This window comes from Cynocephalus volans, chromosome 5 (genome assembly GCF_027409185.1).
Source record: "Cynocephalus volans isolate mCynVol1 chromosome 5, mCynVol1.pri, whole genome shotgun sequence".
NCBI classification, from domain to species: Eukaryota; Metazoa; Chordata; class Mammalia; order Dermoptera; family Cynocephalidae; genus Cynocephalus; species Cynocephalus volans.
In genome coordinates, this window is record NC_084464.1 from 21,265,657 (window position 1) to 21,337,745 (window position 72,089).

Genomic DNA, 72,089 nt, shown 5'->3' on the forward strand with positions numbered 1-72,089 from the left:
ATCACATATTCCTCTTGGACTCTCATTTGAAATGTAAAAACTTCCTGATTAAGTGTAATGATGCTTTAACATGGAATTCAACAGTTCATTTTAAATCATGAACTTGACATCTACAGGGTCACCACTAAAGAACTTGTTAAGAGAAAAAAGTTCAGGCAATTTAAGTTTAACAGAGTTTAAGTTGAACAGGAAAAGAAAAAATTTTAAAAAGACTCACGAATCGGGCAGCCCCTAGTTGGCACAGATGAAGAGGGACTACGGCCAACAATGCATGGTGGGTTAGATTTACAGACAGGGCAGGAGAAGTGACACTACAGACAAAGGAAGTGGGGTACACACAGCTGACCGACTGCCACTGGCTGAGACTCGGCCGTGGTCACAGACGCACAACCCTAAGTCAGGTTTCCGATTTGCCTGTGTGCTCACGGGCTAGGTCAGGTTGCGGTTCCTATGCAAGAACTCAAGCGTGAGTATGAGGCTTTCTCAGGCCAAAGCATTCCAGTTTTATTCACCAAAGTGCAGAATGACAAATCTTTAAAAATGAGTAAGAACACAGAGGTTATGTAATTAACTCCTTTATTTTTACTAGCCACCAAAGTGAAGTTACTTGCTAACATTAGAAATTTGAGGCTGACATTAAATTCTGTACCTCTCTGACCCCTCGCCCTCATCCCATGCTTCGATCTTGCTCAGCTGCTGAGATAAATGATTTAGGTTAGAAAATGGAAGTTCAGATCATAAAATTGAGAACAGGGACATTCCGGGGGTAGTGAAAGATTGGAAAGAGATCATAGATGGAAATGAAATCTCAATAGTATGACTACTTATTCCTTTTTTTGTAGTAGTAGTGTCTAGCCTTTGAACTCATGTTAACATCCTAATTATGCTTCAGGAAAGTGCCACATTTCATATTCAGTGGACCCAATTGCAGCAAAAATGTGCAATTATCTGTACATCCTTTAGTCCCCCTACAATACATTTCTTTTTATATGTTGTTTTGATGGCTCAGAGGGATCTTCCCTGATCCAAGTTTCATTCTTATTTGTGTAGTAGAATCATGGTTTTAAATGAACACTCTCAATTTCTCAGAAGTTTTTCAGTAGTTGTTCTAAAATGTACCTTACATGTCATTAACTCATGTGTGGGTGTCTCGGTGTCTCCTGAGCTAAGTCATTTTTGATTTAATCATTCTCTGAACTTTAGAGCCATTATATTTGAGGAACAAAAATTCTTCTACTTTCAGACATTTCCCAGGGTGCGTGGGTGTGTGGGGTATAAGAGACGTGCTTTCTACTTTAAGCTGGATTAAACTTTAGAAAATCTTTATGAAGTTTTGGATTCTTGTCTCTTCTTGATGAAGATCTGCTACAAATAATAGGTACAAGAAACAGGTGCGAACACTATAAAGTTGGGAACATGAGGGTTAAAGTTCCTTATATCATTGCTCTGTGATTCTAGGAATTAAAGAAGAAAAATGGTAGCACTTTCATTCAGGTTTTATAGTTTTATTACAGAAGTCAAAAGATTCGTCTTAGAATAAATTGTGGAGCTTGAACTTTTCCTGGGCTTGGCAGCCTCTGCTTCACTTGGGTAGTATAATCATCTGTGTCATGGAGGACTGGCTCCACGTCTGTAGTCACACACCTTTCTGCATCCTCAGGCTCGCAGCCACACTAAATCACTCCCTTCAGCATACTAATGTGCTTTCCTGTCTCTCATCTTAAAACAGAACAAAACATGCAAACAAACAAAACCCCTCCTTTGACCCCCAATCCCCTTCCAGCTTGAGATGTCACTGGTGTGCAAATGACCCCCAGACTCTCCTGTTTATTCCTGACCTCTCTTCTGCTCAACACTTGGATATCCAACTTTATATTCATTATCTCCATTTGACTCTAAAAGTATCTCAAATATAAATTAATTTTCTCCTGCCTCCCAACCTGTTCCTCTCCCATCCCTCCCTATCTCAGATAATAGCATCAACTAACCACCCAGTAACTCAAGGTTTGATTTCTTTCTTAACCCATCAATGAGTCTGGTGGCTCCATCTTCAAAATATATTTCAAATTTACCTACCTCACCCCATCTCCCTTGCTATCATGTTAATCTAAAGCACCAGCACCAATTACTTGGATGGCTGCAATTGCCTCCAACTGTCTCCCTGCTTCTGTTTTCCCCCTACAATCCACTCCTCCATAGCAGCCAGAGAGATGTTTTAAACACATAAATCAGAGTGGGTTATTCCTATGCTTAAAACCATCCAGGCATTTCCTTTCCAAAGGCATTTAGAATAAAATGCACTACTTTCTCCCAATTTACAAGACTCTAGTTGACTTGGCCCCCATCGAGCTCCATCTCACCTTGCCCCCTTTTCTCCCTTGCTTCCTGCATCCCAGCCATTTTGGTTGTCTTCCTGCTTCTCCCATCCCCATGATGCTTTCCACCTCAGGGTCCTTGCATAAGCTTTCTCTCTTGTCCCTTTGCAAGGCTGGTCCCTTCTTACTTGTCAGGTCCCAGCTTATACATTACTGCTAGCCCCGCAGGTCAAACTTCCCTGATGACTCCCCCAAAGGAAGTGCCTTTCCTCATCACCATGCCCAGTTCATCCCCTTTAAAGCTCTCACTACAGGTTGTGATTACAGGCTTGTTTGTTTTCTCATTTACTGTTGTTCATCCCCCTCAAGCATGGGAGCCCCACAAGAGCAGGGACTTGCTCAGTCTTGGCCATAGCTGCATCACTGCTCCTGAGAACAGCGCCTGCCCACAGCAGATGTTCAATAAATATTTGTTGAATGAATGAATCTGTTTTTAGATTATCTAAGCCATTTATTTTTCCTTGATTGCCTAACAATTTACTCCTTGTTAAAAGAAGAAGGAACATGTTTCATTTTCAACTTAAATGTGTTAAAAGAATTTTAACAGATTGGGGGGAGATCCTTGCTTTTAAGTCTGAGCTTTTAAGCAGTATACCCCTTAACGATGGCGAATAATCAAAGATTAAGTTACAAGAGCAATCAGACTTTCACTAGCAAATACTACCAAATCTTTTCTATTTTCTCTTTTGTGAATTTTATTCTATCTGATTTTAAATGTGGTTGTAACTATGGAAGCTGTTACTTGGATGTAAATTTTCAATTACTGAAAGTCTAGAAATACTACATAATTAACATTTTTGTTTACTTCCAATACATGGGTCCTTACTATGTGATGCTAACTCTCCTTATACTCAAGAATCACAAAATAAAGATGGTGATATGGAATTTGTTGCCACAATGCCTTGGGATATGAATTGTATAACTGATGTAATGCTAGAGCTCATATAAATGAATACTAAATAATTTTGTGGCACATCGTTTTATTAAAATATATTTTTATATAACGCTAAATAAAAAAATAATAAAACAAAGTTGCAACTAACTCATGTATTGCTTCAAGCATACAACTCAGCCATCCTAAATCCTTACTTGAAATGCCTGCAAAAGTAAGACAGCACATTTAACACTAGAAAATAGAGAAGTTAACTCTAAAATGTCTTAGGGAAAAAAATTGGTTAAATGTAAAACTTTGCTGATCAAGATAAAAGATTTAATATAAAATACTCTTCTATTGGAAAAGAAAAAAGAAGCAAAAGAAAGGAAAATAGTTTGTTTAAGAGGTGCCACGTCTGAGACAGTTTAAATGTTTGAACTCAACCTCTTGAGCTGTGCAATAAAGAGGACAATAGTGTTTATGACCCATTTACTCTAGGTTTCCGTACTTTTCAGTGTGCTTAGCCATGAAAAGCATGAAAACATGGTTAGGAGGACACGAGAGATCAGAGCTCAGTGACAGGCAAAAGGTCATTGTGGACCACCTCATGGAAGGGACTGGACTTCAGCTAAAGCTTGCTGGATGCATAAGGATGTTGAAACAGGGAGAAAGGCGTGGCAGCAGGGAAAGAGCGGGAAGAAAGAGACGTAAGAAACGAAAAGAAGTTTGAAAAAGTAAGTTAGACTTCCCCACCTCCAGGGAAGAAAGGGTTTAAAAGGGTACACGGGTTGAGTCAGGGAACGTTTAGTGTATTCACAGCAACCGAATGGAATGAAGCTGCGGTGGGTTCTGAACTGCAGGCTGCCGTTCGGGGAGGCAGGAAGAGATTGAGAAGCTGTTGGGAACCTCAAGCTTGAAATGTCAAACAAGGGTGACACGAAGGGGGTTATGTTTTAGGAAGGGAAATGCCTGCCGGCATCAGGCTTGTTGCAAGGAGGGAAGCTTGATGCCGTTTCTGCAATAAAGACGTACGATGTAATGGATTAAAAGTCTGCTCTGTGATAGTGGCAATTTTAATAGAGATAAAGGCGTAATTTCAAGAGGCAGTTTGATGGGAACAGAAACAGATTTGTCAAGCATTGTGTGCTCCATACTTTACATACATTATTTTACTTAATTATCATAACAGCCCTTCCAAATAGGTATAAGTATTCCAATTTAGAGATAATTGACTCTCAGTGATTTATGAGTTATTCGAGGTCAGACGGTGGAACCAGGGTTAAGAACCAGCAGATTGAATGGGTGGTGGATTAGGATGAATCAAAGCGATTTCATTTGTTTGCTTTGTAAAACTATTTCTCTATCTTTATTTTACTTTTTTCTCCTAAGTCTGAGAGCCTAACATTGGTTTGTGTTTTTGTACATAAAAGACAACTGCTAAGTAGGTAATGACAAAAGCAGAAAGTGACAGCCAGTTTGATTTCAGTTTTTGTTTTTTATCCTTAAATGAAGTGTTTGGTTTTAGATAAACGAAAGATGAGTTCCTGGTAATAAACAATAGTCTAATAAAGGCTGATAATAAAGACTAGCTGGTTAAGGCAAGCGTCCTTCACTGGGTTTGTTCTCAATGTGGTCCTTTGGAGAGCTGTTACCCCGCGCTGGAGAGTAACCATGAACTAGACGTCTAGAGAGCAAGAGAAGCCAAGCTGTGCATGCGACAAGTGATATCCTGCGGCCGAGTGGAAGCAGCGTATCCCACCTGGGCGATTTAGAAGCAGCATATAATAAACTTGCAACACAGGGTTAAAGAGCAAAGATGGGCTGAGAGTTGAAAATACAGCTCAGGTTTTCAATTCAGATTTTAAAAACTTGAGTAACTCTTTTTCTAAAGAAAAACAGAAGCGCACAGTCTCATTTCATTACTCACCAGTGCCTTTGAGCCATGAACTTTTCCCCACTTTCAGAAACTTCTCTGGAAAATTCATTTCATGCTTGTCTACTCCAGTAAAGCCCTTGACTGAACTGTTACAAAACAGGACACTTGGCCGAGGGAATGTGAGAAATCACCCGATACACTGGAGCCAGTTAGCATCCTTGAGAGCTCTGTGCCTCTGACCTTTGGTTTACCCGTAACCTTGGACGGTGACCTTCTCCCAGCAGAGGGGACTTTCTGATTGTTCCTGTGCCAGGTGAACAGGCAGCAGACACAGCACATGCATCACGTTCTCTGACACACTAAAAAATACCTCTTCCGCTCAGGGAGGGCTGCAGGGGCCCTGACTTTGGGGCTCTGCGCTCACCGGCACCTGAGCGGCAGTCTTAGGAGGCTCAGGGAGAACTATCAAGTCTCTTTGAAAGCCTCGACTTGTTTTTGTTCTCTCCCCAAGATGTGCCTCCATCAGTTACCTTGTTGCTGCTAATGCTGCTCTTGAACTAACGTGATCAAACATCCCTGCCTCCTCTCATGTGGATTTTGACCCAACGATGTTGTCACGGATCCTTAGGCAGCCACCTTCCCATTTTCCACCGTGCTGGTTTCAGAACTTCTTTTTTCAAGTTCTCAGCCTCCCTCTCAAGAAGTGATCTAATTTCTTCTTCCCCCGAGAATGGCTTTTGTTTTCAATAAGAATTTATTGAGCACCTGCTATGAACTAGGACTTGTGCTTAGTTCTTGGAATGTAAAAAGGAATAAGGCATCATGTCTAGCTGGATGGGCTAATAGCTTGGTAGAGGGAGACAGACATGAGGACAAGGGCAGTCAGACTTTGCAGGTGAATTCAAACAATAGATGCAAAGAGCAAGGAGAGGTCGGGGGGAGTCATCAGTCCCACCTAGGAGGGCAGGTACAGCTTCCTAAATACCACCTGGAGTAAACTTACAAAATTGCCTTCCCTCTACTCTCTAAATCATCTGTAACTGTAGCCGTTCTTAACGTCTTTCTTCCTACCTTAGAAGAGGTGTCTGCTTTTTGCTAAGATTTACCCTTCACATGGGTCTTAAAAACAAACTTTATCTTCCAACATAAAAGTATGGTTAAGAAAACAATTACAAAAATATTATAAAACAACAAAAAATTTAAGAAAGAAAAACATTTCGCATTACCCAACCCCCCCTTTTTTTTGTCCGGTAAGGGGATCGTAACCCTTGGCTTGGTGTCGTCTGCACCGTGGGCCATCCCTACATAGGATCCGAACCCGCGGCCTCGGCGCTCCCAGCGCCGCACTCTCCCGAGTGAGCCACGGGCCCGGGCCGGCCCCCGCCTTTTTAACAGTCCTGCCACCTTTCCTTTCTGTGTATTGTAGTCTCTTTTCTTTCCCTAAGTATTTTGAAATAGTTACGACCACAGCCACTTGCATTCATAGTACGTCTCCCCCACCCCCACCCCTGGGACCTGACTCTTTTCAATTCTGTATCTTCATTGTCTTTCCCATTTGAAAGTCCCATTCTCATCCCTACTCACTTAACTCCTGCCTACCCTGAAACAAGAGAAGCCAGATCATTCCCTCAGTCCTGCTAGACCGTTCCTATGGATCCCACAGCGCTCTGCTTACTGCGCCCTTCCTTTTTTCGGAGGCTTTCCTCCTTGGAGTTCCTGAGCTGCCCATGTTTTTTTTTTTTTTTTTTTTTTTTTTTTTTGTGTGTGTGTGTGTGTGTGTGTGTGTGTGTGTGTGTGTGTGTGTGACCGGTAATGGGATTGTAACCCTTGGCTTGGTGTCGCCCTCACTGGGCTCAGCCAGTGAGCACACCGGCCATCCCTATATAGGATCCGAACCCGCGGCCTCGGCACTCCCAGCGCCGCACTCTCCCGAGTGAGCCACGGGGCGGCCCCTGAGCTGTCCACTTTCATTTTTGAAGTTGCTCTTTTCGTCTCTGATAACTCTTTCTACTCCATCACTTTCTTACATCAGTTTCTCCCCCTTTGCCTACCCTTTAAAGACTGATGATTCCCGGGGTCCCTCCCACTGCCAACCTTTCTTCACTTACTGAAAACTCTCCTTGGGCCCTTTCCACAGCTTCGTATATTTCACTGATTCCTTCCTTCCAGACCTGTATCTCCAGCCCAGACTTCTTGCCCGAACTTCAGCCTCATTTGCAACCTGCTACTCAATCCGCTTGCCCAGACAAATCCAACTCCACACTTGCCAACTGAATTCTTCTCCTAATTCCTTAGCTTGGGCAAAACTACTATCACCCTCCTAGTCAACCATCCCAGAAGAACGGACACCCTCTCCATTTCCTCCTTCTTACTTAGTCCGGTAAATTCTGCCTGCAAAACGTATCTCAAATCCACTGCTTATTCTCGCTGCCACTTTGTAAGATGACACCTGGACTCTTTCTTATCAGTTCACTAGATAGACTACTATTTCTTTTTGCAACACTTTTTCTTTCATGCTGTTTCACAAATTATGTTTCTAGAATACAGATAATTCTTTAAAATAGCAATACCTTAATTAAAAATTGTCAATGATTTTCCACTACCTGCACCAAAATCCAAATTTCTTACATAGCACTTAGGCAGTGTGTAATTTACCCTCAGTCTACTTTCCCCACTCATTTCTTTCCTATGCAGTCCCCCTACTCTGTCATAGCCACATGGAATTACTGGTGACTTCCCTGTGCCCCTAAACAAACTAGGACTTCTTACACCTCTCAGGATCTACTGTGGTTTTCCCTCTGCCTAGAAATGCCTTGTGCATTTGTCAAAATCATATGCATGTGTGTAAGCCCAGTTTAGCTTAGCACGTGGACCAGCAGGATATCTCACACTGGGATGAAATTGACTATATCTCTGAGTGCATACCGTGAGTTCCATCCCTGTATTGCTTCACTTAATGATCACAAACAAACTGTGTGCTGCAGTCTGTGGGTAAGGAGTTCCCAGTTTTAGCAAATCCAACTACCAACTGACACACAGACAAGACTACATGAGTTGAAATGAAGTGTCCTCTCTGCCACTGCATTGGGATCTGAAGTTAAGCCTGCTGAATACATAAAAAAGATAATATGGTACTTTTAAGTGAAAGGTTCTAGTACTATCAATGAATTATTCTTTATGGTTCAAGTGGTAAGTATTGTAATAGCTTAGAATTTGCCTCAGAATATCAAAAATGTTCTCATTTGAGAACCACTGAAACAAAAGTTTGATATTACTGGGGTAGACTGAAAATTAGGAAGTTAATAATACTGTCTTCTTGGAGTTTTAAACTTAATAAATACCATGTTAATATCATTTGTAGGAATTTTGTAATTCTAAAATTCTTTCCTGTGTCACCCAGTCCAATAAGCAACCTGATGATGCTGGAGGAGAGGGTCTGGGAGGCCCAATAGCCGGCCTTGACCCACCCCATCCTCTTACCAGGTTCTCGACTCTGCCACAAGAAAGAGTTCAGGAGCAGAGTCATAGCAGGAAATTAAAACAGGTTTAATATAAGGAATAAGAGATACAGATTTCACAGAGAAAGGGCAGCCTAGTTCCAGAGACTGAGCTCGGCCCACATTAAGTTTAATATGAAAGTAAGAAACACACATTCACAAAGTGCAGGCCAGCTTTAGGAGAGTGAGCAACAGCTCGGCCTTCTACGAGAATTCTGCTTCAATAGTTTTGCTATATAATACATATTCATTATATCTAATGAATATTCAACTAAGGGGGTGGTTCCCAGTTATGTAACCTAGTCTTGCACATGCTCAGTTGGTCCCCTTTCAGGGTGTGTTCACTGGTCAAATTCTATCATATGCACCAAACGTATTCAAGAATATTCTGTGCTCTTTGGTGTGTCCAGTGGAAGGTCAAAGGTTAAAGTCCCTTCTACTGAGCATGCTTGGTCACTGGGGTTGTATAAGCCTGTATATATTCCTTTTACTGAGCAGGCTCAGCTACTAGGATTATGTAACTCCTTTCTACCAAGCATGCTCAACCACTGGATTTGCATAAGTCCACCCCTTGTGGTCTCAATCTCCTGTGTTGGTACTGAAAATAGGTACAACAAGCAACAGTAACTCTCCTCTAGGGGAGGACATAGAGGAAGGGCTTGAGACCTTGGGAAGTGGCTTGAAACCCAGAGGTGTATCCTAAAAACAGAAGCCATGGAAACTGAGCACTTCCTATCTCAGGAATACTCAGATACTTGGGATTCTTACACAATAAAATATTTATATGTTTCATAAGTTGGGTGGCACCAGAGGTCTCCATTTCTCGCTCACACCTGTGCCCTTTGCAGGGATGCACACACACTGTACAACCACACCCTCAACAGCTGGCCTGCCCACAGCCTGGGTCTAAAATAAATCTTGGCTTTTAAGGTTGCTGTTTTCTTTTTGTTTTAAATCATAATCTCAATGTTGAATCCAAAGCTCAAACATGATGTTGGAGAAAGGCACAGTAGGGCAGTTTGGAAAGATGAGATTTCTTTAAATTACAAAAACAGGAAGAGCAGGAGGGCTTTAAAATCAACATTTAATAATCAGAGTCATGCTCATGTTTTTGCTCCTTTGCTTAGAGAAACGATGTTGTCAGAGTTGACCTAAAACTGTCCCAGCAGTGCATGACACAGTTGGAGAGAAGCGTGCAGACACCAAGTAGTATTTAACAAAGGGTCCTCCTGCCCTTCGGATCCATGCCAAGGCTGGAAGTTCTGAGACTTTCAAGAATAATTTTCATTTCCTTCACTTGAAGAAAAACACTTAAGTAAGAGCACTGCATTGAATAATATTTTTATTTAACGGTTTGTTGCAAGATTCCCTGATCTGAACAAAAAAAATAAAGATGGATAAATAGATTAGCCACCAACCCCCTACCATCAGAACTGTCTCTTAACTATTTGAATTTCATTTTAATACTGTGGTTCCCAAAACCTGGTCCCAGGACCAGCAACATCAGCATCATTTGGAACTTGTGAGAAATACAGATTTTCAGGCCGCACCCAGACTTGCTGAATCAGAAACTCTAGGGGTGGAGCCTCAAATCAGGTGCTTTAACAAGCTCTCCAGGTGATTCTGATACAGGCTCAAGTTTGCGGACCACTGATTTTATATAATTCGCTATGCAAAAGACAACACGAGGTGTCTGAAAAGAAGTCAACCGTATGATGGCATTGCTTACTGATGAGACAGATAAAGCAATAGGCTCTCTGGAGCACCAGAACCATGTTCCTAGCATTTTTCTCATGCCTAAAAAAAGAGAGTAATGCAGAGATGAAAATAAATTGCTTTTGCTTTTCCAGCCAAGGCCCATTGATGTAAAGGCCATAAAGTCATTTCTTTGTGATGTGTACATTTGATTTCTTCTCTTCTGGTCATTTGGTAACATGCAGTAAATCATTGTTAACTATAGATTCCTGGGTCGACTGTCCACCAATAGGACTTATATTTCCTAGCTGGCTGCAATGTCATGTCCACTGACCAACCTCTCACTATGCCCCTCACAGTCCCCTTTCCCACCTCTAGTGACAACAGTTCTCTCTCCTTTTACCCTGAAAGATCATCACACGTTGTATACATGTATTAAAATATAACACTGTGCCCCATAAACATGTACCATCAATACGTTTCCATTTTAAAAAGGGCCTAAAGTCAACTGAGTATCACATAAAGTTAAAAAAAAAACACTTAAATTATTTTTTTGTTCTTTGCAACAAAAAATATAATACATTTAACTTATCTGTCTTCTTTAGTTAACTAGAAGGAACATAAGACAAAGCCAGGAAAAATGACTCAATTTTCTATTACAGTGATCAATGGAGAGACATCGGATACTACAGAGGAGCTTATTTGCTTGAAGGGTAGTGACTTTCATCACCTGTTTAGTGCCCTCCTTCGCTCCTTAGTCTGAAATAGGTGTCCAATAAATATTCATTGAAATTAAGGGAAAAGGTAAGTAAGGGAAGAAGTAAAAAGAGAAAAATAGCCCAGGGAGAAGTATAAACATGAGAAACAGAGAAAAAGACAGACATATACAGAGAGAAGGAAAACACCAAGAGGAAAATAGAAGAAAATGACAGAGGTAAAAAGCAGAGAGATGAGACACAAAGAACTAGGCCAATTTATAAGCAACGGGAGTAAGGCTCATGAACTTCAAGTTCAATGATCTAGCTCCTAAGGAACACAACATTTCCCCTTTTAAAAATTATTTATGAAAATTCTTGTCCCCAAATGCTGGCCAAGTGTCAAGACCAAGAAATGGATTCCAAGAATCCTGAGGGACCTAGGATTCTCCCTAACAGAAGGAACACCTTTGGTCAGGTAGAGACGTTTGCACCTGCACTGAGTTGTCTGTGGGGAGCATGCCCCTGGGATGAGAAGGTGTGAGGAGTGGGGCAGATTCTTGCATCAAAAGAAAAGTGGAAGGGAGAATTTGGTACTTTTATAACCTTCCACTTTGCTGAGAATTTTCTCAGAGTTTCAACTCACAGCAGCTCTTTCACGGATATGTAGGCACCGGAAGCATGGCTCAATGGACCAAGGTCTGTGAATTTACACCTTGAACCACAATTCACCGTTAACCTCTCAAGCAGTCACTACCTATTGCTTGCTTGATTTCATCTCTAAAATGGGAATGTGCTCTAATATTACATAGTGCGGAATAATTAAGAAAAGTGTTCTTGAGAGCATTAAAATGGAAATAGTTTGTAATTACCTTTAAAAATTCATGAGTAGTATTTTATAGGAATAACCTAATATTCAAGAGCAGTTGTAGATGGAATTGGCTGAAGAGAAAAATGTGATCTGACGTAAATGTTGGCAAAAGACATCTACCCACTCCCAAAGAGGCACCTGCTTGTACAAGAAAAAAGATCAGAAAGCATAAACTACTTCAACACACAAAAAGAGATGTGGCAGCTACATCTTGAAAGTCCCTGGAGTTCATCCATTTCCGGGCAAGAGCAGTTTTCCAGTTAACGCTTCCATTCAGAAATTCACCAGCCCTCCACACAGCTGCCTGGATGCTGGACATTCATTTTGTCATTTCATGAAATCGACAAGAGTGAACAATGAGAAAAAACAGCCCACACTTCCATTCCCGCTTTTCAAACTCAATCGAATGTTTTTATCTGTCTGGAGTCTTGACCGTCCAATAATGTTGATGGCAAGATATTTAGTGCACAAATGGAGTAATATATTTTATCTTACAGATAGTCCAAAACTTCTTAAGCTTGTTTGAATTTGTCATTCATTTGATATTTGACTTAACAGCAATCAATTAGTAAATATCACACACAGAAAACAAATGGAGGAGTTAAACTTTTTGCTCAAAGGAAATCATTATGAAGAAAAGAAAGGGGATAGTGAAAGGCCACATGAAAAATGTTTGTTGTCTATACATGTGCAAAGATGCAAGCATATTCACACCGGGACATATGCCATCCTTCAGTCTCTCTGAAGAAATTCCCTCTCTACCTTCCTTTGGAGAGTAGAGACCTGAATTCATGTGATCCTCTCACTGGTCTTTCTGGTGCCTTACTTTGCACATCTCCAAAGCAAAGAGTGCTGGGGCATTGGGGAAACATCTATCCTTGTGCAACGTACAAGTATAATATTTTTCTAGTTAGCTAAGTTTATTCAAGAATGATTACATTGGGATATCCAATCAAATATAATCATTCTTGAATAAATTTAGCTAACTAGAGAAATAATATCTAGGCTTCTATGTGACTATAAAACAACCAAAAATATTATTCTTATAGAATTTTCTATTAATCAAATTGTTACACTATTTTTAAAAAATCAAATCAATAGTGAGGTGAGATTTTGCTTGTGTGGCTATCAAGAGATGATTGTGCAATGACAGCCTTGGGTCAAGTTGAGAAGATGCACTTCCTTTGCTGACTCATGACAAGCACTCAAAGTCCTGGTGCTTTGAAGCAAAAGGAAAGGGGATACAGGCACCGCCTATTAATACTGTCCCCGCTCCTGGCATTTGGAGCTCTTTCTCCATGTGAAATTGAATACAAGGTTGATTTTATCAGCCCTTACCATTAGCTTTCCAACATAACATGTCTCTTGTATTTGTGAATAGGTTCTGGCAGAATGCAAAAGAGAGAAGAGGCGATCCAATTCCTAAGTACGCTTGTGCACAAGAAAATAAAATGGTAATAAATGTGTTTATGCGATAAATGTCTTTCTGAAAACACGTTTCTATTTTTCAAGATCACATTCTTCCCTTGCTTCATCAGAATTAAGGGAACTAACATTTGTTATCCACGCCAAGCTAAGTATTTTACAGACATTATTCACTTAGCTTTTCACAACTAAGTTAAGTAGATATTATTATTATCCCCATTTTCAGGTAAGGAAACTGTAACTAAGAGGATTTAAAAAAAACTTGACCTCTATTACCAGACAGCTGGTGGCAGAGTGGGGATTCAAACTAGGTATGTTCAGTTACGAAACCAGAGTACCTTCTATCATATGTTGTTGCACAATTTTCTTTTTCTTTTTTTTTTTTATAAATGCATTTATTTATTTAGATGTTTAAGCTCTCGCACTAAGTTTTTACAAGCTGATGAACACTGACAAATTATTTCTCCCCACAGAACTATAACTACACATTCCGATACAGTATAAATATATGGTTGAACTAACATTAATACACATCACCATTTTATCAATTACATAATAAAAGAAATTATCAAGTATCCAAATATTAAGTTACACAGCTCAAAAGGCATATAAAGTATTAGATATCTGCTCAATTCATTAGCAGAAACCCACTTCGTTTTTTGCAAGAGAGATTGGGAAGAAAAGGGGGGAAAAAGCACTCCAAACAAACATAAGTTGATAAACAACTTCTGATAAGTACGGGGGGAAAAAGAATTTCAAGAATTTTATGATTAAGAATTGTTTTAGCTACAATAACAAAGCATCTCTACCTTTAAAAAATATTTACTAAATTAAAGAGCATATTCTACATGCTCTGCACAAGACAAAGGCAACATTTTACTAAAAATATTTAATAGCCCCCTCCCGTTCTTTTTCCAGGCCCTCCCTGTTAAGTTGCACCTCAGAGTGCAAAAATTAAATTAACTGTAAGGCTTTTTTGTCTGGAGACATTAAAGACATGTGCTTCTGTACAGTGTAGATTTCCAAAATGGAGGTTTTTCCTAACAACACAAAATGAGATTTATTAGAAAGACATTAAATAATCACTGTAAGACTTGGTTTTTTTTTAAAAAAATCGATGGTTGTGCAACCTGATGTATACTGGTATGAATGCAGGAGAGGTAAACATAAAGTGAGCAGGCAAATAACCATTCAGGCCCTACTTGCAATGTTTGAAATGACTGAAGGAATAAACCACATAAGGTCTAGAGTGTTCATAGTTCCTGGGATTTTAGTTCTGTATGATACTAAAAATATACAAGTATTGTGCAGTATTTTGGCACCTAATCTTTTGTACTTTCTTATGTATTGATAAGATTCTGGCATGGGAACAGATTTCAAGAAAATATAAGTCAATACCACATGATTTCAGGAAAGGTCAATTGGTACAAAATGATAAGCACATTTTAAATGCTAAGCAGCAAGAATCTTTTGCTAAGTATCCAAACAGTTTGATCATAACCCAAACTCAGGCTACAATTCTGTCAAGCTTGTGGCCTGGTAAAACTGCTTTTCAATACTCCTATGGTTTCATTAGACTTATTCACCACGCCAACAAGTTGGCTAGTATGCATGACAAATTAGGTCCCGCCTCAGGTCCACTTCCAAAGCAACAGTGTCAGGCCCCTCCACTTTTATGAATGCAACAGTTATTTCTACGACCACTGGAGTCTTTGAAGCGCAGCCGCATTTTAGGGCGATACTTCTCCAAGTAGAAAAGCCGCTCGCTGTTAGAAGCTCCAGGCCGCTTTTGTCTTGTGAACTGTACTGCACCTTCGTATTTCATTCCACCCTCAATTAACGCTGGGGCAACAAGCACCGGAGCTCTCCCGAGGCCGGCAACACCATGAACAGCAATAGGACAACCAGGTTCTTCACGAAACTTAATTTGCACGAGACTTAACCAGCCGTCAACAACCTGGTTGGACGGTGGTGCGCCGTCATCACAAGGCCAGTCGAGGACAGGGACGCCTTCTTCCTCCACGAGAGTCGTGTCGTACGTTGCGTCACGTACTCTGACTGTTGTGCTAACTCCACACTTCTTAAGTTCCTCTGTAAATCTGTGTCAGGTCGCATTGGTTGGATTGCGCGGAATAAGAAATGTCACGTTCTTGTATGTGACTTCCACAGGAGCCCGTCCAGGTCAGAACTCTTGTAAAACGCTCTGCGGATGTCACTTCAGCGCTTCCGTGTGCAGGTTGACCCCTCTTACCGGGGCTCCTTGGTGGAGCAGTAATGAATTTCTGCCGTTCACTTGTCTGCACCGAGGTCGTGCCGTGCCCGGCAGTAATGTCCACTGCCCTCAGAACGTCGTAAATGTGCGACCAAGACACCGCAGACCTGAGGAACATGTTTACTCACTGCTGATTGTGGCCTAGTCACACAGCCGGTCCCCAGGCGGCGGCGACGCAAGCGGCGGCGGCGGCGGCGCAAGCGGCGGCGGCACAAGCGGCGGCGGCACAAGCGGCGGCGGCAGCGGCGGCGGCGGCACAAGCGGCGGCGGCAGCGGCGGCGGCGGCACAAGCGGCGGCGGCGGCGGCGGCGGCACAAGCGGCGGCGGCGGCGGCGGCACAAGCTGCGGCGGCGGCACAAGCGGCGGCGGCACAAGCGGCGGCGGCGGTGGCACAAGCGGCGGCGGCAGCGGCGGCAGCTGCAGGGCAGAGGACGGCAGTGGTCGTTGCGGAGCGGCGGCGACGACACAGACACAAGCGGCGGCGGCGGCACAAGCGGCGGCGACGACACAAGCGGCGGCGGCGACACGAGCGGCGGCGGGCGCAGCAGACTCCCCCGCGCAGTGAGCGGCTCCGCGGGGACAGCGACGCCGAGCCGGTCGCAGCCCGAGGAGCCGAGACGGGGCCGAGGCCGGTTGTTGCACGATTTTCTAACAATATCAATTTGAAGTTTTCATATGTCTTCTTTTGTTGCCGGTTGTCAGAACTGTGACAGTTGTACCCTCACACACCCCTCTCCACATCCACGTGTCTGTACTGTAATGATAAGGCCGAGGACTCTGGAGTGTCATCACCTGCCTTTAGACACACTGACCAGCTGCATACACGGACCACGAGGCTGGGCCACTCTGCCTCATTTTCCCACTCGTCACACGGTTGTACTGATCATGCACGGAGCTTAAGAACGGCGTCTGGAACATTTTACGCCTATGCAAGTATTAGCCAAGACTGTTATATCAATAGGGCAGAACTTTTGAATTATATTGTTGAAGTGTATCTTGGCTGGAACAATTTGGGCGATAAAACTGTAGTGCTAAGGAGGCCAAGATTAAAATTTAGATTAACTTATAAAACAGTGAGCTTTATTTCTGCTCTATGTCCATAGATTCCCTAACCTCACCCAGCTACATTAATGCATATTATGGGTCAAATGGGCTACCTGAATTGGAACAATTCTATTCCCTCTACAAAGCACATGTCTTATGGAGGATCAGAGAGTAGGTTACTCGTGAAATGGAAGATGAGCTTTTTACTGCTGCAATTTAAAATACTGATGTTATATTCCCCTGTTCATAGCAGCATTATTCACAAGAGCCGAAAGGTGGAAGCAACCCAGTGTCCATCAACAGATGAGTGGATAAACAAAATGGGTGTATGTAGACCATGGAATAGTGGGGGGTACAACTGTCACAGTTTTGACAACCGGCAACAAAAGAAGACATACGAAAACTTCAAATTCATATTGTTAGAAAATTGTGCAACAACAGGCCTCGGCGCCGTCTCGGCTCCTTGGGCTGTGGCCTTGAAGGGAAGGAAATTCTGACACTTACTACAATATGGATGTACCGTGAAGATGTTATGCTAAGTGAAACAAGCCAGTCACAAAGGAACAAATACTGTATGACTCCACTTGTAGGAGGGACCTACAGCAGTCAAACTCACAGAAAGTGGAATGATGGTGGCCAGGGGCTGGGAGAGAGGAATCTGGAGTTGTTTAATGGGTGCGGAGTTTCAGTTTGGCAAGATGAAGAGAGTTCTGGAGATTGGTAGCACAGCAGTGTGAGTGTACTTAACACTACCAAACTACACACCAAAAAAATGGTCAAGATGGTAAATTTTCTGTTACATGCATATTAACAAAATTTTAAAAATTTTAAATAATAATTTCAATCAAACGCACTGTAGCTACCCCAGTGGCCACCAATAGATGGGAGGGTGTTCTGTTGTTACTGATCTGCAGGATCTGATGACATTATCACTGCCCCTCCTGGCAGCAGCCCGTCTCAGTGATGTGTGCAGCTGCTCTCTGTCCTCCCCAGCGCAAACGACAGTCTAGGCCACCCACCTTTCACCTTTGATTCTTTCCTAGGGGAGCTACAAATATGACCCTTGAAATAAGGGGCACGTGTGGAGAAAATGCACCTGTGTACCCCTAGGTGGTCTCCCCACAGAACCCCTGTACATGTGGGAGAATAAGTGGCAGTACTGTAATCTTCTGTATAGGTCAGTGGTGTTAAATCTCACGGTTGTCAGATGCAATGTCTTTGTTTCTGGTGACATTGTTGGAGCTCTCAGTAATATCCCGGCATCTCTCTATTTGATCTATGTTTTTTGCATGGTGTATGAATGTCAAGTCTGCACTTTGAAACTTGGGCAGTTCCCCCCAGCAGGGAATGGTTGAGCCTCTGTTAATTAAGATCTATTTAGATTACTGTGATCAGTGGTTTCGATATGAACCCTTCCGGTTAGAATCGCTGCCTGTGGAGTCTTTTAAAAGTGTGTTTGAATTTCACAAGTATATGTGAGCTGCATCTCTTTTATTTTTCTTAGGTAGGAGGAAGAGGGAGGGAAGACGAACATATCGTGTTTCAACACAAATGAGAGTCACCTTCAAGTCCAGTGTATTAATTAAAAAATGATTATCCTTTAAAATAGCACTATAGGGTAGACAGGAATCTATTAATTTTACTAATAACTATTCCTCTATTTAGACATTAGCATAAATTCTTTATTCTTCTCTTTCTGAATTCTACACACTCCCACACCCACACGCGTTGAAGCATGTGTGAGATAAAGTGTGTGTATGATATCTATTTCATGGTATGATGAAATGTAACTGGAAACAACAGTGGCTCACACCACTGAAGGGGTAGCGACCTTGTCTCTCATACCTATGACACCTATGATTACAGGCTTATTTCAAAAATGCCACTCTCAGATAGCTCATAGTTGGCTCTACAGAAATCAAAATGCCAAGTGACAGCTTTTTCCCCCATGATTCAAACCCTCTTGAAAAGTAGAGGCCACTCTGCAGACCAAATGCCACCTGTTACTGGAAAGGGGCCAAATGACCTCTTCCCAGACTGCTGCTGGGGAGTTTTAGCCACATCTGTGATTTCCATCAGCACCCACCTTCTTTGGCCCATGAAGAGGCCAGGGCAGATGTCAGTTAAAGAAGGGAAGTTACTTTCAAAGGACCTAGATGAAAGAACTATCAGAATCAAATGTCTTACTATAATGACTGGTTCTTTTTTGCACAGTTCTAAGAGATGACCTTTCTTTGGCCTTCCAAAATATTGCTTCCAAAATATCAACTTGTCGGGACTAGAGAAAAGCCATAGCAGGTGAGACCATTGCATGTGATCAGTGGGTCTTAATGGCAAAAACAAAGTGATTCTGCCTTTTTTCTCAGCCCCCAGACTTCTAGCTATGGTAGGACATTGCCAACACTGAGCCTTCACTGAGAGAACTCTGAGTGCTCATTCTCAGGCAAATGAACTTAAGAAACCAAAAGTGCCCTTGGCAGGAATTATTTTAGTAGGAGTTGCAATGATTTTAATAAGAAGGGGAAGTGGGAACTTCAAATAAATTTTCCCTTTTGAGTTCCACCAAGAACAGATGGTTGCTTTACTCAATGAAAGATTTCACAGGGGTGATTTCATGCATAGCTAAGAACAGTAAGAGGGTTTTTTGGCTGTCAAAGCTGGGGTTAATGTAATAATCGGGGCATTATTGCTCACGTGGCTTTCTATACATATGATAATAAACACATGTGTTTGTGTGGGTGTGTATTTTGTGTGTGTGTGTGTGTGTGTGTGTGTGTGTGTGTAGAAAATACTGGAGTTAAATAAAAGGACCACCCACCATTTCCCTAGCATTCTTGGGAATACCTGCAATATCAGGACAGCCCTCTTATCCTCCAGTTACAGTAACAGATCCACTTTGTATACAAATACCTCATGTAATTTTTATCAGAATCCCATGATTAGGCATTATTGTCCCCACTGTATAAATGGAAAGACTGATGCTTAAAGAGCTTGAATAACATGCTAAGGCAGCATCACCAGGAAATAGCAGTGTTGGGATTTGAGTTGAGGAAGTTCTGAGCTTTGCTCCCAATTACATTCCCACAAGATAAGTAGCACATACTATACAGGCTGCGCAAAGTCACTAAGAAATCCTGGGTGACCATCTGCAAAGCCCAATCTCTAATTTTCCTCTCTTTTATAGGCCTGGCCCATGAGCCCAGGAAGTGTGATTTCAGTTCTTTCCAAGATTAACTTTTGGCCTACCTTCTCTCCATGGCCCTGTTGGCCAACCTTCCCAACAGCGTGTCCTGAATAATGGAATCAGGCATAAAGTCCTTGCCCATCTCTCCTGGTAGAATGCTATCCCCTCTGGACTTCTGGAGATGGCACCACTTAAGAAGCCATAACTAACTGCCTAGTGTCCTCTTTCACTAGAGCTCCACAACATCAAATCCTTTCAACAATTACATAAGGAGGAAGAAAGAAGTCAATTTAGTCAGTAGTCATCAGCTTTGTCTCTGCACCCACTCCCGGGTGTCTTCATCTTTTCTCTTCCAGCTCTTCATTTGGCTGGATTCTTTAAGAGGCTGCATTGTGTTGCTGTGTTCTGGATAGATATACGGATAAACAGACAGACAGACAGATAGACACGTGTCTTGGTTTGGGTTTCCCCAAAAGCACCCTGAAATAAGAACTCACATGCAAGTAGGAAACACTGGTAAGAGAATAGAAATGCGAGTGACATGGGAGGGAAGAAAACCAACCAAAGGAGAATAATCAAGTAAGTTACCACTGAGGGCAAATGGAGCTTCATCCCACTGGGGAATCCTGGAAGACAGTGTAGCACCTGCTACTCAACGTGAATCATCATCATCATCCTCCTCCTCCAAAGATCTATCCTAACTTCACTCAATCAAAAAAATTTCTTTTACTTTTTAATAGTTTAATATGGAAGGCTATAAAGAAATTTAGATGGTATGAGTTTAACCACTCTGTTGCTTACTATTAAGTCAACATACAAAAATAAAAATCCATATTAACATGTTAAATTTTACTTTGTTGTATAGTTTAGATATTGTTATCCTGAATTAAAATGTTGAAGTGGTTTAATATAATTTCTATAAAACGGTTAGAGGGCAACCTTATAACACCAAGGTCACGGGTTTGGATCCAGAAAAATCCATGACTGCTCCCAGACACAATAAAGTAACTACTCAAGAAAAACAGTTTCCTTGAAGATGTTAGTTCTGTTACCCAATACTTATATTTTAAAGGAGTATCAGATTATTCTATAGCATACAAGGAAAAAAAGGTATTTATTCAAAGAATTTAAGATGCTTCCAAAGTTTCTAAATCAGCTTGGAAAAAAAAATTAACAAAACAGTAACTTCTTAGAAACATCAAACTTAAAAGAAAAAAATAAATAAACTCTAAAGAAGATTTTTCTGTTTAAACAATAAGACTTAGAAAAGCATGAATCCAATATTTTTGGACATGACAGAATATACTAATTTATGAGCTCAGGTTATAATATTAACACTTGAACTTCATTAAATATAATTAAAATAGAAATTGCCTAGCTATATAGTCTTTTGGACAATTTTTTTGCCCAAGACAACACCAAATTAATTTTAAAATATTATAAAATTACACTTACTGTTAATTTATTAACTGACTACCAAAATTGGAAACCTTTTGTTAAGGAATTGAAAAACTAATACATATAATATATTTTTAACATACAGAATTAATAAAATCCTACAGAATATATTTTTCTTAAGCCTCTTGTCTCTCCCTTTATCTCCCCTCTGTCTCCCTTCTCTCTGCCCTTAAGCTTCCAGCAGTGAAAGCAATTTTATATCTATTAAATAAGTCTCTCCCAAGTCCACTGAACATAACATTTTCTAGGCCTTTCATCATACTACAAATTAGCTGCCTTATTAAGAATAACAGTCTGGTTGAAATTCTGCTTTTACTGAAGTAATGTCTCCATTTCTGCTCTGGCCAGAGCACTTAGGAAGACATTAGAGAATTTAAGTCATTTACTTATTTTTAGTATAGTTGATAGACTCATTGACATTATAAAGAGAAGCTCTGCAAAATTTGACAATTCACTCCTTATTCTACCCTAAACTTTAGTTTAAAAGGAAAAAAAAAATAGTTGTACCATCAACTTGGCTGGGGGAAGGAAATTGTTTTCCTCAAAGAAATAAAAGCATTCTGCCTTCACCTGAAGTATGTGTAGGAGACAATCTGTAGAGAGGTTGAGGCAAAATTGTTGAGAGATAGACTAGGATCACCTACTGCAACAACTCGCTTCTGAGACCAAGTCAGGAAGTGTGCAAAATGGCGTGAATCTTGGGGATGAGAATAAATGGCTACTTTGTATCAAAAACTAAATGAGTTCTAGACCAGTGCAATCTAATAGAAATGTAATGTGAGACACAAAAGCAAGCCACATGTGTAATTTAAAATGTTCTAGTAGCCCCATGGAGTTAAAAACAAACCAAACAGGTAAAATTAATTTTAATAGTATACTATTCAACCCAATATGTACAAAATGTATTATTATTAATATTTACCATTTTTTATACTGTCTTCAAAATCGAGTGTGAATTTTACACTTACAGCACATTTTACATGCCCCAAAGCCACCATGCTGATCAGCTCAGGTCTAGACAATCGATTAAATGAACCAAATTGTCTTTAAAATATTTGCAGGATCTTTAACAGCCAGGTCAAAAGCACTAGCTGAAATCTTGAAGTTAAAACTATGTTTTTATTACAGTGAGTTCTCTCTCTCTTTTTTTTTTCTTTAAAGATGACCAGTAAGGGGATCTTAACCCTTGATTTGGTGTTGTCAGCACCACGCTCACCCAGTGAGCTAACCAGCCATCCCTATATGGGATCTGAACCCGTGGCCTTGGTGTTATCAGCACCACACTCTCCCGAGTGAGCCACGAGCCGGCCCTTATGGTGAGTTCTGACCTCTTTATTATTCTTAGAATTCCAACCATCTAACGGATCTTTCTCTAAGGATTATTTTGTCGTTCAATTCAATTTCACATGCTCGTCATCTGAACACATGTTGTGACCAGCATCACCCCCAACACACACACACAACCCCACCCCCCACCGCATCCCATCCTCTTGCCCCTGGGAATGGCTTTGGAAAAATACTTTAATTCTGATTCACTTTTTAGTACAAAAAGCAATGTCAATATGTTCTGTTTTAAAATATGATCTTCCCAAGGTACAGAGAAACCCTAATGTCAAACCTTTGTCTAGATCTTTGAGTGAACAGAGGAAGGGTACCAAGAAGCATACGGATCTGTTGTTTGAAAAGTTACATATGCTAGGGCTGCTGTGGGCCTCGGGCCAAAGTTTGGAGTTAGAAAGGAGGCAGAGGGCAGCCTGCTGCTTGTGTGCATAACAGTGTATATTGCCACCTCCTGTGGGAGCGGTCTGAACACACTAGACTGTTAAGTAGAGAAACTTCTCATCCTTATAGATTTTGATTGTGATGTTTCTGAAACTCCACGACTCTCCTGAGCTAAGAGTTACCTGTGAGATGACCCAGGAAGAAGGGGGCCTATTTGTACATTATTCTACCAGGAAGATCTCAGAAAGCACTGAACTGATCTCAGAGGGAACTAAGAGTGTCAACATCTATCCTGACTGGCCTTAGGAAATGCCCTCTGTCTCACTGATAGTCCAGCCTAATTTTGGAAATGTCCTACTGCAAGTTAAGATTGACCTAGGGATTTCACTGGTTGAAGCGTGGAAAGGGATAAAAAGAAAATTCTAGGAGAGATTGATACCAATGAGTAGAAGTGGGGGTTCTCCAAGGGGAGGTGAAGACTCACATCCTGGTGGTTTGAGAAAGAAAGACATCGATAGAGGGAGGTAGGTCCAAGGATCAAGCGGGGAGACTGGTTTTGCTGTGCATATCTATGCAGTGTTTAACTCTCTGAGTGCTTTTTCTCTTGGATTATTGAAATAGTCTTATGAAGCATACACTACAGATTAATTTCTCCTCCTGTACTGTATTCCTTTATAGCTTATGTGATGAAATAAAACCAGGAACAGCTACATAATTTGAAAGGCCAGTGCAAAATAAAAATGTGGGAACCTTTGTTCAAAAATTATAAGGAATTTCAACAAAATGTGGTATATACATACAATGGGATATTATACAGCCTTAAAAAGGAAGGACATTCTGACCCATTCTACAGCATGTATGCACCTCGAGGACATTATGCTAAGTGAAATAAGCCAGCCATGAAGGGACAAATACCATGTAATTCCACTTATATGAGGTACCTAGGGTAGTCAAATTGATACAGTCAAAAAAGTAGAATGTCAGTTGCCAGTGTCTGAGGGGAGGGGAAAACGTGAGCTGCTGTTTAACAGGGATAGTTGCAGATTTGTACAATGACAAGAGTTCTACAGACTGGTTGAACAGCAATATGGATTACTTAACCCTATTGAACTCTACACTTCAAAATGGATAAGATGGTAAATTTTATGTTGTGTGTATTTTACCAAGATTAAAAATGAAATTTAAAATATTTTAAATTATTGAGAATTTCAAGATGGCGACTGCAGAATGGTTAAACCAAGATTGGACTGCTTTGAAATATGAGATCCTGGGCCAGCCCATGGCTCACTTGGGAGAGTGTGGTGCTGATAACACCAAGGCCATGGGTTCGGATCCCTATAGAGGGATGGCCGGTTCACTTACTTGGGAGTGCGTGGTGCTGACAACATCAAGTCAAGGGTTAAGATACCCTTAATGGTCATCTTTTTTAAAAAATAAGAAAAAATGTGAGGTCCTTTGTGACTGCACAGGTTGCACAACTATGAAGCTGGCCCTGGAGAAAAGGGACAAAGTAATACAGGAAATGTGGCCTTTCCAAGAGAGTATTTTCTGTCTGACTCCCAAGTAGTGGTAGAAGCAAGAAGGATCAAAGGCCCAGAGTTTCAGATATTGTCACTAGCAAACAGCAGGAGGTCAGTATCAAGCAGCAGAATACTAAAGACAAAAGAAAAATTTTAAAACTATTAGTGTAAAAGGTAGATTACTTACAAAGGAACAACAATTATATCAACAGAAAAATTCTCATTCGTATTACCAGAGGTCAGAAAACAGCAGAATAATGCCTTTAAGTATTGGGAGAAAAGAGTTGTCAACCTGGAAAATCCTACCTTGCTGGATTATTATTCAAGAGTGAGGGTGAAATAAAGAAAATTTCAAACAAGTCACACCTGAGGGAGTTTACAGCTCATGGAATTTCTATCACTGAAGTAACTACACGTGAAGTGCATCAGTAGGAAGAAAACTAAACCCAGAGGAAGGAACAACATGCAAGAAATATGCTGTGGTTAGTCAAGTGTGTATTTATTTTTCTTTATCTCTTTTTAAAATTTTATTTTAATTGTACATATCTGTGGGATACAGTGTGTTGTTTCAATACATGCATATATTGTACAATGAATCACTTGGGGTAGATTAGCAGATCCATCACCAAAACGTGTATCTTTTCTTTCTGATGAACACATTCAAGATCCTCTTTACTAGCTATTTAGAAATACACGATACAATTTTATTGGCTATAGTTGGCCTGGAACACCAGAACTTTCTTCTTATCTACCTATTTCTATTTCTATTTTCTCTATGCTGCATGCTGAATATTTTCTTCAGGTTTTTCTGTTTTAATAACTATTTATTGCTAACAACTTTCTGTAATTATTAAAATTAAATTCAGGTTAAGTAATAGAAAAACCCAATATAGCCATGGCCTTAGAAAAGGGGATAGAAGGAGGAATTCAGCTTCCAGCCAAGATGGGGTAATGGACTAGATTTTTCCTTCTGTCTGTAAACAAAAAAAAAAAAAAGGAAAGAAAGAACAACTATAAGAAGCAACAGTTTTCAAGACACTGAACATCAGGTGGCAGAGTACAGTGATCCTGACTGATGAGAAACAGACAGGGTAAGGCCTGTGATTGCCCCAGCTTGCTTCTTTGGGAAAGCTTTAAGGCCATGTCACTGGGAGAGGGAATTCAGGTTGAGCCTACTGGACTCCTTGAGTTGAGGAGATGAAGCTAAGAGCCTCAGGAGACCACGACTGAGTTCACAGGATAGAATACTTGAATTGAAAGCAGAGGTTGTCAAACTGAGTAGAGGAGCAAAACTCAGCTATTTGCTCCCTGCCAGAAATACATTTTAAATACAAAGATACAAATAAGTTTAAAAGAAAGGATGAAAAAAATTTACCATACTAACATTAACCAAAAGAAAACTGAAGTGGCTATATTAATATCAGATGAAGTAGATGTCAGAGCAAAGAGTATTACTAGAATCAAACAAAGTCCATTTATAATGATAATGGAGTCAGTTCCTAAAGAGAACATAACAATCCTAAACTTTATGCAGCTAATAACAGAAACTAAAAAAACACAAAGCAAAAACTTACAGAACTGCAAAGATAAAGTCCACAATTATACCAAGAGATTTTAACACCCTTCTCTCAGTAGTCGATAAAATAAGTAGACAAAACTCAGTAAAGGTATAAAAGACTTGAACATCACTATCACCCAACTTGACCTAATTGACATTTAAGGAACTCTCCACTTGGCAATAGCAGAATACAGTTTCTTTCCAGGTGAAAACTGAGTACAGTCAGGTGTTGCTTAACAACAGAGATACATTCTGAGAAACGCATTGTTGGGTGATTTCATCATTGTGCAAACATCATAGATGTACTAACACAAACCCAGATGGTGTCGCCTACTACACACCTATAATCTTATGGGACCATTGTGGTGTATGTGGCCCATTCTTGATCAAAACATGGTAATGCAGTGTGTGACTGTATTTACCAAGATAGATCATATTCTAGATTGGAAAACAAGTTTCAATAAATTTGAAAGGATTCAAGCTATACTCAGTAGATTCTCTGATCAAAATGGAGTTAAACTGGAAACCTATATCTGAAAGATCTTTGAAAAATCCACAAACACTTAGGAATGAAGTAACACATTTCTAAGTAACCCATTAGTCAAAGAAGAAATCAAAAGGGAAATTACAATGTACTTTTTAAAGAATAAAAATGAAAACATAATACATCAAAATTTGTCAACAGCCACTAGAGCAATATTTCAGTGGAAATTTATATTACTACACACCTAACTTAGAAAAGAAGAAAGGCCTCAAATCCATAACATCAGCTTTCACCTTATTGAGCCAGGGCAAGAGCAAATGAAATTCAAAGTAAACAGGGAAATGGAAATATTGTAAAGATCAGAGCAGAAAGCAATGAAATAGAAAACAGAAAAACAATAAAGAAAATCAATAAAACCCAAAGCTAGTCTTTGGGATAGTAAAACTGATAGAACTCTAGCCAAATTGATCAAAAGAAAACAAACAAACAAACAAAAACAACACACAAATTGTCAATATTGTGAAGAAGAGAGATAGCACAACTACAGAATCTATGGATATTAAAGGGATATTAAGGAAATATTAGGAACAACTTTATGTCAATAAATGTGACAACTTAGATTGAATAGACAAATTTCTTGAAAGACCCAAATTACTCAAGCTCATTCAAAAAGATTAAATTTGTATTTAAAAATCCATAAAGGAAATTCCAGGTCCAGATGGCTTCACTGGAAAATTCTACCAGTCAAGAAAGAAATAATACTAATTCCACACAAACTTTTCCAGAAATTGATGAAGCAGTAGCAATTTCTAACTCATCCTGTGAGGCTGGAATTACCGTGATGAAGACTTCACAAGGCATTACAATACAAGAAAAGTATGGGTCAGTATTTCTCATGAATTTAGATGCAAAAATTCAAAACAAAAATGTAGCAAATTAAATCTAACAACAAATGAAAAAGATAACACACCATGACCAAGTGAGGTTTACCTCAGGAATACAAGGTCGGTTTAACTCTTTAAATACAGTCAGTGTAATTCTCCATAATAACAAACAAAATAGGAAAAATAATATGATCATCCTACACACGTGGACAAAATCTTTGACAAATCCAACCTCATTCCTGTTAAAACCTTTTAGTAAACTAGGAATAAAAGGGAACTTCCTCCACCTGGTAAAGGGTATCTAAAAAAACCTGCAGCGAACAGCAAATTTAGCAGTGAGAGAATGAATGCGTTCCCCTGATATGAAGGAAAAGGCAAGGATGCTGGTTCCACCACTTTTATTCAACCTTGTGTTGGAGATTCAGGCCAGTGTAATAGAACAAGGGGAAGATATAAAAGACACCAAGATTAAGGAGGAAAAGCTTTTCCTTTGCAGGCAATGTGATTGTCTACACAGAAAGTTCAGTGTAATCTACAAGAAAGCTGCTAGAAGCCATAAGTTAGTTTAGCAAATTTTCAGGAGTCAAAATTAATGCAAAACTTAACTTTATTTCTATAAACTAGTAATGAACAATTCAAGATTAAAATTTTTTTAAACAACATCATTAAATAGCACAAAAAATATGAAATAGTTAGGGATAAATTTGACAAAGGAAAATTAGTCCATTTTCTGTTGCCTGTAACATAATACTTGAAACTGGGTAATTTATAAAGAGACAGAATTTATTTGTTACCACTTTGGAGGCTGGCAAGTCCAGGGGACACATCTGATATGGGACTTCTTCTTGGTGGGGACTCTACAGGTCCTGTGGTGACGCAGGGTATCTGTCACATAGCGAGGTCTGAGCAAGAGCACATTTCCACATGCTTTCTTCCTCTCCTTGTAAAGCCCCCTGTCTATTCTCTAATAACCCATTAAACCATTAACCCGTTATTTCATGAATGAGTAATTCCATTCACACGGATAGAGTCTCCATGATCCAATCACCTCTGAAAGGCCCCTCCTTTCAGATACCATAGTCCGATCTCCCACCCTCTTAACACAGTTATGGTGGGGATCAAGCTTCAATGAGTTTTTGAGGAACATTCGAACGATAGCAAGGATGTACCCTGAAAACTATAAAACTTTGCCGAGGGAAATTCGCAAAACAAAATTAATGGAAAGACATACAGTCGTCCCCCTTTATCTACAGGGCTACATTCGAAGACCCCCCATGGATGCCCAAAACCATGGACAGTGCTGAACCCTATGTGTACTATGTGTCTTCCTATACATACATACCTATGATAAAGTTCAATTTATAAATTATGCACAGTAAAAAGTAACAATAACCTGTAATAAAATAAAACAATTGTAACAATATGTTGTAATAAAAGTTATGTGACTATGGTTTCTCTCTCTGACAATATCTTACTGTGCTGTAGTCACCCTTCTTGATGTTATGAAGTGAGAAGGTAAAATGCCTACGTGATGAGATGAAGTGGGTCGAATGACCAGGCATTATGACCTCGCGTTAGGCCACCACCGACCTTCTGACGATACGTGAGGAGGAAGATGATCTGCTTCGGGTGATCATGGATCACTGAGTCATGACAATGTCAACTGCTGGATGTCAGCAGCAGATGCTGTTGATGACTAATGGGCGGGGAGCATATACAGCATGGAGACGCTTGACAAAGGGATGATTCTTGTCCCAGAAGGACAGAGCAGTACAGCGTGAAATTTTATCCTGGTTCTCAGAATGGTGCACAATTGAAAACTTATGAATTGTATATTACTGGAATTTTCCATTTAATATTTTTAGACCACAGCTGGCCATGGAAAGCAAAACCAGAGGTAAGCGGGGACTACTGTATTTTGTTCATGGGTCAGAGGATTCAATATTGTTAAAATATTGATTTTCCCCAAATTGCTTATAGAATCAATACAATCCCAATAAAAATCCGAGAGGCTTCTTTTTTTTTTTTCTTTTTTAGAAAATGAAAACTGATTCTGAAATTCACTTGGAAATTGAAAAGACCTAGAAATACGGAGCAAATGTGGAAAAGAAATTGTATGTTACTCCTTGATCTTCAGATGTAGAGCACTGCAAGTGGGGATAACAATACAAACAAAGTCTTAATAGTAAGTTTTCCCAAAGTATATCCAAATAAAACGGTGTGAAACAGCTATTGTGTTGGGAAGCAGTAAAAGACAAAACAGATTAGTGTGGCATCACATAGACTGACAAAGTATCAAATTGACTAAGCCCAATAAATATTTCCTAATGTAATCCAAATCAGTCATGCAGTAAAGGGTCTTGAACGTGGGGACGTTTTAGAAATAGCTGCTTTCAAACTTGATAAATACAAGTTTATTAACTTACATATTATTTTTATCCCTCCCATTTCTAAAAAGGATTTGAAATAGCTAATAATGAACTAGGAAATAGCCAAAGATTTATTACCTTACATATATATTTTATAGCCTTGCGTACTTTCCCAATTCCCCTTTGATTAGAAGGGAGATTACCGAGTAACTTCATTCTACAATGCTGAATAATGGGGGAAGAAACAAAAGTCTTACGTGCTTTCCACTGTCCAGACCTCTCACTTATTTTTGGTTCATCTAATGCATGAAGGACAGTGGGACATGTTCCAAGACTAGGAGGAGCACCATGTAACTGGAGCTGTCATCAGAGTCCTTCTTATGTGAGGAAATTGCCCATCATTGTTCCAGGAAGGCAAACATTGGGAACCGCACTGCAGGAAATGAAGGGTTTTATATAAATGGCCATTTGCCACATAGACCACAGTGTGATAAAACGTCTTATGATGATGGCATCTTCCCTTCCTGAGGAAAGTTTGATTCCTTTTAGAGAAGAAATGGTGACTTGGGACTTACATTTTCTCTTGGCGAGAAAATTTTCTCTATATTTAAGAAAAATAACAGTATCAAAAATGATACTTACCACAAGGCCTTAGGTTGATGTTTCAGGTATGCTACTACTTTTGATAGGAATCAGAAAAATCTTACATGTAGTGTCGGAGTCCGTGAGCTTTAAGTATACTTCTCTGGTATTATGAAAAAGACTTTCCATTGACATTTTTAAAATAAGTAAGGAGACAAACATCGTGCACTTTCTTCTTCATGGCCAAGATAAACATTCTTATCTTTTTCAGAGTTTGGATTTTGGAAAATTAAGGGCTGACCGTATTTGAATTCTGTACTTATTTTTGCTGCCTACATATTCTTTCTAACTATAGCAGATGTTTTCTTTCTGCCTCCCATTGACTATTGTTCAAACTTCCTAGCATGTTTCACCAAGACCTTCGTGATCTGGTCCTTGTTCACCTCTCTAACTTCATTTCTCTCTCCTTCAGGCACACACACATAGACACGTGCTGTCTTTTCCTCTCATCTGGCCTTGGGGTCTCTCTCTGGAGAGTGACTGTAAACTCTAGTCCTGCCCTGATGGGCCTCCCGGGGACGTGGTCGTCCGTGTCTACAGCTTATCTTTCTTTATCCTGGAGGACGGCCGAATGCCAAAGTGTCTGGCCTGTGGCCAGGTGTCCCTCTCACAGGAAACTTGTGCAGACTGGCAGAAAACCTTGTGGCTCTTGCCTGACCTGTGTCCAGCTTATTCGTGGCAAGGTAGCCACTCTCTGGGAGGGCGCTGATCGGGAAAGAAGTTCGGCTGAGGAGTGTTGGTCAGGTGAGACACATAGAAGGCAGCTCGACAAAGCACGTGAACACCAGACACAGTTTAATTACTTACAGATCCCGGAGAGGAGGAAACACACCTCTCAGGGGCAACAGGAAGGTGGGAGCTGTCTGGGACATGCACACTCAACCAGCAGATGAGGAGCAGGAGAGAGAGATCGAGGACTGTGGGCAAAGTCTTTATTGGGGTCCAGAGTGTTACTCAAGCAGGTTTCCCACACGGGGTTCTAGTTGGTGGGTTTGGAGCAAGCAGGCACACGCTCCATGGAGGCACACTGTGACTGAGAGGGGGTGTGTTAGACCATTTCTGTTGCTTATAACAAAAAGCACAGAACTGGGTAATTTGCAAGAAAATGAAATTTACCACTTGTAGTTTCAAAGGCTGAAAAGTCCAAATTCCAGGGAACACATTGGGTGAGGGTCTTCTTTGGTGGTGGCTTTACAGCAATGCAGGGGTCTCACATGGCAGAAAGTGGCAGAACAGAGAGAGACTAACATCTCACATGATCTTCTTTTATAGCCCTCAGAACCACACCCTGACCACTATTATTAATCCATTCATGGTCCTACAATCTAATCACCTCTTGAAGGCCCCACCTTTCAATTATCATTAGAGGATTTCCCACCTTCAGTGGTTACAGTGGGAATTAAGCTTCTAGTATATGAACTTTGGGGGACACAACTCAATCCACTGCAGAGGGGATCACTGTGGCATATCTGTGCAGTCTACGTGGAGTGTGTGGGTCAGTGGGACGAGCATGTCCCATAGCAAGGTGGTAACCAAGAGGAGGTTGTATAAGGAAATACCTGGGTTGACACCCTTGAGGAGCTGGGAGGAGGCAGAGAACTGGGAACTCTGTCAAGGGTGACTGAGCCCTGCTTCTGGGATGAGAAAACTCAGTTTATATTCAAAATGGACAAATGTTGCCAAGGCAACATGAAATTATAAGAATCCACTTCAACACGCTAACTTCCCTTCCACCAGCTCTATCACACACTCCCTGCCTAGGTACCACACTCGCACCCTATAAGGCAGCCATATGGAAATTATTTGAGTTCTGTATATGGCTCCCAACAGACTCTGGGCCTTTGCTCATGTTGTTCCACTTGCTTAAATACTATTTCGCACATAGGCTTTGGCTCATTTCCACTGATCTTCAGCTTGGCATGCAATTTCTTTGAAAAACTCTTGGTTGACTTTGCCAATGAGGATTAAATCTCCTTTTCTGGTCCCCTGCCCTCCTTTACCATAACAATTATTTCACTGTGATTTTGGCAGATTGTATTGTCTAAAGGTGTCCACAGCTGTATGTCCTATTCTACATGCTCCTGCCTTCTCTGTCCCTCATTGAGATTTGGTTGGAGGTTTGAGGACTCCAATTCTCCTCCCCTGGAGTCTAGACTGGTCTTAGTAAACAACAGAACATGGTGGAAGCAATAGCCCATGATTTCCAAGGTGGGGTCAGAAAAAGCCATGCAGCTTCTGACTATTTCTGTTGATATGCTTGCCTTGGGAGAAGCCAGTTCCCATGTGAAAAACCCAATTACCCTAAGACTGTCATGCTGCAGAGGACATATGATGTAGGTGTAATAGGAAGAAAAACTCATGCTGTGTTCCTGTGGAGTTGGGGTGCACGAAACTCCGTGCACATGGATGAGTTCAGCTGTCCAAGTGCTCGCCAAGCCCAGTTCTATTGGGTTTATACGGAGGCTTCATTACGTAGGCACCATTGATTAGGTGATCAGCTTAACCTTCGGTCCCTTTCCCCACCCTGGAGGTTGGGGTTAGGACTAAAAGTCTTGCCTTAGTCTTTTCTGTGATCAGCCTCCACCCTGAAGCTCTACCTAGGGGCTGGCTGCCATCCATCATTAGTATACAAAGAGGCTGTTATCACTTTGTAGATTCCAAGGATTTTAGGAGTTGTATGTCAGAAGACAGGCATGAAGACCAAATATACATTTTCACAATATCACAGTAGGTGACTGCCAGTTAACAGCCAGCAAGAACTCAGCCAAGTGAATGAGGACATCTCCAGATCATTCCTGCCCCAGCCATCAAGTCACCCCTGGCCATGGAGTCTTTCCAGCTGACCCCCAGACAATGTGGAATCCTGTGCCGTTTGCAAATGTCTAAGCTGCAGAGCCATGAACATAATATGATTGGTTCAAGCTGCTACGTTTGGGGGTAATTTGTTACATTTCACAAGTAACTGAAATATTGTTACATAAATGGATGTTTACTCCTCTAGGTTGTAAGATTCCATACTGGACTGTGAAAGCATGAGGGCAGACACTCTATCTGATCTGTTTACCATTATAACCTTAGCTTTTAGCCCAATGCCTATCACATAATAGTAATTTAGCAGATGATCTTAACTAAATGAATAGATGAATGAATAAATGGATATTTTCTTCCTCTACTTTTGTGTTTATCTACTTCTTTCTTGCAGTTTAAGTTTGGTGACCTAGTTACAGATAGTTGGTGTGCCCAGGATACTGTTTTCTTATCTGCCAAATTCTACATGATTAATTTCTACTGTGTTGCTCTTGACCAGTCTTTGCCCCAGCGTTTGGAATAATGAAGTGACCAAGAGAAAGAACTTCTACCATGTGGGTCTGAGAAGGCTTCTCTGGTATAGCCCCTGGAGTGGGACAGAGGGGACTGAAGTAGGTGAGGAATTGGCTGAGGCCACGACCCTCGGAAGCCTGTAAACTTGAGCAGGGTCTTTATGAGGGTGCAGAGCCATCCATTAGAAAGGTGCTGCCTCTCTTCTTCCACATACCCTCCCAGGGCATCGGAATTGAGGAGACTTCAGTCAGATCGCGATCAGACCAGAACAGCACATCATCCACTCCGTGCTCGAGTGTCAGCTGGTGAGGGCAGGGGGTGAAGGTGAGGAGTGGGGAATGCAGATGCTGTGCTGTTGGAGGTAATATTCCTGCCTTTAAAAGTCTGTCATCTTCCCCCTTCAACCCAAACCATTTCCTGCCTTTACATGAACACACACAAGGCCACCAGGAAGCCTAGGCGCTTAATCACACCTGCTCTCGTGCAGGATGGGTGCATCCATCCATGCTGTGGTCCTTGCCCCAGTTATAGAGACAGCACAAGCATAAGAAAAACAGGAAGAATAAGAGTAAGAGAAAGAGAAGAAAGAGGAGAAAGGGCTACTTTCATTTGGTGTTCGCTAAATACCATGAACTGTAATAAGAGCTTTTTTATTTTATTTTTTGCATAATCCTATTTAGTCAGAAATAACAACATCTCACAAGATAAGTGTAATTCCCAATTTTCAGGTGAGGAAACTAGTGCTCAAAGAGTTTAAGTAACTTGCTCAAGATCATATAATAAATGTGTAACAGGGTGAACTCCACCTTGGCTGAGGTTCCTAAAACTGATATCAAACTCACAGGTCTGGCTACCTGCCCCCAGAGAAAAGCAAACCAATCAAAAGTCAAATGTTGGTGAAAATGGAAATCAGCTTTTATTCAGGAATTTCAGTGACCTGAGGAGAGATGTCAGGCTAACCCATCTCTTCCGTAAACCTAAAGGAGAATGGCCAGGCTACAGCCATCTCAAAGACTTGGGGGTTTTTTAAGAAGGGGTTGAGGCAATGGAACGTGGGAAGTGAAAAGCAGTAGAGAAGAGTATGTGAGCAGCAAGGGATGTGTGTCAATGAGTGAGGTACAAGGTCTCGCCAAGGCCTCATCTGGTTTCTGTTCCCGTCTTTGCTGTTATCTCAGGGTCTGGGTAGTACGTGCAAGTCTGCAGCTTCAAGCTGGCTGGAAAACAACTTTGCATTCATGTAAATAATGTCATCTTGCACTATAACCAAAGTTCAAAATACCAAATAACCATGGGAAAACAGGAAACTCAGAGAAATGCATATCAAGAAAAAAAACTGTGTTCTTTTAAAATCTTTTAGAGCTCATGTGGTTTAAGGTCCCAACATTGCTTCAGTCCTGCTCACTCCAACAAATGTTGCAGCCAGAATTTTTAGCAAAATTCCAATGCTCTTTTTATTCAACTAGGCTATAGGGGGTTCTATTATCACCCAGAAGTATCGAAATAGCCCACAAGAAACACTGTTCAAACAGAATCATGATGCGGGGGTTCACTTCGATTCTGACACTGTACAGAATTGAACCTCCTGTTATGCCCGACTTGAATTCCACCTCCCACAGCCCCACACCCTCCCCCCCCCTCACTTCTCCCTGGACGCTGAAGCAAACCAGGAATTCCTAACTGACCTGGCCTTGAAGATCAAGAATTCAGGCTATGGGATTCCAACACAGTGAGTTGCACCATCAAGTAGCAGGTTGAGTTATCCAGTTGATGGCTCTCAGCCACACATTGCTTCATGCCCAAGTATGCCTCCACTTCTGGCAAAAGAGAAGCAACTCCCTAAGATCCATTCTGGTTGTACTGATTATAACAGCCAGTGCGAACTGAGTTGGTTTCATCAACCCACCATGACTAGAGTGTATACACAAGCTTTGTTTGCTAAGGCAACACAGAGTAGGTAATTGCATTGATGTTTACCGTAGGTGATAAGAAAAGGAAGGACCAGATCAAGAACCTAGACTCTGGAACAAGTTACTCCAAGGCTACAAGGAATTCTCAGAGGCATTTCACAACTTCAGTAGTATGTTTTCTTGAAATAAGGTTTGGGCTGCTGAGAATACGGCCAGGGTTCTGCAACTGATTGCCACATTCCAGGATTGTAAAAGCAAAAAATGATCTTCCAGCAACTCCTTTTAATTGTTCTGTTTTATTTTTCCACTTCAGAAAACATTTCCTGGTCATCTGCTATTGCAGAGCACTCTGCTTGGCCTTTTATCCTTATGAGGACACCAAGAAATAGGAAACATAACTGCTTCCTTCAGAATATTATGGTCTGTGACAAAAATAAGTATTCAACTAACATATGCCCCAGAGTGTAAGATGAGCCCAGCCCTAAGGACACTCCCAAAATGCAAGGGAAGCATGCAGCAGGGAGAAGTCTATTCCAACAGGAAGTTGTATATTTAATTTTGATCATGGGTTGTGCTATCTTTTCCTCTATTTTATTATTATTACAAATATCTGTATCGGTCGGGGAACCACAGAAATCCATCATTCTAGCTTTACACTTTGCAGAGTTTCTGGAATTGAAAACTAACCTAAGCTAAAACACTTACCCAAGCTCAGCTTTCCAGAGTTTTCCTACTTTTTTCATAAGAAATGAATTTTAAGTTAACCCCTAGATCATCAGAAACAAGAGTTCCCTCTGAAATTGTGAGCCGTTTCCTCTTCTTATAATAATGGGTCGCTAAACACCAAGTCAGGAGGGTTGTGACCCAGAGTAAGGACATGGTGTTCTCACTCATCCTGTTGGCTTTAAACACAAATGGCCTTCTTGGATCTGGGAGTCTTGCTGGGGCCTCCATACCCAGAAGAGAAGGAGGTGTCATGATTTGGGGGTGAGTAGTGGGAGTGATGGTAAAAGCCAGGGCAAAATTCTGATGTGCTCCAATTCCAGACTGCCATGTTTCCACCTGCTGCATCCCCTACCCCCAGCTTAAAGTCCAAGGTCCGCTTGATTTGAGAGGCAACTCAAGCCTCTATCACGGTGAATTAGTCCTCAGACTTCCACAAATGTCTAGTGAGTATGCCGGGTGCTGGGGATCCCCAAGTCCCTGTCTGGGGCCTAGTGACTTGAGTCTAGTGAAAGAGTTTGTATTAGTTGCCTAGGGCTGCAGTAACAAAGTACCACACACTGAGTGGCTTAAACAATAGAAATGGATTGCCTTACACTTCTGGAGACTCAAAGTCCAAAGTCAAGGTGCCAGCAGGGGTGGTCTTTTCTGAAGGCTCTGAGGGAGAATCTATTCCATTCCTCTCTCCTAGCTTCTGTTGGCCTCAGGTGTTCCTTGGCTTTAGATGAGGTTCTTCCTGTGCCTTCCCCTCATCTTCTGCCTGAACATGTCTGTCTGTGTCCAAATTTCTCCCTTTTATAAGGACATTGGTCATATTAAATGAGGGCCCGACTTCGTGACCTCATCTTCACTTGATCATCTGAAAAGACCCTATTTCCAAATAAGGTCACATTCACAGGTACTGGGGGTTAAAACTTCAATGTCTTCTGGGGAGGACACAATTCAACCCATAACAGAGTTGTTCGAATGTGTAAATATTCTACAGAAACTGATCAACAGTTCATATGAAACTTTATCTCCCCCTGAAATTCTGCTCTCGGGGCTTCTACAACCCAGTTCCATTCTGAACTGCTCTGCTACATCCCTGCTTCTATCTGAACAATTTCAGAAACATTCAGTGTCCCATTTTGACTTGAAAGTTCATATATACTAAACTCCAAGCTGCTCCCTGGCCCTTGACTGGCACTTCTAACCCTAGTCTTTTCCTGCCCACTGACACTCCTTTGCACTGATAATTTAAATACTCTGTTCCAAAGGCTTCACTGATACACAAATTTTATTCAATAAGCATTTTCTACGACTACTACTTTAGGTTCTACACCTGGAGCTTGTCACACACTCCTGTCTTCAGTGAGAAATTCACAATCTAGTGAGGGACAACATAAAGTAAAACACAGAGAACTAGAGGCTTTGGTAGACTCTGACACAGGCAGGGCTCTATGGGAATGTGTAGAATCAGCCCTGAATCCAGGCTGGGGGTGAGGAAGAGGAAGGCAGGAGAGGCTTCACGTAGGAGGGGACACCTGAGCTCAGTCTTCATGCACATGCAGTAGGATTTATCCAGGCAATGATATAAAAGTGGAAAAGGTGGGCAAGGAGGTGGAAAGGGATACTGGGACAAATAAAAAGATTAAAAGACAATGCATATAAAGATGCTGATTAAATACCAGAACTTCTAAGTGAATAAAAAGAAGAGAGGGTAATGTGTTTAAAGGAGTTGGGTATAAACCCTTTTCTTTATAATAGGTACAAATAGCTTGTCCTAGTCAAAATGGGCTGCTATAAGTAGGGGGAAAACGTAGTGGATTGTATTGTGTCCCCCCAAAACTCAGTGAGGCTTGACTTGTATTCCCCAGGATTTCTGTAGTAGAAACTTACGAGTCCAAGCGGGCGTGTGAGCTCCGCTGTGAGCCAGTGAATCCAGAGAACGAGGCGGCGTTCGAGGCGCGGGTCATGGAGACGGGCGTCCGCCTGGCGCAGGTGAAGGGGCAGAGGAAGGACGGCGGGCCAGCCCCAGGCCGGGTGGGCAGCCGCCGCCGGCCGGCTCGGAGGTGCTCTCGGGCGGCTGCCCCAGGACGTCTCCGAGCACCAGGGGATCCCAATGTGGCAGCGCGTGGGCCGCCTGCGAGATCCGCCTGCCCATGACCTTCGGCGGCCTGAACCGCGGCTTCCCGACGCCCGCTGCAGCTCGCGGCGCGGCGCGCAGGCCGCCATGGCCCCGCTGCACAGCCGCCCGCTGCGGCGAGAAGAGCGAGCTGCGCGTGGACGGGTCACCAAGGACGGGAGCAGCCGCCGCTGCTGCTCGCGCTGCAGCCTCCAGCCCCTGCCTGCAGGAGGCGCTGCTGCTGCCCAGCCCCGGCGGCGCCCGCGCAGATCGCGCTGCTCAGGTTCAGCTCGCAGCGCGCCGCCGCCGCCGTGCCCCCAAAGGCCCTGGTGGGAGGGCTGTCACGCCTCTGTGGAGGGCAGGTGGCTGTGGAGTGGCTCAAGCCAGGCTCGAAGCAGCGACTCCGCCAGCAGCTTGCGGGTCCCTCACTGCAGTGCCTACAGCCACAGGGCAGCCGATCGGCCTTGTCTAGGGACAGGCTAGGGTCCCAAGGGACTCTGGCTGCCCTCCAGCTGCTGTGCCAACAAATGAGGCTGGGCAGCGCGGTGTTCCTCACCAAGTGTTTGGGCACAGGACCTGCTGGCTGGCACCACTTCTGGTACCAGGTGGTGATCCCTGGTCATCCAGTGCCTTTCAGCGGCCTTACCTGGGTTGTGCTGGCCCCAGATGGGCAGGACGGGCATGACGTAGCCAAGGATGCAGCGTCCACACAGCTGCTGGAGGCACTGAGTGAGTCTGGGGCCGGCTTCTTGTGGTCTGCTGGGGCTGAAGCAGGTACCATCGTTAAGCAGTGACCCCGTCCTCTCTCCACAGGCAGCCTAAACAAGGAGGCAGAGCCTGTGTCAGTCTCCAGCCCAGCAGGCCTGGGTGGCCACTGTCTGATCCCATTGGGGGAGGGGCGGGGTCCTGCCGCATGTGTGACACAGCCTCCCTGCTAGGGCAGGGCCTCATAGCACCTGGGGTGGCTCGGGTTTGGCTTATGTTGTGGTGAAGGACCTTGCCCTCCCCCTCCCAGCCCAGGTGACCCCCTGGTGACACCCACACCTACCTTTTTCCCCTCACCCCTCTTCCTCCCACAGCTTAGTATGAATCGTGGTTATTTTCTTGATTTCTTTTGGTTGGATTTTATTTGCGGGGCCGGCTGAACCAAAGGGTCAGAAATCCTGCCTTCATCCCCACTTCTTGGCATCTGGGTTTAGTTTATGTATAGTTTTGAGTTTCTCTATGCTGGTTGTATTTATATTAAACCCCTGGTTGTAAAAAAGAAAGAAAGAAAGAAAGAAACTAACTTAGCCCCCACTGTGACTGTTAAGAGGGTGGGAAATCTTATTATGGTAGTTGAAAGGTGGAGCCTTGAAGAGGTGATAGTGAATGGATTAAAAATGGTGGTCAGGGGTGTGGTTCTGAGGGCTTTAAGAGGAGAGTCTGTCTTTCTCTGTCTTGCTCTCTCTGCTTCCAACATCTTGCAATGTGAGACCCCGGGGTCACTGTCACCACCACCCGATGGACTTTGGACTTCCCAGCCTCAGAAACTGTAAGCAATAGATTTTGTTTTCTTTACAAATCACCCACTTTCAAGTATTTTGTTATAAGCAACAGGAATGAACTAACATGGAAGGTATTCAATTAAAAGAAAAAAAACAAGGGTCGGCTGTTGGCTCACTCTCACTCGGGAGAGTATGGTGCTGATAACACCAAGGCCTTGGGTTCAGATCCCATATAGGGATGGCCGGTTAGCTCACTCGGTGAGCATAGCGCTGACAACACCAAGTCAAGGGTTGAGGTCCCCTTACTGGTCATCTTTAAAAAAAGAAAAAAGAAAAAAAGAAGCAAAGCAACCAATTATAATGTGAACTTTGAGAAAGAAAAAAAGCAGCCCTTGACCACCATAGCTGAGCCAGGCCATGGAGTTCTCCTACTGAACATAAACCATGTCCCAGAACACTAAAACATAAGGTCTCTCTGTTACCTTTATGGAGCAAGACAAAAACCAAGACCATTCTGTAATTGTCTAAGAACAGACAAAAACAAGAACGTTGTCCAAACCACAAAATGGCCAGATGTCTCCCTTTCCTGCACTATTTTGCCTGCTTCTAATTAAAAATTCAGATAATCATAGAATTGCTCTTGCTTTTTGACAGCACCCAGTCTAGAACAAAACCACCCCTTCCACGAACCCTCCCCTAATCAACTAACACAAATTGAAGTCCTATAAGCCCCGTCTTGAGTTGCAAATAGTTCAATCAAATATGTCCTATCCTCCTACCTTTACAGGTATGTTACCGGCATCCAGGTCCCACCGCTTGCTCACCAATCAGAAACAAAAGACTGGTGAGTCCCAAATGTTGATGAGAGGCAGGAAGTTCATTATCAGATGTCTAAGGAGACAGACTAGAACTGTCTACCACTTTAGGGTTTCAGGGGAGTTTAAGGAGGAGCTGAGGGACTGGAGCTTGGGAAATGAAAAGCAGGAGGGAGGGGCACGTGCAAGGAACCTGGTGCAGTCTCAGCAAGCCTCCCTCTGGTTTCTGCTCCCGTCCTTGCTGTTATCTCAGGGTCCTGCTGGAGGGATGGAATCAGCATAGCTTTAGTGAGTCTTCCTTGGATGGTACATACAATTCTGCAGCTCCAGGCTGACCTGAGAACAGCTTCACGTCCATGTAAATAATGTCATCTTGCCCCATAACTGAGGTTCAAAATATCAAATAACCATGGGGAAAGAGGGCCTCAGAGAAATGAAGTCCAAGGGAAAAAAAATCTGTGTCCTTTTCAAATCTTTTAGAGCCCATGCAGTTTCAGTTCCCAACATGGCTTCAGTCCTGCTCACTCCAACAACTTACCTTCCTAATTACCTGGAAAGTCAGTTTCAAGTTTAGAATTTTTAGACACCCTGAAGTTCTATTCTGGGCCATACTGTGAGGACCACAGTCCACACACGATCTCCCCTTCTCTTCCCACCCCGGCTCCACTCCACAAGTCAAAGAGCCTCTCGGGTTTCCACATGGACACAGCAGCTCTCACATCCAAGCTGCAAGCACAGCCCTGCAGTCAGCTGCCTTTGGGGCCAGAGGTGAACACACCAGCAGCACAGGCCACCCTTGGGAAGGAGCAGGGACAGAGGCCTCTAGAATTCCTGACGTATGCTCTGGGCCACATATCTGGAGCATGCTCTAGAAGGGGATGGCGCCAGGGGGACCTGTTGTCTGAACCTCATTGAATCTTCCTACCCATGTGGAAGGCTACATAGTTGATGGCCAGAAGGGGGTCCTCCAAAGTACAGGAAGGTCCCTCTCTCCCTGTTTAAGGGTAGTACTGGTATTATCAATTTATATTTCCATCCAAGGTGCCTGTTCCGTCACAGCATAATTAACACTGGATAATATCAACACTTAAAGGGCTGGCTGGTTAGCTCAGTTGGCTAGAGCGTGGTGCCGATAACACCAAGGTCCATAGTTCAATTCCTGTACTGGCCAGCTGCCAAAAAAATTAAATCAACATTCAATAATAATAATTATTCACCTATTAAGTGAAAAAAATCTCAGTGTTATTTCAAGTTGAATTTCTGTAATTACTGTTAAGCATTTAGGTGTTTACTGGCCATTGGATTTCCTCTTTGCTGACCTAAGACCATTTTGATTTTATTTTTTTCTGCTGAACTGTAAGAACTTCTTGTATGTTAGGGAAATCAGCAGTTTGCCATATGAGTTGCAAAGATCCACCCCCCACCCCTGCAGTTTTCCTTTTTACCATATCATAATAGGGTTGGTCATCCAGATGATTTTATTTTTAATTATAATGTGGTCAATCTTGGTAGTCTTTTCATTTTTTTAGTTTTATTATTGTTTTCATTTTTAATTTTTTTTGTTATTTTATTATATTTCTTTTTGGTAGTCTTCTCATTATGACTCCTGGGGTTTGCATCATGGTGAGAAAGATGGTCTCCACTCCAAGATTATAAAATTGTACACCTACGCTTTATTTTCTTCTAGCCTATTATAGTTTTGTTATCTTCACATCAAAATATCTGGTCCATCTGGAATTTTTTGTTTTTAAAAGATGACCAGTAAGGGGATCTAACCCCTTGACTTGGTGTTGTCAGCACCACGGTCTCCCAAGTGAGCCACAGCCCAGTCCTTGGAATTTATTTTAACATTAAGATTTGATTTAGGGCTCTTGCTTTCCTTTTATTTCAAGTGGCCCTTTTATTCCATTGACTCAAATCATCATCCTTTGGTCTGACCTGCCTGTGGTGTAAACACACCTTATCTCCTTAACAACACCCTAAACCCCTCAAGGACAAGGACTGTGCCTTCCTTCTGTTGGGACCCTCCTGGCAACTGGCAGATCTTGGGTGGTTGGCAATTACTTGGGGGTGAACTGGAGGGCTTGCTGTGCCATTTAGAGAGGAAGGATGTGTTTACCGTGAACAGTCAATGAAATAATACCTGGAAAGTTGATACCTGCGATGTTATATTGAGACAGTGGTATCCATAATATGTTGAAGAGGAGAATGGTGGTTATTGTTTTGGTCAAGAAAGTCCATAATTCCTTGCCATTCGCTGCACGGGTCCCTCCTTCCCCTCCCCACTCCCGTTCCCCCAAATCAAACAGTGGCTACAAATCAATCACATTGTGTGTGCCTCAGCTGACTTGGGACCCCAGCTGACCTCAGGTTCTTTTTTCATTTGTTTTTTAACTCATGTGGCTTAGCATCAAGATCATGATATTCTGGGGAAGGAGGGAGTAAACCGTAATAGTAAATAGTAAATTTCTTTTCCTTTTTTTTTTTTGCTGTTATTGTAACTATAATAATGAAGTAAAACCTTTATAATAGTCTACATTATTTTCATATTTACAGATATGTGGGCTGGCCGGTTAGCTCAGTCAGTTAGAGCGCATCCTTGTAACACTAAGGTGAAGGGTTCATATCCTGATACCAGCCAGCCCATTACAAAAAAATACACAAATATGTAATCACAGATGTGTTAATCTTCCAAGATTTATTTCCTGCTGTCTCTGCAAGCTGGTCTCTCCTGCATGTGTGACTTCCACAGGTACTGTTATTTCACAAAGTGGCTGCTCCCACCTCTTCCCACCAAACTCCCCCAGGTCAGTTTCTGAAAGCAGATTGGATCCAGTCATGTGAGCCCAGGTCCTGGGTGGTATGACCACTGTCTTCTCCTCCCACCTGTTGGAAAAATGCCCTAATTATGGCTGAGCTCTGTCCATCCTACTTCCAGATCTGGTAAAACAATTCAACCAGCATGTTTTGAGTAAATACCTTGGCACAGCACTGTCTTGGGTAGTTGAAACATTTAGGAAAGAGCCAGGGCTTTGTAATCATGTTGGAGTGACGAGGACTGAAGCCATATTGGGACCTAAAACCTCACACATTCTAAAAGATTTTTAAAAGACTTAGTTTTTATTCTTAGCATGCATTTCTTTCAGTTCCCTCTTTTCCCATGGTTATTTGATATTTTGAGTCTTGGTTATGGGGTGACATTATTGACATAAATGTAGAGTTTTCCAGCCAGCCTGAAGCTGCAAACTTGCTGGGAGGCACATACTATCCAGACCCCGAGAAATCAAGGAAGACATCAGTAAAGCTATGTGGATTGCACCCCTCCAGCAGGACCTGAGGTAACAGCAAGGACAGGAGCAGAAACCAGATGGAGCCTTCGTGAGAACTTGCACTTGGCTCCGTGCACGGAGCTCCTGTAGCTCACACCCCCTCCCTCCTGCTTTTCCTTTCCCACATTCCATTCCCTCAGCCCCTCTTTAGAAACCCATTGGTAAACCAGAGTGTCTGAGATGGCATTAGCCTGGCCCTTCTCCTTCAGGCTTACTAGAGAGATGGGTCAGTCCAACGTCTCTCCTCAGGTCACTGATATTCCAGAATAAAGGCTTACTTCCATGTTCACCAACATTTGATTTCGGGTGGTTTATTTTTATTTAGGGGAAGGCAGCCAGGCTTGGGTTTGGTGATAATATTTGGCAAGCCTCAGCCAGGAGCTGAGTGCCCCTCAACCCCCTCCGCCTCATCTCTCTCTCAATTGCACAGATCTAGTTTCAAAAGATGGGCCTGCCCCCCCGGGCCCAGGAAGTTAGTTAAATCTCTGTGTCAGTTTCCTCATCTGTAAAACCTGATCGTGCAACTTTGAAAGATCCTTATGCAAATGGGTATGATTAGTCACCTGTAACAGATTAATCCACCCAAGCAGGATCTGGAAAGAAGAAAGTCCAGAGAGAAAGACCATGCAAGAAGATGTCACAGGTTACTGACAAGACTGCCACTCTACGGCTGGCTGTTTTCACTCAGACTCTACATCTTTGCTTATGTGGAAAATTTGGTAATAATAATTATGGTGCAGACAGAGAAAACGAGCCAAGAGCAAAAGCAACATTTTCAAGATTATATGGCAGAAACCAGACCTGTCATTAGTTGTATTCCATGCTACCTTCCACACCATCATAGAATTTTATCTCTAGTTTTGTTCATTAGCTACATGTGACACTGGTCATAGGTTTCAGGGATGTTTGCTCACACATCCCTGATGACATCCTTAGGAAGGAGATGCTAGGATGATCACCACTGTGTAGAAGGAGAGACTGGGGAGGTCCTGCGAGTCAAAGTGGCTTGTCCAGGGTCACATAAGTGATAAGAAGGAGGCGCTGGGGCTGAACCTACATGAATCTCCTCCGAGCTGTGAAGTTTGCCTGGCTTCTCTTGGGTCTATGCATGTCATGTCAGGGTTGGATTTCTTGGCTACTACCATATATTTCATTTTAGGAATAATTTTGAAGTGTGATCGCAAGATAAAATGTCAATCTGACTCTGGGTTAACTAGTGTTTCTAATTAAGCCACGACATGCAGTGTTCATGGCTGAATACAGTGTGGCTTTGGCAATAACTCAGCAAATTATCTGTTGTCTTCATGATCTCATTCAATGGCATTTCCCTGATGAGTTCATAAATCCCCATGGAATCATGGCCTAGATCTCTTTAATGAGGGCTTTGAAAACTGGGGGAAAATTATAGCAGCAGATAAGGTTCGCTTTACTGTATACCTACTTCATAAAGCTTTCTCCTCCCCCAAGCGGAGTGAATACCATTTAATAGACCTAGGAGTTTAATTTTGTGTGGTTTGTCTGGGGCACATGATTGAGTTAATTCTTCAAGCAGCAAAAGAATATTAAATCAGTTTCTGTCTTCCCTGATCTGGTGAGTAACATAAATGGAAATATTACTTCTCTTTAGCAAAGAGTGGGGTGGAGTCAGGGAGCTTGGATTTCACAGTCATGAACCCAGATAAGAATCCTCTCATGTTCAGTGTTTCCAAGATCCTATTATGTGCTAGACCATGGGCTAGGTGCTGAGGTTACAGCAATGACTGGGGAACTTGGAGAAAGTTACACCATCGTGTGGGAAGTGCTGAGAAGCGTGAACGAGTAGAAGGAATACATGACCCTGACAGCACTCAGCACCATTTCCAACTCCTTAAATGCTCTCCTTCTATTCACATGCCAAAGGCATGGGGACCTGTTTACCCCAATACCTTGCCAATAGGATTCTGGTTCACATTCTGTTTTGAGGAGAACACATGCAAAATTTGGAAGAAGGAAGAGAAGCAGAAGCCATTTCCAGTCCCCTGACAGTGACAGGTAGAATGAAAGGTTTGGGAAGACATGTGACTTGGCACAGCAACACCTGTTGGTTGTGTCATGGGTGGCTGTGACTGTCATGTGACAGTGGTTTCTTGTTTCCTTTGAGGTAGGATGGTCTCTCTGGACTTTTGATGCTGCATCCTTGATAGCATCACTTGGAGAAGACTGAGGCCCTGGGTATTAAAGATTCTCATAAATGTGAATAGCTTGCCTGCCCCTTGACCACTCACCCCATTTTCCTGAGACTCCCCAAAAGCAGAAGCAGCCCATTCTCCTCTGAGGATGCTTGTCTCCCCTTAACTAAAGACGTCCCTGCAGTGATGTCACTTGAGGGACTTACATTGCAAAGAACCCTCCTCAGGAAGACCCTCTAGAGCCACCCCTGATGCTCCTCATTCTTCCCAGACCCATAACTCAACAAGACTCCAGTTTATCCTAGACAGAAGTGTGCAAGGTCTGATCTAGGGGAAGGAGACAGTTTACACACCAAAAATAATAGCAATAGTTTGTAATTTGCATAATTGGTAGAAACTCAGGGAGTATGGGTGGGAATGAATTCCAAGAGAACAGGGAAGAGTCTACCCAAAACCTGGCTCTATTTTTCTTTGGGGGAAGGCATCCAGTAATTGTATTCCACATGGTTTAAGTTAATCAAAAACTACAGTCAATACAGGCATGGCCATGTTTCATGAAGGTTCAGACATTGCATGAGGGTAACTTTGCCACCCACTAAAGACAAACTGCAGCTGAGATGCAGGCTGAGTACAAAGACAATGTAGAGTGGATCATGGAAGGAGGAAGTTCTGAACACGGCTTGTGGCCTCATAAGCAACTACAGACAAACAAAAAGGAGGATTGTAAAAATATAAGCACAATTTCGTCCTTGCTTTGTTATCTAAATATTTGTTAAATTAGTTACTTCTTAAATTTTCTCTCATCTTCCTTACTATCTTATATGGGGAATATTGATGGTGGTTAAACTAAATATTTACTTTTTAGGCTAAAGTATATTAAAGAGTGATTGGAACTGAATAGAAGAAGAATCAGCATCAGCCAGAGATGGATACGGTGTCTGACGTGCCTTCTGTGTGGATAGAGAGTAGGTATATTATTGTTTATACAACATAGAGCTGTATCATGTTGTAAAAGCATGACATTATTGTTTTCTTCATATTTGAAAGTCACAGATTAGAAATGTATGCACAGAAAGGAGAGGTCAAAAGGGGTGGACCGTACTAGGTATTTGCCTGCCGGTGTTCAGTGCCATTCAGTCTGTCTACAGTGCAGGTGAGGATGCCTGGGAAGTGAATTTCCTGCAATCCTGTCAGCAGCCAGTTCATACTCTGCCTTGGTCTGCTTAGGCTTCTATAACAAATACCATAAACTCAGTGGCTTCCAAAACACAAATTTATTTCTCACAGCTCTAGAGGCTGAGAAGTGTGAGATTAAGGTGCTGGCTGAGTCTGTCCCTGGTAAGGGCTCTTGCCTTCTTGCTGAATCCTCACGTGGCAGAGAGAGATAGACCACCTTTCTCATGTCCCTTCTTATAGGACACGATCCCATTAATGGGACTGATCCCATTCACGAGGGTTCCACCCTCATGCCCTAATCACATCCCAAAGACCCCATCTCCAAATACCATCCCACTGGAGATTAGTGCTTCAATATATGAATTTGGCAGGTGTGGGGGAGCCCAAACATTCAGTCCTAGCATCAAAGTGAGCTTTAAATGTAGAAGTGAAGGTTTTGCAGCAACATCTGGGCAGGATTCCATGATTTACAAGCTCCCATGCCACAGACAACTGTGAACATCAGTTTTGGTGTCTGTATCATTCGGACCTGGGTGATCAGATTTCCTAAAAGCTTGTGGTAAACTTGGGATCAGATAGTGGGTTTCCCTGACTGTTTTTCCTCCAGCCTTCCTACAGCTTCATAAACCCTGGTTCCCTGTATGGAGTCTATTTATTTAATATCTAAAATGATTTACTTTTAATGACCTAACACTGTTGTTACAGCAGTTTAGAAAGCTGGTGAGGTGAAGGGGTTTCCAGACAGAACATGGAATGATAGGGCTGATGAGCTCAGGTACAGGGGGTGCTGTGGAAACAAGGGAAGGTAGTGAGGGGTTTTCTACCTATGGGATACTGTAATTTCCTAGGCATCTTTTAAATAATTCTAGTCAATACTTATAACAAGAGCTTGGGATTTAGAGGACTGATTTTTCCCTTGTCCTAGCTCTCATTTTTACATGCTGTGTGATTGTGAATTAGAAAAGCACACTTGTAGAGGCCCTCGTGTCTTCACTTATAATGTTTAAATACTAAGTTGCTAGTCCATAGAACTGTTGTGAGAGCAAGCAATCCATATGAAGGGCTGAGTGTAGGACAAAGTAAACTGTGAGCAGGCATAGTTTCTACCATTTCATTCCAGTGTGGGACATGAGGACATTGAGCTTCACGAAGAGTAAGAAAGTGTATCTTCAATCATAAAACTTAACATATGATAGAGCAGAACTCCAGCGTCTGTGCTCGTTCCTCTGTATCATGCAACACCTCACACAGAAAATACATGATAATGAAACCAATGACAGGCTCAGAGACCTGCATGTTTTGCTGAGGCACCAAACCACCCCCAAATCTCAGGGCTCACAACCATGAACCATGAACACTTGTCAGAGATTCCCAGGTTGTCTGTGGCTCTGTTGGGCTCAACTGGGTGCCAAATGTCTTTTTGTGTGGGGTGAAGCTGTAGCTCTGGTGTGTGCTCTTCTCATGAGTATAGAAGCCTGGAAAAATGTGCAGTGCCTTTCAGGAGCCTCTTCTTGGACCCCCATACTGTCACTTCTGTCCACATCCCTTTGGTCAAAGCAAGACCTGTGCAAGCCCATGTCAATGGGATGGGAAAATAAATGTCCACAGTGCTGGAGGAAAGGGAGAATGAATATTTGCTGACCAGTAATTCAGTGTATCACCACGTTACAAACCAGACCCCTTCTACAGCCTTCTCTGCATTGCAGGAGAGAAGCCATATATTTTTCAAAATCTCTATCTCTATCTGATTCCAGGTCAGAGCCTCCCAAAGACAGGGCAAGAGTGCTGTCTGGTTAGCTTAGTTGGTTAGATCATGGCCTTATAACACCAAAGTCAAGCGTTTGGATCTCTGGTACCAGCCAGCCACCAAAAAAAAAAAAAAGGCAAAAATGAAAGAGAATCTATTATTATTATTATTTTTATTTATTCATATTTAAGGGATACAGAGTTGACTATCAGTATTTGTGTACAGTATGTGATGATCAAATCAATATTAGCATGTTCATCAGTACAAATCATAATTACTTTTTGTGCCCCTTGCCTAATTACTCCCTATACCCCTTTTTCCATCCCCAGTAACTATAGGTCTGTTCTTTCTGAAACTTCAACATTTTATTATGGTCTTTCCTTCTTTCTTTTTTTCTTAGATACCACTTATGAGTGAAGACATGCAGTATTTCTCTTTCTGTGCCCTGTTTATTTCACTTATAATTTTCTTCAAGCTCATCCATGTTGCTGCTAATAGCAAAATTTCATGCTTTATTATGTCTGAGTAGTATTCCATTGTGTATATATACATTTTCCTTATCCAGTCATCTGTTGATGGACATTTAGGTTGGTTTCATATCTTGGCTACTGTTGTTGTTGTTGTTGTTATTATTATTATTATTATTATTGATGGCAGTTTCACATAGTGACATGGGTGGATGGCTAGTATGAAGTTGGTAGTGCCTCCTGGGAAACCTCCTGCAATTTACCTGTCTTGCAACTGTTGGCAGCTGATACTGTTGGCGTTTGCACCCTCTGAATTTCCTGAAATTTGCTGTGGGTTCCAGGTGAATTATTGTTAATTACCTCCTTTTGGAAGCTTCCCTAACAATCATTCTTCCAGCCCTTCTGATGATTATGTAACTCTTTATTAAAGCACTTCCTACTTGGAATACCTAAACTGGCTTCTGTTTGTGGATGGAATCCTGATTGCAAGACTATAATTACCAGGTGGGGTTTTTACCCATTGCATTTTTAAACAAAGAACCAAAAGTGAAAGGATCTTAATTTAGGTCTATAAGAATTTGATAGCAAAACAATGTTTTGAGAACTACTAAACACATACTTCATAGGATGAACTATGTATACTTTCCTCTAAGTATATGCAATGAACCATAAAGAATGTTACAGAGCTCTAGCTCATCTGGAGTGACGGGTAATGATAAAATGAAACCGGTATGGCTAAAGGTCTAATTCTTGTTGAGAGTGTATTTTTGCTCTTTCTGGTTCTGGGACATCTCATGTGTTCAACAGTCTACTCCTCCAGACTGTGCATCAGCTTTACAACCTGTTTTGTGCATCTCAGAAAGGTCTTAGGATTTATTTAAGCTCAGCTTACAGGCTATCACCTCTGAGGTTTTTGCCTTGTTTTGTTTTGTGTTAAGAGAGCTCAGGTGTTCTCTCCCTCTTCAAGTCCAATGCACCACTGTGGTCTTTCTTTCTTTCCTTCTTTCTCTTTTATCTCCCACATATGAGTGAGTACATGTGGTATTTATCCCTCTGTGCTTTGCTTATTTCACTCAACATAAATTTCTCCAAGCTCATCCATGTTGTTGCAAGTGGGAGAATTTCATTCTTTTTTATGGCACAGTAGTATTCCATGGTGTATATATACCACAGTTTCCTTATCCAACCATCCATTGATGGACATTTAGGTTGGTTCCATGTCTTGACCATTGTAAACAGAGCTGCAATGAACATGGGAGTGCAGGTATCCCTTTGACATGATGATTTCCATTCCTCTGGGTATGTACCCAGAAGTGGGATTGCTGGATCATATGGAAGATCTATCTGTAGTTGTTTGAGAAACCTCCATACTGTTTTTCATAGTGGTTGTACTAACTTACAGTCCCAGCAATAGTGTAGGAGTGTTCCCTTCTCTCCACACCCTCACCAGCATTTGTTATTCTCCATCTTTTTGATTATAGCCAGTCTAACTGGAGTAAGGTGGTATCTCAATGTGGTTTAATTTGCATTTCCCTGATGATTAGTGATGTTGAGCATTTTTTCATGTACCTGTTGGCCATTTGTAAATCTTCCTTTGAAAAATGTCTATTCAGTTCCTTTGCCCATATTTTAATTGGGTTATTGGTTTCTTTTTTACTGTGTAATTGCTTGAATTCCTTATATATTATGGATATTAATCCCTTATTGGATGCATAGTTAGCAAAAATTTTCTCCCACTCTCTGTAGGTTGTTGTTTCACTGTGTTGATTGTTTCCTGTGCTGTGCAGAAGCTTTTTAGTTTGATATAGTCCCATTTGTTTATTTTTTTCTTTTATTGCCTGTGCTTTCGGGCTCATGTTCATAATTCCTGAAGTGTTTCACTTATATTTTCCCTTAGTAATTTTACAATTCCAGGTCTAAATACTTAAGTCTTAAATCCATTTTGAGTTGATTTTAGTATATGGTGAGAGGTGCAGGTCTAGTTTCACTCTTCTGCATATGGATATCCAATTTTCCCAGCACCACTATTGAAGATGCAGTCTTTTCCCCAATGTATGTTTTTGTTGCCTTTGTCAAAAATCATGGCTGTAATCCTGAGGGGTGATTTCTGGGTTTTCTATTCTGCTCCATTGGTCTGACTATCTATGCCAGTACCATGCTGTTTTGGTTACTATAGTTTTGTAGTATAATTTGAAGTCAGGCAGTGTTATGCCTCCAGCTTTATTTTTTGTGCTCAGGATTTCTTTGGCTATTCAGGGTCTTTTGTTGTTCTGTATGAATGTTGAGATTGTTTTTTCCATTTCTGTGAGGAATGCCATTGATATTTTGATGGGGATTGCATTGAATTTGGAGATCACTTTGGGCAGTATAGACATTGAAGAGGGAGAGAGCAAACCTAGGGAAACAAAGTGGAGTGTGGAAAAGGGGGATGGGGAGGAAGGTCAGGGATAACTGCGTGGGGGACACAGGGTATAATCACAATTTGAGGTAATGGGTATGCTGCCAGTATGGATCTGGCCATCACATCTTGGGCACAAGTGGTGACAATCAGCTTTGTACTCCATGAATATTCGTAACCAATTAAAAAATAAAAAAGAGCTCAGATGCACAGAATGGATTAATCATAAGCCTTGGTTCCTGGATCATTCATTCTTGGTGCACACACAGCCTCTTATTGTTTATGTATTTATTTGTGCATTCAAGTATCTTAATGATGCAATCGGTTCCTATGAACTCATTAGTCTTAGGTCTTGTGGAAGCTTTCTCTTCTTCAATGTGCTCTGCAAAATGCTGGCAGAATTTTACACCTTAGCAAAAACAGCTATGTGATTTTGCAGGTGTCTTTTTAACCTCATCACTGGATCTATATATTGAACTTAGTCATCATTTCTTCCCTTTTCCGTAAAAATAAGGAATAGATATTTTAAATTCCTTTGGCAGAAAGAATAATGTCCTCCTTGTAGTCCAAGATATAAATGAGTCAAACTTGGGCAAAAATATAAATGTCTTGACCTTTCTGTTCTTCTCTGTTAAGTACCCATCTTGCAATAGCATATTGGGGCATTTCTACATGACCAGGGTAGCATGGGTTACATTAAAACTTTGCAAACTATTTTTTGATTAGTGGAAGAAATTAATCTTTTGAATAAACATAGGCTTTTTAATAGTAGACACTCAAAAATATAAAATCAATAAGTAAGTATATACTATTTAAAGATTCTTCAAACGGAACATTTGTTAAACTTTAATCAAAGGAAATTATATATCAAAGGGCATGGCAAAATATAAATTTTAAAAAATGTGTAAACAATGATCTCACTACTTAATTGCAAAATTTCCACTTTTTAAAATTATGGGTTTGAGAGGAACTGATTATTGAATATAGAAAACCAAATTTAAATATGCCAATTTGCTTACTACTAAATTGAACAGAAAGTAAAAAATAAAACAAAATAAAATTTGGGACTTCAAAATAAGTGAAAACAACAGCATATGAAATAATTAAATCACCTGAAATTGATTCTGACTGGTGATTGAGAATAGGCTGAAGGGCAGCGGGGAGAGAAAGACCAGAGGCTTCTGAAGGCTGGTTAGCAGGTGCCTGTGGAGGTCCAGCAAGAGATGGTGGCAGACGGTCACTAAATGTTTCATATTATAATCATTCTGGTTTGAGTACTGGTATGATAGGGGGCTGGAAACCAGATGGAAACTGATATTTAAAAATTAGTTCCAAAAATCAGTAAGTGGGAGAGAGGTGGAGCTCATGACCCCAGAGCCACGGTCCGGAGGAGCAGCCTAATGCCATGTACCAGGAATCCGCAGACACAGCGAGGGCGTCGGAAACCAAGATGTGGTTGCCCAGGCAGGAGCAGGTTCTGGAAGAAATCACCCTGAATGTGAACCACAGGTCAAGAACAAAGAACCACAGGTCAAAAACAAAGAACCCCGGGCAAGGTAGTGGAAGCAGGAAAGTGGGAGTGACATGCAGATACCAAATAAAGGCTTCTGCCCTGGTCCACACTGCTCTCAAGAGGCTGTGCACGTCAGCTCTCATTTCTTGATGTCCTGAAAGAACATTCGGTACCTGACAGGCTGAAAGAATTTGTTAAAAGGGAGCAAGATGGAGCAGGTTTATCAAGACAAAAGCTCATCTTAGTGGTTTCCAAGTGGATATTTTTCCCGATAATTCACTTATTGAAAAATGAAGAGAAAGTTTCTTCTACATAAAAGCCTCATCTGTTCACTTCAGAGCTCTGAAAATATCACCTCAACCACACATAAAACAGCACTGATCGTCGGCTATTAATGGTCCTAATGACTGTTCTTCTCTCTTGAGATGTACCTGTGAACACTTCAAGCTGAAGTTTGCAAACGGTCCTTTCTGATAATGTGTTTGACCAGAGCTGACCTTAGTTGATTTTAGAGCAGGAAAAGCAATAGATCACTTCACTGCAGGGCCCAGAGGCGTCCCCCACTTCCCAGCTTAGAGGGGCCTTGGAGGAACAAATTCTAGTCCCAAGCCCAACATGATCCTGCCAGATGAGCATGAGCAATTCACTTGCATTCTCTGAACTTCGGTTCACTCAGTCTCGAAGGGATGCTGTTATAACTCAGATGTCAGCTGGAAGCATCCTTCCCCGTAAACTCTAGATTTTAAAATAGGTTTGCAATCCTATTCCACAAATTGTGGATAGCCCAGTACCTTTCCCAAAGTCTCCGGAAGGTTCTGGGTGGGCTTCCATTTCCTCACTGGCTCCGAGCTTTGGCATTTACTCTCGCAGTGATATTTTGTGCTGTTGCTTTCCATCATCTGGACAGGGGAATTATTCTCTCCTTAATTTGCTTCAAAACCTTCCCACCTACACAAGGCCTTCGCCCTGGTAGGCAACCTTACTAGCTATTCAAATACAAATAATTTTAAATTCAGTATCTTTGTTCTCTTAGTGCGCTGGACCTTCACTTAGCCAGATCCTCTCTGTCCTCTCCCTAATTTCTATTCATTCTGTTGTAGAATAGTTTATCTATTTCTTTTGTAGCACCATCTCCTTCCAGCTCTACAGTCTTGTCTTCTACCCTGAGTGGCTCATCAAGGTCATTTTCTAAGCAGAAATACCCTCCTCTCTAAAAAGGCTTCTGACTCTGGTCTCTAGACACTAATTGTTTTCCTCCCTGCTTTATTGTGAAGAACTACTTGAAACAGTAAACATAAATGCATATTGGAAACTGGTGCCATTCACAGAGACTTCTGAGCACTTACAATGCACTGGGAATTGTGCTAGGAGTTTCCATATCAGTCAATTATCACAGTGCCCTCACAGCTCCTAAACTTGAGGTCCATGTCCTAAACCAAGTTTACACCACGAATCCATCATGCTGACTCGTTCTCTCAAAATGTTTCTGGAGAAAAATTTTATGCAGTTGGAGAATAAGAAACTGCAGTTCTGGTCTGAAGCCCGTGAGCCTGTGCTAAGGGGAAGGCTGGAGATTCTGAGCATAGAAAGGTCTCTGCTCCTGCAGTCCAGCCCAGTCCTGATGGTTCCTACTCAAGACACAGGGCAAAGGGGTTGTAGCACAGAACAATACCGATGCCTGCCTTTGAAGCTCTGGTGGGAAGATCGGTGGGTATCACTGTAGAGCTGCCTCCTCCAGCCACTGCCGTGTCTTCAGCAAACATTGACAGTGCTGCTATTGGAGGAAAACATCTCAGCAGGAGACACTGCAGTAGTGACTGTAGGAAGAGGCTGTGGGAAGGGAAGGCCCCTCACAGTGGACAGAGGGATGTTATGGGTGGCTCTTGAGAATTCCCAAGACATTTTGTGGGCAGTCTGAGGTGGCTGGATTTCTCACAGATCATGTCAGAGAAGAGCCAGAACAACACATTTGTATGAATGTTGTTTTTTTTAAAAAAACAATTTATTTTAAAAGAATTTTATATTTACAGAAAAGTTGAGAAGATAGTACAGAGACTTCCCATATACCTTACCCTCATTTTCCTCTATTATTAATACTTTAGGTTAGTGTGATAAATTTGTTATAATTAATGAACCAATATAGGTACATTATTATTAACTAAAGTCTATATTTTGTTTGGATTTCCATAATTTTTATCTAATGTCTTTCTTCCAGTTCAGGATCCCATTCCAAGATGCCACATTACGTTAGTTGTCAAGTCTCCCTAGTGTCCTCATAGCTATGGCAGTTTCTTAGACTTTTTTCTGTCTGTGATGACCTTGACAGTTTTGAGGAGTTCTGCTCAGATACGTAATACGGTGCCCAACACTGGAACTTGAATGATGTTCTTCTCATGATCAGACCGATGTTATGGGTTTTTTTCACAGAGATAAAGCGCTGTTTTTATCACATCATATCAAGTGTACCTACTATAAACATGATTTATGATGTTGAACTTGATCACTTTGCTGAGGTAGAGTTTTTCAAGTTTCTCGTTTATAAAGTTACTTTTTTCCTTCCTTTACATATTTATTGTAGGCTTTGGAAGGAAGTCGCTATGTGCAGCCCATGCTTAAGGACGGGGGAGGGTTTTGTTCCACGTCCTCGAGGGTGGAATATCTACATAAATTACTTGGAATTCTTCTGCGTTGAAGAGTTGTCTGTTCTCCACTTATTTGTGCATTTAATTATTTATATTAAAATGGGCTCATGGATATTTATTTTATACTTCGAGTTATAGTTGAATACAGTTATTTATTTTGTTTTTCAAATTTTTCCAGCTTCAGCCAGTGGGGAATATATCAGTTGGCTCCTGTGTTCTTTTGACATATCCCCAACATTGTGTGTGTGTGTGTGTGTGTGTTGTCTTTCTTTCTTTCTTTTATTTATTTATTTTTTTTTTGCAAAGGGGAGCACTTCCTTACTTTCTGGAACTACAAAATGCTCCAGGCTCATCTTCTATGTTTCCTGCCAAAGTGGTTTGAAGTCAGACATTTCTCCAGGTAGTCTGATTCTTTTTATTGGAGAAAGGTGTTAAAACCCAACATTTGGATGCTAGGTGTGCTTACTGATACTGGGCTGTTGTTGCTTCTTGACCCCCTTAGCGGACGAGACAAGGAAATATGACTATACTCATATGTGTGTATATAACAAAGGCATATACACATATTGTTACATATTTCTCTATGTAACCATCTTTATCTATATTAAGGTAAACATGAGTTCTTACTGATATCTACAACTCTAATTCACTATCAATCATGGTGGACTTCTCCCCTGTTGATCTGTACATCTCCGCTCCAACAGTGAGAAATCTGACTCCCACCATCCGTCTTTCATTTAATTCTTTGTACATTTCAAGTATAAATGTATAGCAGTATCAGAATTGTTAACCTGTACCCTGAAGTATACAACTTTATCATCTAGAGTACAGTGCTTATGTACAGTTTTATTGCCTTTGGTCTTACAGACTCCACTCAATTCCAGGGTTACTTAGGTCAGCATATTTATCCCTTACCCTCTTCAGTAAGGTTGTTTCATACATTTGTAATACATTTAGTTTTTTTTTTCATGCTCTGCATTTCATACTGGTATTTCTTGAACTCTTAAATTATTTTTTGAAACTGTGTATATGTTAATGTTCACTCTTTGTGCTATGAAGTTCTATGGGTTTTGGACAAATTATTAGTGTCTTGTCCCCACCATTACTCTGTTATAAGGAATGGTTTTATCACCCTCAAAAATCCTCTGTGCTTCCCTGATTCAACTTTTCTCTCTTCCCCAGAATTTTGGCCCTGGTAACCACTGATGAATTTATCATCTCTATAGTCTTGTCTTTTCTGGAATGTCAGACAATTGGAATCACATTATGTAGCTTTGATAGACTAGTTTCTTTCACTTAGCAATATGCATTTAATATTTATTCATGTCTCTTCATGGTCTGATAGCTCATTTCTCTTTATCACTGAGAAATATTGCATTGTATTGGTGCACCACAGTGTGTTCATGGATTCATCTGTTGAAGGACATGTCCACATATCTTGTAAATATTTTGCTAGATTTACACCAAATATTATATCTGTGCATCTAAATATTTCACTTTGGGGGGAGCTGTTGTAAATAGTATTTTTTAAATTTCAAATTCTAGTTGTTCATTCAGGAAGATAGAAAAGCAATTGGTTTTTGTATATTAACCTTGTGTGCTGCAACCTTGTTATACTCACTTACTAGTTCTAGGAGATTTTTGTGAATTCTTTCATATTTTCTACATAGACAGTCACATCATCTGTGAATAAAGCCAGTGTTATTTCTTCCTTTTCAATCTATATGTATTTTATTTCCTTTTCTTGTCTTACTGCACTAGCCAGAACTTCCAGTAAAATGTGGCTGGTGCAACTTGATATAGATATGTTAACTCACAAAATCTGTAAGATAATGGTATTATTCTCAGTTTACAGATAAAGAATTTAGGCCTTAGGACATTTAAATGAGTAAAAATATATATATACAAACTATGTAGTCTATCTTTAACTAGAATAGCATAGCACAGGAGTTTAGTACCTGTCTTTGCCAATTGCTATCTGTGAGATTCTGGGCAAGTTGCTTAAGCTGTTTTAAAGGTCAGTTGCCTCAACTGTAAAATTAGGATGAGGATGACAGGCCTACCTTAAATTAAATCAAGTGCATTAAAAATTGTAAAGTACATGGAACAATATGTCACACTAGATGTTAAAAAAAGAAGAAAAAAAAATCCCTAAGCTTTTCCTATTTCAGCATCTGCCCTTAAACGTGTCTTTTTCTGAGACTAAAGGATTTTAATAGAATGAGTTTTCTAAGTTTATTGAATGAATTAAATGAAGTATTCCTGTGATACAGACCTAAGAGACAAATACCAGGTAAGTACTGAACAAATATTGTCTATCGCTATTAGCATTTCTACTTAGTTGGGTGTTCTTTTATATTTCACTATTACAAACATTTCTGAAGTCACCATCCTTACACACATATTTTTGCATGACAATGATTTTTCTTTAGATTGAAATTTGAGAAGTAGAGTTGCTGGGTCAACAGTATGGATGTTTAATATTTCAATATTGATAACCAAAAGAATCTGCCCTGACCAGTTCTGCTAAGTTACAGTGCCTTGGGAGATCTGGGATAAGTCAATAGCCATGTTGCATGTCCCAGAAAACATTATCATTAGATCATTTTACTTAGAAGCAGCTGTCATGGCATCAGAAAGCCATAAAATAAACTAGAATACTTCTTATTACCCTTACCCTAGATCCTGGCGTGTAAGATGTAACCTAGGAACAATCCCACATGCATATGTCATATAACACCAATAGAAAGCCGATGAAGTGATTAGGTGCTGTCTTTCTCTCTCTGTCCTTTGACCCTTCCCCTTCTTGTGAATATATAATGCTAAGCTCTGCTGCCCTCTTTGTAATACATTTTCATAGTGATCTGACTTATGTGTCTCTGTGGTTGGCAATTGTTGTACTGGCTCAATCAATCCTTGCTGCATGTATTTGGTCTTGGTTTCTTTTTGGGTCCACAATAGACATCACACAATTCCCCTTAAGAGCTGCACTACTGTAAACCTCTTACAAACGTTGTTTCCTTCACAACTCCACCAGTTCAGGGTGTTATTGACCTCACTTTCGTCAGTATAAAAATCAAAAATGTGTATTTTATTTTATTTTAATTTGCATTTGTTTATTTGTTAGGTGAAGCATATTTATATGTCCTTTGGCTTATTCATATTGTTTACCTATTTTTTCGTTAAACTTTTTGAGCACCTGTTATATGTTCGGTATTATTTCTGGCCACTGAAATGATAACTGTCAATGACACAGACAACATTTCTGCTTTTGCTGAACTGAAGTTGATTACTTTTTTTTTCTTATTGAATTGTAAAAGCTAACTGTATTTTTAGGAAATTTTTCCTTTGTCTACAATGTGCTACAATTTTTTTGTGGTGGGGTGGAGCAGCATATGAAGGCAGAGATTGTTACAGGACGTCTTCTCAGAGTGTGATAAAGTGTTAATTCTCAGTAGGAGTGAAGGAAGCAGCAGTCACAATTGAGTGGTAATGATTTTCCTGATTTATCAGTAACAGTCGGATGTCAACTCCCTTAACACATGCTTGATAAGAGCCGAAGCATGGTAGCAACGGCAGAGTCAAGGTAATATAGAATCCTGAATGCCCTGGCTTATAACATTTTTTAAAAATCTAATTAAACAACCCTTAATTGTATGGCCTGATAATGAAATCTCCAACCCCAAAGCAACAGTCAACATTGAGGCAAATTACCTTACGTGGCCTAATGATAGAGTCGTTTGGGTAGTAGAGTGGAAATCAATAGTTTTCATCTGAGCATAGAACTCTCTTATTCAGGGGGACAATTTGTATCTAATCTGTTCCAATGGCTTAGAACCCAACATGCAGGGTGTGAGGCATGATGCTAGCATAGTCATCAGGGACACTGGGGTGAACGCCAAGACCAGTGACTACCACGTGGTTCCAAGCAGTTTACTGGGGAAGGTGAAATGGAGCTGAGGTCCCTGGGGACAGCCGTAGAGACTTCTTGGATCTTCTTTGTCAGATGTCTTCTGAAGGGACAACCACAGCACTGTTAGAAATCAGGCAAAGACCTGAAAAGCTCTGTTCTCTGAGAAGACCAGAGTGCAGCCTATGTGACTTGGAGGGAAAGGATATTAGAAGCTCCCCCAGCACACAGACAAACATGCACACATGCATGCATACACTCCAACCTCCTTTGAAACAGAACTTTTTAAAGTGAAGGCATCCTGAGAGAAAAGATCCCTTAGCTGTTGTTTGTTATAAGATAGCACCTTGAGAGGAATAAACTCCAGGCCGGCTGTTCCTGCCTCAAAGAGCTAAGTTATGACTTTTGTGACTATTCCCCGTGATTTTTGTACTGGACATTTGGGGACATTTGCTATAGTGTTGAAACAAGCAGGGCTGCTTCTTCTCATGCAGTGTACCAAGTCAGCACTGGGTGTGGAGTTACAGTAAGTCTGGTCATTGGAAAACACTACAGAACACAAACTAGACCTCACCACAGACTATTGACCCCCAGTGTTCTTTCCATATGAGCTTCTCAGGCTTATGTTGTATTTTTCCAATTTTAAATTTAATAACAGATATTGTTTATGTAGCTTGTGCTGTATACATATATAATTTAGGTGTTTTGCTTATACTATGCATGTTATGTGTTATAGATACACAGACTATGTATACGTAAATTATATATAGCTTATATATAAAATAATCTTTGCAAACAGTGAATTGCATACTAAATCATATTATATATGTATACTATGCATTGCATATATATGTATTATAAATAATTATTAATCTTCATAAAAAGCACAAAACAGGCATTTTTATACTTACTTCATAAAAAAAAATTGAGCTTCAGCAAGGTTGTTGAGTGCCACACAGCTAATATGCAACCCAACTTTGATTGAAACTCAGATCTTTCTTCCTCAGCCTTTATTAATATTAATAACAATGGTAGATAATGTTATATGTTTCCACTATGTGCCAGGCACTGTTCCAAGCACACACTATATATTAACTCATCTAACCTCCATGAGGTAGGTATTATCATCACCCCATTTTACAGATGAGAAAACTGGTACACAGAGAGGTTAAGCAAATGGCCCAAAGTCACATAGCTAATAAGTGTTGAACTGGTATATGAACCAGAGAAGTCTGACTCTAAAGCTAAATGGTCTTTCCACTCTATCTTTTGGACAGATTTCTTGGGGTAAATTACGGGTGAAAGAAAATCATGTTTAACCTTTTTAAAACATTGCCAAATTGCTTTCTTAGCAGATAATTCACATGCACCCACCTACCAGAAATGTATGTGACTGTCCATTTTGGTGTATGGCTATCAAACATTTATTTTCTCCAACAAAAGAAATATCCTCACTACTTTGGAAGGAACAGCATATTATGTTATTAATGTTTAGTAAGTTTGCAAATTTTTCACATGTTTAGTAGATATTTTTCCTCCTCTCTTGGACAATTATCCTGAATGACCATCTGCCCCCCTGAGGACTGGAGTGGCTGGGAGATGTGGCATCCCCCAGCCTCATTCTGTTGGCTCTGAATGCTTCCAGCCTCACTGCTGACTGCAAACACCCCTGGCTGAACACCATGCCTCATCTGGATCCACATAGTTTAGTTTATTCTTTACCACTTTTCCAGGTTGGCCTTATACTGAAGCCACTAGATCCTAGAGGAAGAAAAGAAAAATCTCCTCTCAGGGTCAGAGGAGCCAAATCACCATCTCTTCCCTCCATCACTGCAGGCTGCTTTTTAACCTTTCTCATAGCACTCACTGAAAAAGAGCCCCTTCTATGTCTATGGAAATGACAGCCAAGTGCCATGCCCTGCTAGTATTTCCTTAACAGAGAATCCAGTGGACCTCACAGCATTCTCCAGAAAAGAGGCAGCATAGAATAGTTAACAACCACAGTCATGGAATCGGACAGACCTCCATTTAACAGCTGACTCAACCACTCATAACAGGGCAATGTGCAGAGATAATGTTCAGAAAAACTTAACCCAGGGCTAGCCAGAGAGTGTGCTCAATAAATTCTAGCTATGATCATTATTAGTGGCAGTGGAGATTCACAGTGGGGGTGTGTGGAAGAAATAGTCAAGAGAAGAGACATGTGGAGAGGCAAGAGAGCAGGGGGTGGTTCCTTAGGAGAATTAATGTCCCAACTTTACAATTTTGCCAGGGAGCAAAATTCCAAGGCTACCTCCCCTCTAATTTTAGTTATTTAGGCTCTTAACCATGTTCTGCTTCTTCTGATTATAATTTACAACCAAATGACTTGGCTTCCGTTTATCTACAAGTGGTGCAATTGAGATGAAACCTCAAATACCCCCTTGATTAGTTAGGCCACTCATGCAATGAGCTTCAGATTGTCTGTTCAACCAGAAGGCATGGTCAGAAGACACAGTGGAGTCATTCCCCTGGGCAAAGGCATTAAGAAGAGTCTGTAAAAGTGGAAGAGTTGAACCATTTCTCCTTGTAAGACTTTCATGAGAACGACATTTGCTAAACCTGCCTCTCCTTCTCCCAAAGATTTATACAGATGATTTAATGCTTTGATGCGAAGATAAATATACCTGTGGTTTTAGAAATGTCAAAGATATAGCTTGAAAATGAAAATTTCAGGCTGTCAACTTCACGGTCTATGTGGGACCATGGGACTTGTTTGTTTGGTTCTTGCTGTCCCATTATCTCCAGCAGTTCCCCAGGCCACTTCCTATATACAAACAAAATTAGGTGAGCCCTTCTTTATAAACACAGTTATTTACTCAGTGATCACCTTGATGATATCCTGATCAGTTTAGCCATACAGCTGACCAACACAGTGATAAAGCTTAGTTTGCTCAAACTCTCTCTCTCCCAAATCTGCCCCTCTGATCATCCTTACTGCCCCCGTAGTTTTGTGTAATCTTGTGTACATTAGCATGCTAATTTTTCTCACTTCTTTCCAAATTATCTTCCTGCTGAGCTGTTTTTCTAAAATGCAAATAGTCACATAGCAACTTCCCATTTGTGCCATGTCTACAGGAGTAGTCTCCAATGGACAATGACCATCGGGGTGTTCTGTGTCTGAGCTGTTCAGTATGGTAGCCACTAGCTACCTGTAGCTATTGAGGACATCAAGACTGGCTGGTGAGATTAGGAACTGAATTATTTTCTAAAATTGTAATTAATTTAAATTTAAATAGCCATATGTGGCTGATGTATCCATATTGGATGCTGCCTGTTTATGGAATAAAGTCCAGGCCACTTAGCATGGCACATTGATGCCACACTAAATGGCAAATGATGGAGAGTCACCATCACTCAGCTCCTGACCACCTCTTCATTCTCAGCCACCACTATTCCCTGACGTGCATTTTTACTAGCAATATCAAACACCTTGCAGCGTGCCAAATATGCTTTACCAGGCAACACTACCATGTCTTTGTACAATGCATTTCCTCAGCTTTATATATCTGCCTCTCCTGACCTTGTAAAACTGCCATAGCCGTTAGCGTCCTTTAGTACAGACCTGAGGTTTATCCCTCCAGGGATTCTTCCTTGACAAATCCAGGAAGTCAATCACTTCCTTCGATCAACTATTTTTACCTCCGGTATGTGGCTTTATTATGGCCCCGATAACATTCAATTATAATTACTTATTACTGATCTGTCAGTTTCTTGTGGACAAATTCATGACTTAATTTGTTTGTTTGTTTCTCTAGCACCTGCCACATTACCTGGGATAGAATGACCACTTAATAAATGTTTGTTCAGTTAGATGTCCTGGAATTATTTAATTGACATGACGTAGACCAAAAAAACCCACATTTCACTATTTAACTAATTTTTTTTTTTCTGTTTCAGTGAGTATCCTTAAAACTGGACCCAGTTTTAACTAAAACACCAAGAAATTTCATTTCCTTAGCAGTAGAAAAAGAGTCGGGGATGGAGTGAGATTGCTGAATAAAAAATCAGTTGCAAATGTCAAATACCCAGTTTCACCTGTTCATTCAGCCCCTTTTCAAAAAAGACCTTATTCACTTGTAAGATTGTTTCTCCCACAACTACTTGCCAAATTTTCATTGCATTTAAAATATATGTAGTGCCTGTGTTCTCAGAAAACATATATAAATTAGATCTGTCCTTTGCACAGTTTAAAATATTATAGTAATTTCTCCATGTGGAGGGAAGCAACTTTTTTTTAGTGAGTTCATTCCTTTAACAGATGTTCATACAATTAATAGAATCTATGCGAGCATCTAACAATCTGACCTGGAAAACACCATGAATTGCTCTCTCATTTTCCTCTAGCTGCTCTTAAATCTAACACACAATATTAGCCAGCTTAGTTTGGATGCACACCTAGGCTTTATTTGCAGGAACCAAAATAATATCGGGTGCTGTAATCTACATGGTCCAACAGCCTATGAAATGCAGAAACTCAGAAATCACTCAAAAGTCAGAAATAAGAACGTAACCTCACATTTTACAGCATATCACAGTTTACCAAGCACATTTAACTGTATTATCCCATTTGATAGTGACAAGAATCTTTTGAAGTAAACAGAGCAAAAACCATTGTTTGCATTGATAAGAAATAAGAGAGGGACTGCCACTCCCGTCGCTGATCTGAGTTGCCCACGTTCACACAGCTGGCACGACAGGGACAGAACCTTACTCAGTCTGACCAGAAGGCCAGTGCTATTCTCCCTACTCACTCTGCTGCTCAGATTATGGGTTGGCCATAATCCCCCAGTGCCAGGATCTTGCAGTCGACAGTAGAAGTCTTCCCAAAACTGTAGTCTCCAAGTTAAAGTGTGTTCTCCCGATGCCATCCCATTATTTTCTTTCTGCAATGTTGCTTCTAGTAAATGAGGGAGAAAATTGCCAGTGACAGCTTGATAACTACCCCCAGCCATGGTGGACAGAGGTTACCTTCAGCCACTTGGTGGGAAGTGGTCTCCATGGAAACCCAGAAGCGGATCTATTTCTCAAACACTTCTCAATAGCAAGTGCTCAATTATAAACTTTGTCAAGAGTCCGAATGTGCTCAAGTTTGAATGAGACTAGAGTCACACCTCTGAACAGGAGGAAAGGGCTCCAAATAATCCAGAAGGGTGTTTGTAAAATTGTCTTTTAGTCACTGTGTGTGTCTGTGATTATATACACACATATGTATATATAATCACAGACACACACATACAATATACTGTATTGTATATCTTTTCAATCTCACTCAATACAATAATACCTCTACTTCATTGTCTCCGGAACTCGGGATTTGGGTAGTACCTTGTATTAGTTCATTTCTGTTGCTTGTAATAGAATACCTGATACTGCACAATGTAAAAAGAAATGAAACTTATTTCTTATAGTTTTGGAAGCTGGAAGTCCAAGGTCCAGGGAGCACACCTGGTGAGGACCTCTTCCTGGAGGGAACTCTCTACAGAGTCCCGGGGCAATGCAGGCATCACGGGGCGAGAACCGCAAAAGTGCATTAATGTGCTAACTTGTTTTCCTTAAAAAGCCATGAGTGCCACTTCCTGTGATAACCCACTAAACCATTTACCCATTAATCCACGAATGGATTAATCCATTCATGAGGGCGTAATCCATCCATAATCCAATCACCTCCTAAAGGCCCCACCTTTCAAATACCAGAGATAGATTTCCCACCCTCTTAACACAGTTACAATGTGGATCAAGCTTGAGTGAGTTTTAGGGGACATTCAATCCACAGCATACCTTATAGGTGAAGGCATGTTAGAAAAATTCTGTGACAAACCTTCCTGAGTGGAATCTAAGTGGGACCCACTTCGTGATAAATATGACTTTGTATCAAATGTTCATTATGAGGTTTCCTGGTATTTCACATCAATGGATCAGTGAGTCTACAAAACACCTGAGTGCAATGATTTACTTTTTGTGCCAGATGCCCTTTTTAAGCAAGAAAATCAAGGTATTTTCTGTTTTCTATCAAGTACCTGGAAAGAAAATGAAAACATCCCACCAATCACCTATTCAGTCCTTCCCCAAAGGACAGTAGCTTGTCCTAGAAACACGGTCCTCTCACTGCTTCTTTCTGGACCCCATACTCCTATTGAGACACCTGCTCTAATTATTCTCCAGCTCTAGGACTCCATTAATTAATGTTTTGCTCCACAAAGATCATTGACTAAGTGTTTCCACTTGAACTCAGATGTTTTGGCAGAGTGTAAATATAGAATAAGACACAGATAAGTAAGGGTCAAAAATAAAATACAGTCAATTCTTAGTCATTCATGGGAGGATTATCTAACACTCGTGTTTAGTACCAAACAGTTAACCTCTCTCCTTTCTGCTTCTGGACTGCTCACCTAAACCATGAGTTATGAATCTAAGCAGATGATATAATTTTAATCATAGACAATCATTGTAAGAGCTTGTATCCATTATTTATTGCTGTGTTAACAAACTATCCCAAAATCCAATGGCCCAAAATTTATTGTTTCTTACAGTTTGGTGGGTCAGCTGGAAGTTTCATTCTCTCCGTGTACTGTTGGCTGATGTCAGTTGTGCAGCTTTATTCATCTGGGAGCTTGACTGGGGCTAGAATATCCACAGTGACTTCACTCACATGCCTGGGAACTCATATAGGGGTGCCACAGTGGCTGGGAGTTGGAGGGTCCTCTTTCTCCATCAAGATACCCAGATTCTTACATAGGGGTGCAGGAGAGTGAAAACTGAAGCTACCAAAACTTTGAAGGGTTAGGCCCAGAACCAGCACAGTGTTATTTCCTCTGCATTCTGTTGATCAAAAGAGGTTAAAATCCAGGCAAGATTCAAGGGGAGAAGAGATAGAGTCTACCTCTTAATGGAAAGAGTTACATATGCATGCAGGAATGGAACATGGGAGGACTTTTTGTGGCCATATTTGGAGACAGCTACCACAGTCTGCCCTGTTGTCACACAATGTGCGTGCTTCCCCTGCGCAAATTTCACCAGCTCACTCTAAAGACCTTTAGTCACATTCAAACAGTGCTTCAGGCTCAGGCCCGAAAGCCAGGATCTAAATCAGGTCTGGATGTGCTGAATGCGAATAAAGATACTTAGGTTTGTTTTTTCTTGATCTGGGGACTTGAAAACCAAAACAACCCCCACCCCCAAGATATCAGCCCACCCAACATAAACAGTGAAATAAGAACAGAATAACCACAATAAACATTCCTGTTGAAAAAGTCAGATACATGTCATTAGTTTCTCCAACTGTGAGAGGAAAATGTCCCTTGCTTAGGACTAAACTCTGCACTCTGGGAATTGTCCCCTAATTCATAGTTCTCTGCTCTTGGCTCTGCCTTGAGAGTCATTCTTCATTCTGCATAAGAAAGAATTCATGCTTACAGCTGAGTAGCTTTCTCAGCCTGCTCCCTGCCCATATGTGACACCAGGCACCCAGAGGACTGTTGTCATTCTGAATTTTTAATTTTAGTTCAAGCTGGATATGTTTTGCTAGTCCAATTATTTTAAACTTTGTGGGTTTTCTATGAATCTTATTGGATTCCATTTATGCATCCAAAACCACATCCATAATTCTCTCTGAGACATAATATGATCTTCAAACAGCTAATGGAAACATTTGTATTATCTTTCAATTCCATTTTTCCATAAAGTTTTTGGCATACCTTCGTACTCCTCTCTACTTTGGGTCTGTTAGGCTTATGTGGGACAGCACCTTCAGGATTCTCAGACAGCCTATTGTCTAGCTGTGGAGATCTACTAGCACCACCTTACATCTTTCAGGGGTCTTAAAAAGAGGTCTTGCAACCCGGAATCAAAGGGGGCATACAAACACCCTTATTGGGAGGAGTGCTGTGATACATAGGGGTGGAATTCATTATTGGTGGCTATCTTTGGGAATGATACATCACAGAGCTGAAAGGATCTTAGACGTTGTATGATCCTATTTATTTTGGACCAAAATAAACTATTTTAGAGACTAAGAAATAAAAGCTGAAAAAGAAGAAAGGACTTGACTATAATCGTAGAGCAAGTTGTTAGCAAAGCAAGAAAATCTCATATTAAGGTTCAGAGTGCTTCCTACTACATATACCCCCATGCTTAGTTGAAAAAAAAACCCCAAAACCCCCCACCCACTTAAACACACATTATTAGGCTTATCAAAGATAAATCATCTTTGCAGTATCTTTTTTTAAATTCATACCATTGTAATCTTCCTTTAGTATGCAGAATAGTGTTGACTGTACCAGAAAGATACAAAATCATTAAACAGCAATCAGTACCAAGTGGGAAACCAACCTCCCAATTCTTGTATTTTTGGAATATCTGGAGGAAAAAGAAAATGGCATTTGTCTGAGTGTTATAAGGGTGTTTTTCTTTCCATTTATTTTTCATGCATTCATGGAACAAATACTTTTTAAACACCTTATATATGTCAGACTATGTTCTCCGCATCGGAGATTGGTTTCTGAGACACTCACTAGGTGGCGTGTGAGCGGGTGGTAGTGGAAATATAAACATGTAGTGAGCACGGAGCAAGTGACTTCACCTGGGGCAGGTGAGCAAAGTCTTGCAGAAGGAGCAGGAATTCACCAGGGGTTGGTAACTGCGACGAGACCTGGGAGATCAGAGACTGTCCGCAGCTGGATGCAGTTAGGATCTGGCATGAATGACGGGCAGTAGAGAGAAGGCACACTCTGCAGAGGTTGGAGACATCACTAGGACACTGCAGAGTCAGTAGCCTTATAAGCAGAGGGGAAAAGAGAGAAATGCAACATTTTCTGAGCCAACCTCAAATCAGAGGCTCTTCACGATGGAGCAGAATTTAGAGCTTCTAATTCATGGGTCAACATGATGTCTACTCAACCAAGTTTCATTTCACCATTTTGGTTGTTGTGGTTGTTGGTGTTTCCTATAGTAACACACCTGCTAGAAAACCATGATCAGAGCTAGCTGAGAGAGGCAGCTCAGAGGAGTGACACGTGGTCCTAAGATCACCCCAGGTTAGCAAAGACACAGTGACCTACGGAGGAAGTGACCATGCTGAATGCATCAATGTTTTCACTCTGGGCCACGCCTTTCACTCAAAAAAGCATTTTAAACTTCCTTTAAAATTGTGTACCCATGCTTCAGGACCACTGCCATGAGACAGTTGGAACAGAAGTTGTAGAACATGCTTTAAGCAAAGTGAGTGTACATTATTTGAAAACATCATTCATTTTTAGAACCTGAAGCGTTTCACCAAAATGAACACTTGATATTGCTTAGCTGAAAATCTGCTACAACTTAAAAATAAATAGCCTAATTTTCTTGTGCCCAGATCAATATAGACAGGGTGACTTTGTTCAGGTTTGTGTGCAACCTCCAGAGGCTGGCTACCCTGTTTAACCTCAACCGTGGCTCTAACACGAGGCTGGGGGCCAGAGCAGTCATCGTCCCCAAGAGGCAATCAAGCTGCCCGGCAAGGAGAGCAGAGGCAGGAGAGGGCACGGCACCACAAAAGAAACACAGTGAACATCCCATTTTAATCTCCATGGCAGCCAGCCCATTCTGTTCTCTGCTTGCTATTTTCGTATATTAACAGCAGTTTGAGAGCTGAATAGGAGGAGAGAGGAAGAAGGGTTTCATGCAATGAGAAGGGAAGAGAGAGGGAGAGAAAGGCACTCGCTGACTATGAATCCAGACCTGATAAGACATGGTTGTGTCGATTGTAACCATAAGTAACTGAAAGTGGGGCAGGGGCTTGACGTTGAAATCATGGCCATCCCCTCACCCATCGACCTCTCTGCTTCTCTCTGCCACCTTACTTCCACAGCCTCCTCCACAAGCCTTCACTGAACACCTTGACATTCCCCCGGTTCTTCCACAGGGATCTGTCCAGTTGAGGCCATGGAACACTGATCTGGGGCTTGGAACACCCCTTGTTGGAGGAGGGAGAGGCTCTCCCTTCTCACCCACTACCCCAAGGCTCAGCAGTCCTGCTAGTGTGCCCGTCTCTTCTCACAATGGACGTGGCGCTGCTGAAAGCATGATGCCTTATGACGGGCTGGGTGCCAAGCCCTGAGATGGCGTCAGAAGATGGCCAGTTTCAATGGCAGATTTTGTCCATTAAAACCTATTACTAGTTCCCTCCCAGAGCCCAGCTGGTTCCATTATAGAAAATAGGAGTGAAATGATGTCAGGTTTGTGCCATAAAAATGAGTAGGAATCTTGCTTTTCATTATTTTAAATTGCAGATTGTTGCACTGATAAGTATTTATTTTTGTCATTTCTCACTGGCCCTGGTGGAGAATCTGACCCTTGAATAATGAATACATAGAAAGACACATGTTGGCACTTGAGCGTTGCCTGTGTCACCCTGGTTTTTCCTTCCCATTTGTGACAAATTCAAAAAATGCAACACTCTTAAATGGGTTTATAATCTGCACTCTTTTAAGCTGTCACTCAATCTCTGTCTCAGAAATAGGTTATTGAAACTAAGCAGGAAATATTTCATAGAGACTATGGTGTTGCAAACTCATTTCCAGGCCAGGGGCAGCCCTTTGGTAGCTTTAGAATTAAAATAAGAACTTGGAATAATTGTTACTCACTGAGATAAAGGAGGCTGGTTTGGAAATGCCAAATGCACTTTAGCAGCCTTAAAAATGATGACTTCCTTTGTTTGGGCATAACTGAGTTTTTCAGATATTTCTTTCAGATCCGGGATTTTTATAGGATGAATCTCAGGAGTGGGCGAAAGGGTAAAGCTATAGTGAATATAATAGTAATGACTGTGGGTACATTTTAATGTCTTATATTGTTAAAAAGATTCCATATCTTGTTGGTCTAGCACTTAAGCGGCACTGAGAGTACAGAGCAAAAATATGACAAGTCGTAGAATTACTAGAGATAGGAGAAGCTGCTGAAGTAGTGAAGAGAAGAGAGGACTTACACCCCAGGACAGCCCCAATGTTCAGGAAAATGAACAACTCATAAGGAGCTTTAGGATCATAGAACAATACACAAGAAAAAGCCTGGCAAACAAGTAATTGCTTGAATTTTAAAAATCATAAATGCTATTATTTTCAGAGATGCAGAAAACATCCCAGCACCTATTTTCTTCCCAGTTTATCAATTAAAGTGTGACCAGTAGATTTCGGGGAAGGTTGCAGCATGAGAAGCAAGTCCCATTGTTGTAGGTAAGCCGATGTCCACTCTTATTAGGACCAGCCACAATAAACCCAGAACTTGGCCTGTCCCTGAAATGTCACCATCTTTACATTCAGCCTGATGGCCAGCGATTCAGAGCCTGGGCTTCAGAGGGAAACAATGTGGGGGGCTGTGATTTTCCCACTGCCAAATTTGAATGTGGTAAACGAAGAAATGTCGAAAATCCCTTATTCTTCCAAAGAAAAGTAAATCATACCCTGAGCTCTCTGCTGGCAAAGTGTTAAGAAATTCAATCTTGGTCACTTTTGGGGTTTGAGAAAAATGGGGGTTCTCATGGGGGTTGACCATGAGAAAAATTGGGGTTTCATAAAGCCTAGAACACTTAGAAATTCTTCCAAAATTTAGATCTATGCTGGTCATTCACGATATGGACTTTTTTTTTCCCCTAAGTGCAGAGTTCCCTGAATGATTTCATGTCTGCCACTATGTGCATGGTTGGGATGGGATCTTTACTGGGACTAGGACTCCCCACGCCCAGGCATCATGAGCTAGATGGGATTCAAGGTCATTCATCTCTGAGGCCCACCAGGTTGTCAGGGAGACAAATAGCAGTTCTTTTCCCAATTCTGGGGAAGTTCCTCCTCTCTCAGTTTGGATAATTGTACCTTCCTTTCCAAGGTCTTTCCTCCAGTCTTTCTTTCCCTTCTGGGAAGGTCT

General features: G+C 41.4%; 1 protein-coding gene and 1 pseudogene across 1 annotated transcript; one reads left to right on the forward strand and one right to left on the reverse strand.

Moving 5' to 3' along the window:
* Positions 1 to 14,873: 14,873 nt before the first annotated feature.
* Positions 14,874 to 16,498, reverse strand: LOC134378908 (uncharacterized). The gene is made up of 4 exons (XM_063098212.1): positions 16,404 to 16,498; positions 15,920 to 16,228; positions 15,688 to 15,787; positions 14,874 to 15,397 (listed from the first exon to the last, which is right to left on the reverse strand). The coding sequence occupies exons 1-4, from the start codon at positions 16,496 to 16,498 to the stop codon at positions 14,966 to 14,968; spliced, it is 936 nt and encodes a 311-aa protein (XP_062954282.1). The 3' UTR covers positions 14,874 to 14,965.
* An 824-nt stretch (positions 16,499 to 17,322) lies between these two features.
* On the forward strand, positions 17,323 to 39,294 carry LOC134378909 (dead end protein homolog 1-like; annotated as a pseudogene).
* The last annotated feature ends 32,795 nt before the right edge of the window (positions 39,295 to 72,089 follow it).

Bases quoted from the DNA above. Each gene is read 5' to 3' on its own strand.
- LOC134378908 (XM_063098212.1), bottom strand. From the start codon at position 16,498: ATGTTCCAGACGCCGTTCTTAAGCTCCGTGCATGATCAGTACAACCGT. The intron at 16,229-16,403 runs GTATGCAGCTGG...TGATATTGTTAG, and splicing joins GGCCCAGCCTCGTGGTCCGT to AAAATCGTGCAACAACCGGC. The intron at 15,398-15,687 runs GTCTGCGGTGTC...AGATTTACAGAG, and splicing joins TGAGTAAACATGTTCCTCAG to GAACTTAAGAAGTGTGGAGT.